A 72,089-nucleotide genomic window follows, 5' to 3' on the forward strand; every position below is an offset into this window, starting at 1 on the left:
GGCTAAAGCATCAGACAGAGTAAAAGGGGAAAATCTTTAGAGAAGATCTTCTTCCAACAGTGAATTGAAAATGGTTGATGATGATGATGCGACATACTGGATGAAGCGGAAGACTTGCTCAACTTCCCTGCGATGCTTTTCTCTGTGAAAGGTTTCACCTACGCGTTTCACTGTTGTCACTATATATCGCATACTGCGAGGTATTTCTTCAGGAAAGCATGTGCATCTTGCTTTTACATCGCAAAGTGTACGAAAACTATTCGGCATTTTCCTGCTTTCGTCGCACATCACGATGTAATAAACGCAAAACGCATTGCACAGGCCTAAATGCAACAGAGAAATCAAAAGCAGCCCGACTGATCATAAAGAAAAAGTCACGATCAAAGATTTAGCCCTTTATATCTAACGTTGTGAAAAGAAAAATAAGAAGAAAATTATAATAAATGAAAACAAAAGTGCAAATGTTATAACAATAAGAAGTATAGAAATGGGCGTAGTATTAATCATGAGAACGCCCACTTTTTAGTGAAAATAGAACACGAGAGCGCGCCCATTTCTCTACTACTACAATAATAAATAGTTATCATGTAAATTATTTGACATCGTTTTAGTTCTAATAAAAGACAAAAAATAAACAAAAACAATGTTTTGGAACAATTAGTTAGTTCAAAACGAATTATCAACCTGGTACTTTAAAGTACCGTCAGGATATGAATTGTTAAAGTATATGAAAAACGTTTTCCATATTGAAGTGATGCTTATATATATATATATAACGGCTGTCAACGCAGCGTCTCCATTTTCGTACATCATGAGGAAAGCTGCAGTGGGATAAAAAAGTATGTGATTAGAATCAATGAAATTTGCACTGTGCATAAAAGACTGCATATTTATTCATTTCGTATTGGCGGATAAACCCGATGGTGGAGGTCGGGCATATTTCTCAGCGACAAACCGCATGTTATTGCATGATATTGTGAAAGTTATGAACCAAAATGCTATTATCACAGTAATAGAATCCAATAGAGCAGTGATTATCAACCTTTAACTCACGGCCCTGTTGGTTTCGTGAAGCCCGGTCACACACGACCAATGTGAAATACTGTAAGTGAGTAAAAATGAAACGGTGAACAGTTCACGGCCCAGTTAGGCTGATGTCAGGGCCCGGCGGTTGAGAAACACCGCAATAGAGGACGGAGTGTATTGAAGTTCCAAAATATCTGAATACCATATAGATTATGAGGCCGGCATTGCTGAGAAAAGCACTTCAAAGCATCAGCAAGAGCCGAAGTTTTGTACTCCGACACCCACGTCCTAGATCCAAATCATCAAACACCAAACATGCCCCTCCCCCGCTCTGCCCCCTTGTGGGATGTAAGCAGGTCACCTTACGGCTGGGACATGTTGGAAAAAAGAAAGCCCCGCCAGCCACCAAGACCACCAGTCAAACGCCGGCTGGCATCGCATCACCGGACCCACGCAAAGGACCAGTAAGAACACCCCGGCAGCCCAAGGTCCCGCCGGACCTACAGCACGACGACACCATCCGTCACTCCCCGTCCATCGGATCAACGGGGAAGAACCGTACGTCCGTTCCTCATCCAGCGGCACGTATTGAACCATTGTCATCACTGTACTCAATCCCTAGTTGCTGGTCAAGTAACCAGTCTAATCCTATTCTGGAATCTCTCCACATCGAGCAGTTGCATCATCCACCTAAAACGATAACATAAAAAGAGCACAGCACAGCATAGAGTAATAAATGTTGGGGAGGTTCAGGAGTGGGAATTAAAAACAATCAGTATAACGGAATTTGTCAAACATCACAGTTTAAAAAAGACAATATATATATATATATAACAAACTGAATATATACATATGAATATATGAATGATGCAAGATATATATAGAATTATAATTTACAGGATAATATATTAAGATATCAATAAAAAATATATGGAGAATTATAAACATACATTGTTGGCAATAAACATAGAAAAAATGGCAATTCAAAAATAATATCATTCTCAAAAACTCCGGTATGCAACTCAGTTCAATATTGGAAATTCCATTCCCATTACTTCACAGACCAAAACTAGACAAAACAAGCTGAATATATGTATGAATATATGAATGATGCAAGATATATATGGAATTATAATTCACAGTGTAATATATCAAGATATCAAAAAATGGTATGGAGAATTGTAAACATACATTGTTGTCAATAGACATAGTAAAAATGACAATTCGAAAATAATATCATTCTCAATACAGTATTATATAAGAAATGATTCATATACGTTTCTGTAAAGTATAATAGACCTAGCTATACATTCCGTGAAAGACAGACTTATAGTTCAGAGTCCGAGTCCGACGGAAAATTCTCTTCGGCAGTAATTTGTAAGTCCACCTCTCTAGGAATATGATAATTTTATCTTGATGTTCTTGGATAAAATTTACCAATCTTTTAATTTTGACGTGAAGATTTGTGTTCTTGAGAACATTGACTTTGCAGGCCTGAGTATTTTCAGACATTTCACGAATATGAAAATCTTTCGTCAGTGGGCATGAATTGGCATAATGAAAGAGAGTGCCCTCTTCTCCGCTTTACATTTACTAGTTCGTCGATGGAACCTTGCCATATATGTTGGAAATGGATCATGTTCGGAGAAGAAGATGATCATTTCTCAGGTCCATTTCCTAAACTTACACTTAACCGTTGGAAGAAGGGCATAGATTTTTCGACCTGTTTTCTTCTCATTTGTCCATCGGTATTGCCATTTATTCATCATTTCCTGACGAAAAATTTTGGCCGCCCATTATTTTGGGAAAAGTACTGAAAAGTCCGGTGTCTCTTTCCTAGCTGCTGCTTTTGCCAATTGATCAGCAAGTACATTACCACGGGTACCTTTATGTGCTTTTATCCATGATAAACTGATCTGGGGGTTAGAACATAAAGTTGATCTAATTTGCCGTGCAAGGAGATGTATAGATAAGGGATCTTCAACAGCGTGAATCGATGAAAGTGAGTCTGAGAATATCGTGCATGTTTCCTGTAATTCCCCCGCTTTCTTAATGGCCATATATATTACAAATAATTCCGCCTGGAATATAGAGTTATTGTCATTTAGTCTACAAGACCATTTATATAATATCATTTCACTTTTGAGAATGATAAACGCAGCTGCTACTCCATCTTCAGTCTTTGATCCCTCTGTATATACTCTAAGCTCAGCTGAAGACTCTCTGAATTCGCTGAAGACTCTATAGTGGATATTTGATAGGCATTTGGGTACTCAGATGGATGGGAAGACCATACCGTCATTTTTCATTGTATTTGTTGATGTCCTACTATAGTCCCATCCTGAAGATAAATATCTCTTCTATTCCTGAAGAGAGCTCCTTTGTTTGCTTCATATTCCATAAATAGGTGGAGAGGTGGAACGCCAGCTAATACCTGAAGAGCATTAGTTGGAGATGTTTAATAGGCCTTCAAAATATAAAGAAGACATCCCCGTTGAATGGAATCCAGCCTTCTTCCTGTGACAAAGCACAAGACATACAACCCTAGTATAAGAATATTTTCTTTTTTCTCCCCACTCTGATTTCTGTTCTTTGTCTAAAAATTTAAACAATAGACTCAAAGAACTCCCCTTTTGGCAAATTTGGCTGGGAAACATTCAAGTGAAAGTGCAAAAAAAAGAAAAAAAAGGCTGCAATCTACGCGAATACTTGATATCGTTATTATTTACTAAAATCCAATCAAGAAAACATGGATTTTGGTGTGTCCAACACCATAGATGTAAACTTGTGTCTAACCCAAAAAGCTCCGTTTGATGTTTAATACCAAAAGCCCGGAACCCTTCCCCCACTATTTGCCACCATATCCATAAGTACCTATAGAAATATTGGGCTTGAGCCCCTCCCTCCCTAATATTTTTCAGCTCTTCCAATTTTTTCAATAATTTTATGCCTATGTTTCACACGGATAAATATGATACCATTCGAACACAAAAATGAACTAATAACATAAAAAAAACTAAAATGAATGAATAGAATCTCATAATATATCCCGTGATTACGAGAAATAGCATTATCACAGGTCACAGAAAACGAACATTTACCACGAAGTGGTTTTTAAATGTTTTTTTCATAATAACATTAGAGTGATTCTCATTAAGTAGGCTACGGACACCTTGAAGAAGAAAGCACGCACGATGTCGTGATGTCAAAAACAACTGAAAAAACTCATTTTAGTATTAGTAAGTTGGTAATTTATATGTAACTTTACGGAACATAAAGTTTTGTTTCTCAACATTTGGCATGATTATTCTAGAAATTGAAAACATAGCAATTACTGCTCATATAATTACCTTAAAATATGTTTTCCCATTGAATGTCTCATTATCATCAACTAATGCATATTGATTGATAAAAATCCCAATATCATACCGATAATAGTTACCGGTGCTCTATTGTTAAGTGATGCAAATACAGGCGAACCCCGTTATAGCGCTCCCTATTTAGCGCCAACCCTGCTTAACACTAGAAATTTTCAGTGGACAATTCTCTTATGTCTAGTAATTACACGTGTTCAACCAAGATTCGAAGTAACGCCAAACTCTTTGTAGCGCCAGAATTCTGCGAGACAAGTAGTGGCGTTGTATCGGAGTTAGAATATTAGTTATTTCAACTCCGTCTCCCTGAACGAGGACAATAACCCTGACATAAGAATCTTTTCCCTTTTCCTCGATCTGATTTCTTTTCCTTTTATCTTTTGTCCCCAACGTCTATACTCTATACCAGCGATTCTCAACCGGTGCTCCGCGGAGCCTTTGAGGCTCCTTGTGCACTCTCCAGTGGCTCCGCGGCCACTCAAGGAAAATGAAAAAAAAAAACCAGTGAAATTTAAAAAAATAATTATAAATATTTTTAAATAGTAGAAATTAATCAGTAACTTTGATGAATAATTAAAAAATTGGCCTACGGGGTTCCGCCATATAATTTTTTTACTTAAAAAGGCTCCGCGAGTCAAAAAAGGTTGAGAACCGCTGGTATAGAGAACACGCGCACGCATGCACGCACCCACACACACACACACACACACACACAGGGAGGGAGGGGGGGGAGAATAAGTAAAAATATATAATTTCCATAGATTCTGAAACAGTAGGAATAGTATGCAAAGATTTGAGAAACGTATGCAGAAATATCGATATGACTATGTGGGGCAACAGTTTTAATGTTCATAATCACTCATAATAATTAAGTATATTAGTATTAATTTGGCGAAATGCGAGATATTCTGGTTCTGATAACGTCCGAGTGCATATTGTTAGATTTGCCTGGCCGAGCTCAAAGTGTCGCAGTCTGAATTTTTGAATTATCTGGTTAAGGACTATTATCTGGTTATCCAATTTATGTAAGAAATAAATATTTTGCGCTGTGGCCAAATTTAAATTCTTGAAGCAAACATTCTTGAATTTGCAGCCACTGAACTAAGAAACCTAGAACATTCACGTTTTTTAGGGATTTAAGACCCTTAAACAGGATGAGAAGAGTCACGAAATTTCAACCTGAGATAAACTGTTTAGGTGTAATGGCATGTCAAAGTAGCTTTGCGGCTAAAATGGCCGCTTCCGTGGTTTTAGTGTTAAGTGGAGAAACCCTTTTTTTCTCTCTCTCTCTATTTTCAAACGAATAAAAAGTTGGAAAACGGTTTCAGAAGTTGATTATAATATTTCAGTTCATTGATTTAGAAATAATTTTGTAATTTTTTTTTTTTAATTGATGTAAAAAAATGTAGAAATAGGAAACGAAAATATATAAAATTTCAATATGACACTAGCCAAGTGCAAAAGAGATCTTGACAAACATTTTGAATCAACTGAAAAATTTCATTTAAAAGCATGAGGATGGGAACGGTGCTCCAAAAAAATGCCATAATTTCCCCCACAGGATTTTTTAACTATAAATTCCATAGGTAAGATTTTAAATAACATACAGTGAGAGTTCGTTATAACTACAGCTCATAATCACAGAGAAAATTTTCGTAAAAATGGACTTTTCTTTATAAATAAATTTTAGCTTTTTTACAATCAGAAACAAATAAATTAAGGAAAAACAAACTAGAAATAATTTACATTTCGTTTTCCTCTTATTTTAAACTAATTTTCATATAGAGTTAACTGCTTATATGTTGCTGTCAAAGCCCGAAATTGGCCCGAGTAATTCGCGAAGTCACTGGTGATCTCTAGTCTGAGTCCTATAACAAAAGACATGATTCGGGATCATCATCAAGTTGGCGTATTTTTTCGTGATAATTATGCCCACATTAGTTATGACAACCCATCAAACCAGTCACGATGCGATAATAGTTTTTTTCTCTCTAAAATTTGGCAGAAAAACAATGTTTATATAATTATTTTTATAATTTAATTCTCTCAAATTTCACTTTTTTTTTCTCTCGCCAGGAGCAATTCAATACAGCTGCTATATATATAGACACGTATCACACGTTGGCGATTAAAAAGAATGGATTTGGCTCCTACCGGGCTGTCTGACATCAGCAGATCGAGCTTTGGCCAGAGATTTCCGGCCACTTCGTGGAATGGCCGGCCAAAGTCAAAATCATTCCTGCAATTCGGACTTTAGCCAAAACTTCTGGCCAATTCGTGAAATAGCCGGCCCCGTTGCGAATTAGCCGCACTTAGGGCTTTGGCAGTAACACATACACAATGTTGATTGCATAACAACATTTTGGAGTTTGTGGAATGCTGCAGTTTCTGCAACTGGAGTATTCGTTGCACTACATAAAATGTCCAATAACATTTAGGGCAGAAAAAATGATTAAGACCTGTTTACCGTGTATCCAGTTTTGAACGACTCCCAAGACGGGGGGAGGGTTTTGCAAGGAGAATAATAAATGTCAAAACCAGGAGTCGTGCCCCACTTTCCCAACCAACACACCCACATATAAAATGATGTGCCCCCTCCTATATAGATAACAAGATTAAATACAGCATGTAGTTAGTCTTATCTATGGGGAGTTACTGACATGACCCGTTTATAAACACCTACGAAAAGGGTGAAGAGATTTTAAAAAATATGTCATTCTTTCCAGTTTACATTTTATGTATAACTAGCTATAATACCCGGCGCTGCCCGGGTTTTCTTCAATGAGGCTTTTTTGGATCACGTGTTATCTCCCTCTCTTTTTCTTGAGGGGCATACAAACCGTGTCCAAGTTAACCAATATGGCGACTTCCTGCGCGACTCATGAAATAAACAAATCTAGATTTAAAGAAACGTAGAAATGAATTTATATTTTTTTTCCTTCTTTAAGGGCGCTAGGTATTTCGATTCCCCCCTCCCCCTGACCTTCAAGTTATCTATTTCTGCCTGTTTCAGCTTCCAAAAATCCTTAGTTAAAGCTGTGGAATTTTTTAAATGTACTCTACGGGCCCATAATTAATTTTAAAATATCCTAACCCGCATGAATTTATGCAGTTGAATATTAAAAGACAATACGGAGGCATTAATTTTCATGCTTGAGAAGATGTAAATAACAAGTTGAAATCAATGTTATTGCCTGGATATCCAACTCGAAAGTAGGTCCGGCTAATCACTTCATGTTTAATCTCTTGGGCTTCGTATATATCTCTAAGCGAACTCAATATTTCAAAAATCGAGTATTTAATAAAATTTTTAAAATTATTGATGTGACAGAAAACCCCCCACCAAATTTTCGTATTTCTACATTAAAATCGACAATATCAACACTGATTTCTATGAGGATCACCCTTTCCCTGACCCTCAAAGCGATGCTGATGATGATAACGACGTCATTCAAAAAACCTCATTACTGGGAGTATTGAAAATGTGGCCAACCATTATAAAGGCATAAATATTATACATATACGGACAGCGTTGAAGAAATGACAAACCATTGTAAAGGCATATACACGTCTGAAACGCATTGCTAGGGAACCACGGTAACCAAAGTAAACGTTCGGAAAGTGATTGTTGGGGCGCAAAAACCATTGTTGCCGGACAGTTTTTTGACCGTTTAGGGCATTTGCCCTGGTCTGGCGAAATTTTAAAGTAGCCTATCGTTCAAGTCGGGTCCCATTTGGTATATATGCAAAATTTGGCGACGATCGATCTAAAATTGTAGATTTGTATAGAGAACATACACACACACACACACACAGAAAATCAATTTTATATATATAGATTCTTAAGGGAAGGAAAACATGCTTTTCGAGAATTTCCGTTGTTTTCATACTGAATGTTTTCCGATTTTCATTCATAAATAACTCGCTATAAGCGGATATTTTCTGGTTCTTAAACATTAGTTCTTTGACAATCACATGAGATTTAACTCGTATAGCGAGGTTCTCGTTATATACCGTGCTCGTTATAACAGACTTTTACTGAGCTGTTTGGAAAAATGAGACTGAACTCTCTTGATTGATTTTTTTTTTTTTTTTTTTTTTTAACTGCATAAGAACACTGACAACTTGATTTGATTATTCACGTGGTAGTCGTCGCATTGAAAGAACTCCCCGCTGCCGGAGATCGCATTTGAAGGATAAGCAGAGAATACGTCAGCATCGTACCCACCGAGACGAATATGAAACTTCTGGTGAATCGGAAAACTTTCCAGCAGCTGTAAGAAATGTCGTGTTTACCGATGGCTTCGGTTAGGAATTGTTCACCCGAGGTCATGCCTTTCAGATCCCGTCTCAGAAAACGGTCGACGACGTCCGATTTGAAACGCTTGCCTTCTTCGTGGAATTCCGCGGCGACGAACGTCACCAAAACGTACGTTGAAATCCGAGTAAATAAATACGAAGCCATCGTGAAACAGCTCATCTTTTCGGAGCAAAGGTTTGTGTTCAATGTCAACGTGTCGAAACTAAAAAACACGATTGCGAATGTCATCGCAACGTAGAGAAACGCGGTCACGTTGAGCGCGCTCTCGATTTCATCGAAAAGTCCAGTCAATGCCCGGAAGTCGGTCGAAATAACGTTTAGGTCTGGTTCGCGGCTGGCAATCTTCATTCGCAACTTCGTTAAGAGTTTCCGAGTTTCGTGGCAAACATAGATGTAATAGACACAGAAAGCGTTAATTAAAAGCAGTCCTCCTAGACTGGCAAACAGCTGTATCGCGATAATCAAGAATGCTGCTGTCGCATAATTTTCGTAGTGACTGAGATCAATTTTATACAGTCTTAAATATTCCACGGGATCATTTCTTAACCTCATGCCAACCTCCACCGCTGAAAAGATAAACGGCAGGCATATGAAACAAAATTCTACGATTGCAATAAAGTAATCATTCACTGCCGTCGAAATTCTCACGTTGTCTCGGTTCAAATCTCTGATCTTCCTGAACAAAATTCTCATCCTATGACTCTTACTGGCCGAACTCCACCATAAGAGTATTTGTATAACGACTTGAATCAAAGAAGCAATTAGGGGTAGGGTTCCAAGTTCACAAACCAATTTTCCCAAGTATATCAAAGCGAAGGAATTGTAAGCCAAAAAACTGCAGACCATCTGTACAGCTTTCCGCGATCGACACTTTTCGGTAGGGTTTCTCTCGGGAGTAGACCCACATCCAAAATCCAGCAGAGAGGTGGCAACAAGAGACATCTTCAGAGATAAGCGTTCAGGTCTCGTGCTGCCATCATTACAGAATTTCCGAAATTTCGTTAACGTGGATGTACTAATTTTTCTGGACCGAGGAAACAAGTGATAAAAAGAACCCATCATCGAACGACCGTTGATATCCAGGTACTGACTGAGATAGAAATGGATTAGAAGTTACCAGCGTCCGTTGAAGTAAACAAGCGCCTTAAGTGTTTCCATGTAACAGAGAAGCCAAGAAGAATACACGCTAAAAAAGATGGGTGGAACCCCCCCCCCCCTCCCTAACATCCATCCAATTCCTTATTGGTGAAAATGGAGCTGACTATCATCGATTTGATTTTGCTTTCATAACGCAGTCTCTACTGTTTAAATACATTTCTTTAAAAAACCTTTTACAACGATTGATAGGCGTTTACTTAGATAATGACAAACACGACATTCATAGAACAAATTATTTTATGGGAAACGTGTCGATATGAACCAATAAAACGATGTAAGAGTTGGGTTACGCTCAGAGAAATGATCACGGTAATGACTTGTCAGCTTGAATGACAATGATTCTTTCATAAAACGATCGCAAACACGTTAAGAAATTGGAAATTTTACTGGAGTTTGGATGTTTTACACGTTATGTGCGATCCCGTTTTCATATCAAATTTATGTCAATTTTATCGAGTCTTTTCAACTGGCCTTTACAGGTTGTCCTGTAAGTGTTAATTCGGCCTTTATCTCATCATTAATCCATCGTAGGGATATGATTCCAATTCCAAAAATGCTTAAAAGTCGTTTGAAAATTACCTTATACCAGTTTTGCGAGTGAAAATGCAGTGTATAACGAAATAAAAAATCTAAGTTTTTATACTGTCCTCCTATTCCCCCCCCCCCTCCCCCGTTAATTTACAGTTAAAAAATTGTTGCCCTGTCTCTCCTGAGGCCAACACAAAATATATAGTGCAATATTTGCAGAGATATTCGAATCCAAGAATCGAAGAAAGGTTATGAAAGAACAGAAAAAACTAACGAACTTACACACAATGTTCCTTTCCCTCAATTATGTTGTCCTTTAATAATTTGGGGTCATTCAAGTATTACGTCAGCATCGGAGGGGTTTCGGATTTGCTGCCAAGGGGAGGACGGAGGAAGGGTGGGTGGGGTTAGGAGGTTGCTTACGTCATCAACCACTTTTTTTTGAAAATATGAAATATTCTGAGCTGCTGACGAAATTTTCTGACAGGGGGTCAGTGTTTTGCTGACAAAAGGGGGAAGGGGGTCAAATATGGCTAAAAGTCTGCTGACGTAATACTTGAATGCCCCTTTTTCTCCGATTTTTGAATTCGGAAATCTTTGCGAATATTGCAGTCAAAAAAACGTAGGATTTTTTTTTTTTGGGTTCAGAAAAAACTGCGCAACAACTTTCTAATTGGAAGTGAGAGAGAAGACCAGTGGAATGTATAAAAATTTAGATTTTTTTTTTTGCGATACACTGTATTTTCGCTCTCAAAATTGGTACTGAGCAATTTTTGAACACATTTTAAGCATTTGGAATCATACTTCTACAACGGACGGTTGATGAGATAAAGGCCGCATTAGCACTTACAAGACACCCTGTATATAGCATGTTCAGAAAGTTCTTAATTCAGGGACTTTTTTCCCTCAACCATTGGTTATAGACAAAAACTTCTAATTGCAAGAATATTTTAAACGAAGTAAATATGTTCATATTATGCATAATTTCAACTTATTAATTTGTTTATGCACATATAGATAAACAAATTAATTTTTTCAAGTACAGTAAAAGTTCGTAATCGTGTGGGCGTACGTAGGACCGACCTATGGAGGGGACACAAAAATTTCCTTTCCGAGAAATTTCGAGTAACCACCCTTTAAAAAAGCATTTAAATTGACAGAAATTGGTTAATACAGCAAGAAAAGGGTATTTTCTTTCGATATTTTCGAATCATGAATGAAATAAACAGAAGGATCAGTATTGGATGGAGCACTTTTGACAAAAACTGTGTAATTCTGAAGAGTCATATGCCACTATGCATTTTAACCAGTTTTTAACCAGTGTGTGCTACCAGCACTGACTTATGGACAAGGGCGTCGGAAGTGTTTCGAATCTGTGGGTGCCCGTCTTGAGATTCATGTAGGAAATTTCGATTTTTGAATCAATTCTGGGGGTGATCGGACCCGTTCAACAAACTTCCGTGGGTGCTCGAGCACCCACAGCACCCCCGGCTCCGACGCCACTGCTTATGGAGCTGAAACATGGACACTCACAAGCAAGACGATACAAAGGCTACAGACAACACAAAGGAGCATGGAAAGATGAATGCTAGGCATCACAAGGAGAGACAGAAAACGAATCACTTGGATAACTAACCACACAAAAGTATATGATATCATGGAAAGAATTAAACGTTTAAAATGGAAATGGGCTGGACATATTGCAAGAAGACGGGACAACAGATGGACCACAAGTATTCTAGATTGGTACCCCCCGTGGTGTTAAACGTCCGAGGCGGCGTCCTCACGCAAGATGGATTGACGAGATCAGGAAAGTTGCAGGAGTCAACTGGATGGCTAAAGCATCAGACAGAGCAAAATGGAAGAATTTAGAGGAAACCTTCATCCAGCAGTGGATTGAAAATGGTTGTTGTTGTTGATGATGATGGGGAGCCCCTGCAATGAACCCCTTGCGTGGAACCTCTGATAACGAGTATGGCTTATTACGAGAAATTCGAAAGTCATTGTGAAAGAGCTAATGTTAAAGGTCCATTAAATATTTGCTTATAGCGAGTTGTTGAATGAAACTATGAATGAAAGTAAGAACACACATTCGCTAAAACGACACGAATGCTTTTCTTTCCCATTCTTTGAGAAGTATACCTAAAATGGACTGGAAAGAGCGGCATTTTTTCTTTTAAATCTCTTCACCCTATTCATAGGTGTTTATAAGCGGGGCATGTTAGTACTTCTTCACAGATAACAAGACCATCTGCTGTGTCTTATCTTCTCGTTATCCATATATGAGGTGGAATACACAATATTTTACTATTGGTTGGACAGACAACTGCGGTTTTGGCATCGTTATTGAAAAAAAAAATCCAAAGACAAATTCAATTTTTGAATTTGTCTTATTTTCAAGTACCTATATTAGCACTGAGCACTCGCCTTCTCCACTTGGGTAGATCCAAGTTCTCCATCGGTGATTATCGTTAATATTATCGGTTACTATACAATCAGCTATTGCAGTGGTTCTCAACCGGGTGGTACTGGGATACTTCAAGGGGGCCATGGAAGAAAATGGAGAAAGGGGCCATGACAGGTGGTTTATAGGGCTGCTGAGAGCTGAGAAGAAAAATTAAGGTGTGAAGAAATAAAGCTTTTATATTAGTGACTATACACTTACAGAATCCAACAGAACCACCCATAAAACCAGGGCCGTCTCATGGCATGGACCCACCCGGGCCTCACCACCTACATTTTGCAGCAGGTTCCCTAGGATGGAGTTTTTCGCAGACCCCCCTCCTCTATATTAAATCCATAGTGTGAAAAACAAAAAATGATCAAAACCATATCAGGCCCCGGGTTGCAGCTCTGTCAGTCCCACTCTTGTCAGAGGTCATGCCCGGGGGTCTCATGTCCATAAGTGACCCCACTTTATATTTTGTATAGTACAATAAATTTTGAAAATAAGTAGGAAATATGTAGGCTGCTTATTTCCAGCTAAGTATGGGACTACCATAGCATCACTTTGCCTGGGGGGGGGGGAACCCATGATGTTGAGATGGCCCTGAATAGAACTCTGACTAACGGGGAGCTCAATAAATTCTAGGCCAGTGGTCTGGAGGCCAATCTTATTTGCAAAATTTTCGTTGTGTATAAATTCACTGAAAAAATCAGTTTAATACATATAAAGGATCTTGCTTCTAGATGAGGGTCGAAACCTCTGGGTAAGGCAGGGGAGCCACGTGAAAAAAAAATACGGTTCAAAGGGGGCCAAGGCCAAAAAAAGGTTAAGAAACCACTGAGCTATTGCAATAGCAATATTTTGCGAATTTCAATAGTGTCGTTTTACCACACATAAACAGCAACTGCAAAAATTTAGAGGCAAACTTCATAATTAAGGTAATATTATTGCATATAATATATCAACTAATATCATATCACATTACTTTTTTTATGCGATACATTAATCGAAATCCAGCTGCTAATTTCAATCGAAGAATTGTAACAGTTTTGTTTGATAGATGGCGGAAGGAGTTCTACTTCATTGATGTCTTTCTCACGTGTAATATAGCAGTACCATATTGTATAATTGTTTTCAATATTTTCTAGAAGGCATATTTTTGCTGATGGAAATTTATTTTTACCCATTTATTGGTTATGGACAAACAAAAGTGCGTAAGAAAGGCACCATTTTTTAATGGTGAATAAGTTTACAAAATATGGACGTTTGGAGTCTGAGAATGCTTTCGTGTACGCAGATTTTTTTAATGATTAGAAGATTAAATTAGAAGAAAAAATTACCCCATGTTTATACGGCAGCACGTTATTTTATCATTCCGCACAGATATCGAAATTCTGTGAGGAAAGAAACAGGTTTGTGCATGGGAAATAAAAAACAATGTGTGTGTGTGCCTCCTATCTTGAAAAAAAATTAAAGGGCAGATTTCACATGTAAGAATAACATTTCTCATTTTTAGTGCGAGAATCTCAGTGCTTATCATTCCCACCATCCCAGATAGATAGATAGAACCGCTCACAACCCCGGATGGACTGATGAAAAGCAACTTACTTCTGTTACCTCAAAAGAGGCAGGATTGTGTCGAAAAAATTAGCAAAGATTAATAGTAGTGGCCCCCTTACCCCGTGCTCACATGTATCAAATCACTCGCGTCGTTCTCCCTAGGGAGACAGCTATCAAGTAGATGTAACATACAATCTCCCCCCCACCCCCAGGACTGAGATCTTCGGTGGTCTTCAATGTTTTCCTCAACTTTTCCTGGGCTTAATATACCCTTATGTTAAAAAAGACACACTGTCATAAAATCAGAAAATTCTGCACAATTCTTAAGTCTCAATTTAGCAACTGCATATAAAAAATTTCAGGTGCCAATATCGATTTACTAGCCATCATTCCGACAGGGCACCTGTGGGATTTCGCTATATTCTCTGATATAGCCTTTTTTTTACTGTATTTTAATTGCAATTCATGGGCAAGTGCAGCTACAATTTTCACATTTGTCCAAGTCAAGCCCTGAATGCATGGTTAAGTCACAATTTTTCAAAACGGGTTCTCGTGTACTACTTGTCCTTGAGAGCTCCCTCATTATGTCGACAGCATATTACAATATATTATCAATATACAATTACAATATAGTTTATTAACAGCAGTGGCTCTTAACCAGGAGTCCACAGATCTCCTTGGAGGTCCTCTGAGTTGTTTCAGTGGGTCAGTTATAGACCAGAGTTGTGCTTGATTTGAAAGAAAGAAAGAGTCAGTGAGCTTGGATGAGAAAACAATTTGAATCAACTTAACAAATTGGTTTTTTTCCATTATATAAATATTATTTGGCAAAGGAGTCCGCCAACAAGGGAAGTTCCTGTAGCCTTGTTTTATAAGTAAAAACTACCCTTTCTCTTTTTTTCAAACTGAGCACAACTCCAGTCTGTCACCATAGGTAATTAACTACAAAATTGCAGTGTTGTGTATGGATTTTAGTGCTGCCATCTATTTTTCAGACTATGAGCGAAGTGTAATGATTGAAATATTTGTACCATTGCAGGCCTGTTACCATGCCCCCCCCCCCCACCCAGTACAATTTTTTTTATTTTTTGGTTGCTTTTTCACACTGCAAGCTCCCAAAAGAAGACACCCTAAAAAATCTAGCCTGGGGGTCCACCAGAGATCCCAGCCTAGGGCTCCTGCTGCAGGATATGGGGGAGGGGCATACCTACTGTCGTCTGTGATCAGACTTTTTAATGGGGAGATCAGACAGCACCTCCTAGAGATAAAAGGCCCCCGCACTGTTTGCCATAAACATCATTCAGACTACCTAGCAAGTGTGCCACATTTTTGAAACACAGCATCCTATTTTGTTTCTTCTTATTTTCGCGTAGAATCTTCCTGATTGGCTCACAAATACCGCATAGTGATTGGATGTGGGGCATAGAAATCGCCAATTCTGAGCCCGATCATTTCTTTTCCTCACAACGATGATATAGGGAATTTGTTTCCCTGAATATTCTGATGGAAAACGGACTACTTACTGACACCACAAGCGGAGGCCTTCTATCTCTAGGAGGTGCTGGATCAAAATTGGGAACCACAGAAAATCAACTTCAGCACACAGAGTCCTTGAAACAAAAAAGGTTGAGAATCTCGGATTTATAGAGTGAAACCTGTATAAGATAAACACTGTATGAGATAGAAACTTGTCTTGAATGGAACAGGAAATTAGTATGGCGGATAATTAATGCTTTTTTCAATCATGGGAAACCTCTTTAAGATTTAAACTGTCTAATGAGAAAATGGAAGTTACATTTAGTCTAATTTTAGAGGAGAAAAAAACTGCTAAAACAGAGAAAGTATTCTTGGCCAAGTACAAGTTTTTGTCCTTTGGATGGAAGTCATGCTGATCTCCCTTTTGTTAGGAAAATGATAAATACTTATTATCTATTTGAACTGGTTCTGGAAGTAAGGGCTTGGGCAGAAGCCTATTTACCATTCAAAATTTGTAAAAGCCTGTTAAGTATATCATCAATGATGGAAATGATATCTTTTGTTAGTAAACACTCCGGTTTTTTGGAAAAATGTTGATAACTTCCATTTAAACTATTTCGGGAGAGGAATAGCCAAGGGAGACTGAATTATTGTTAATAATTTAGCTGTAGAGTGTTTTGGCATTTCATTCAGTGTGGAGATGGTGACCAGCAGCAAGGAATGCACACTGTATTGGATTTAAACACAAAAATGGAGGTCGTAGAGGCAAGAGAAAAGCAAAATTGTATTGAGATTTAACAACAGTGAAACCTCTCTTTTGCGGGAACACCTACCGGAGATAAATTTGTCCGTTTTTGATAAATTTTGTTAATCAGGGGTTCGAAATACATACTTTTATTATAAATGAGGAAATTATTATTTGGCCGTAAAAGATGGGTCACTGCATCAGAGGGGTGTCTGTTAAGAGGGGTTTTGCTGTATTAGCGCATTAAATATGAAATTTCAAATTTACAGCAATTTGTAACAGCAAACATAAAAAAATTCAAAATAATATGCTTGCATGCCTTTATTTAATACTCGTTGGTTTATAGCAGTTGGGATGATGTTCTCAAAATATAAGTTTCGCAAGAATGACAGAAATGAATCACTGTATATACTTTGTGTGAACACCTTCATAAAATAAAACTGTCTGGAACGGGAAAATAATTTCAGTCTCTTGCAGTTCTGTTTTATTCAGGTTTTACTGTAGTTATTATGAGCCAAGCAACTCGCACCCCACAAACAGGCAGTTCATGGGGATCTGATACTTTAAAGACCTTTCTAAAATGAAATCTTTTGAATCTCATGTAGGGAAGGCTGCGGCAATGCAATGGCTACCAGTTTATGCATGGGAGGAAAAGAAAAAGCCAACAGGCATATTTATAACTACCCAAAGAATCTGGGCATTGGATGGTGTGTGTGAACTCACTTTTATGATTTTTAAAATTATTGTGGAAATAAATATTTAGTTTTGACGACAAATAAAAACACAGTAAGCGAAACACTTTTGATTTTAACACAACAAAATGAATTGTCGTATTTACTGATTACATTGTTAACATGTGACTGAAAGCATAATCTTTTGCGATGACGACAGTACATTAATTTGATTTTCTGTGAGATTTTTATTCATTTCACTTATCTTTATAATGCATAAAAAAATTTCATGAAGTTGATTTTAAATATTGATTTACAGTTTGTAAGTTCATTTCTCGCTAAAAGAAAGTATAATGATTTGAGCTAATCAATCTTCACCATCATCATTACTTGTGTATATGGATTGATTTCTTCTCTTGAAAGGTTTCATCAAAGTATCCTCACTTTTTTCAACACTAGGTTCATTGTCGCTTTGTTCTTTGAATTCGGGAAAACTCTCGAAATCCATTTTGGATGCACTACGATCGCTATAAGATGATTTTTTTTCTTCCACAATGTCGTCATTATCATCAAGACATGGAACATTTTTGGATGCAACGGGTGATGAGGATGCGAAATTTACCTGACATGGACGCGTATCAATGTAAAAAAATCCACTGGAACCGGTACTATCAAAATCGAAGGATGATGGCTCTGGGACACTCAAATCTCCATCGACGGAAGAGTCATCATCATCTTCTTCATCTTCTATAACCGAACTGTCCGGATCCAAAGACACCTGGGAAGTGTTCGTCACGTTCAAATCTTCCACATACGAGTAATTTTTCACTTCCTTCTTTCTAGGGGAATTCTTTCTCAAAATTTCCACAGGATCATCGATGCCTAATAACTTACAGAATCTAGTTGTTTGCGGGTTAATGTTCAAAGTTGGGCTATCACACGAGGACTTCTCTGATGCAGCACTATGAGGCGCTGCTGTCTGAACAAAGTCCTTTGGAATAACGAGCCCATCAGGAAAAAGCTCAGCAGCTTCTTCCATTTCCTCGTAACTAGCACTGAAATCCCACCGCTCCGAACATCCAGGACCGGGCATATACGTTGATGTGCTACACACATTCAGGAGAAAATTTGTACTACGCAAAATCGCCAACCATTCCTTATCATACTGTAAGTTTATCGTGGAAGGTTCAGTCTCATCACCAATTTCCAATATCTGCAGAAATCTCCTTCTCGGCAGGCATTTATCCAATGCGAGGAATTTAGTGACTGACTTATCCTCATGTGACACAACAGCAGCGAACCTACAATGCATATGTGCCGCGAACCAATACGAAGGCTTCAGTTTGTGAAGTAGCTCTTCAGCAGGCCGGCTACCCAACTTGTCGTTTTCGATATCATCCCTGAAGAACGGTTTAAACTTCAGCAAGCCATCTTTATCGCCATAGTTATAGACACCTCTAGGCCAATCATGGGATATACAAACATCCACAGGCTGCTTGATCTGTTTCAGCCTAAAGACGTCCAAGTTCCTGACGTGGTAGACGCTCCTTTTCGTTGATTCCGTATACGGTAGGGCTTCAAAATGTCCCTTTAGGTAATCTAGGCCCTTGTAGATCCCCGAAAGCCCTGCGATTCTCAGACCGCCAACATTGATCACACTGGCGTAACCCATATAGTATATATTGGGACACACCCATCCCCCATAGGGCAATTCCGATAGGTAATTGGATGCTTCATGGTTACCGCCAACGAATAGGGTGAGTATTGGCGCCAACTTCTCGCCGGAATAGTATTTATAGAAAGTGTTGAGCTTTTGATATTTACGTGGTACGGCCATGCATTGTAGATCCGATTTATTTCGGACAGCTTGGAAATCGCCACAGATTATCAACAAATCAACTTTGACGCCATTCTCTTTCTCCAAGTGCTCTATAACATCATAAATCTTGTCGAGTTCGCCATGGGCGCACCCTTCTACAGCTATCCTCATTGCCAACTCACACTTACTTGCACACAAAGTACAATCAGTTTATATACTATTAAAAATTAATATTTCGAAATATAAACAATTAACCACTTCCTCTTACCGACTGTAAACATCATGGATGTAAACAAACGCCATTTTAGTTTATATGCAGTTGCGGAGCCAAATTCACCATGTGGAGAAAACAGTCCCAGAATCCTCTGCGTGATGTCGGTGATGGTCTACCGTAATGAATGGCTTATCGCTAGAAGGCATTAAAGTTTATTGCCAAATCGGGTATCCAAAGCCGTGTCTTTATGCGCCGCGCACAACGTGAATCGCACAGCGTGACGTGCTGTTCAATCAGTGGCATTAAAGCCGGGTTTTCCTAGGAGCAGGTTTCCTGTGCCGCGCGCAACGTGATTCACCCAGCGCGACACGCCGTCCACTCACCAATAAGAAAAGCAGCATGACTGTTTTCCTACAGAGCGCAATACTGCTCACGACGGCGCTTTACGTCGGGCGTGATTGGCCGACTGCTTCTGCCAATCAAGGCTCCTTAAGCCGGGTTTTCCTAGGAGCAGGTTTCTTCAGCGCGCGCAGCGTAAAAATGCTGATTGGTCAAAAAAACCTGAATTTCAGGTTTTTAATCAATCAGCGTTTTCACGCTGCACACAGCGCAAAAGTTTCACTCCTAGGAAAACCCGGCTTTAGGAGGAGTCAAATGCGTCGTGCGCCGCGGTTTTGCCGATATTCTCTTCACTCTTTTGTGTTTTCTTTCCCTTCCCTTCAAACCGGAGCATGCAGACGACAGAGTAGCTGATGCAAGGCCATATACTATAATATAGCCGCCCAGATGCGCCACGCTAGGAAAACACAAATGCGTAGCGTAATTATGTAACACGTTTCTACCGGCGCGAAATGGTCTAATTCGGTTCACGCTGCGCAACAATCCTATTCCTAGGAAAACCCGACTCAACTGTTCTGTCGTCTGCTATGCTCCGTTCCGAAAGAGGAAAGGGAAAGAAAATACAACAAACATGAAGAGAAGATCGACGAAACGAGTGGTGCCCGACGCATTTGGCTCCTCCCTTGATCAGTGAACTTCGCATTTTTGACGATGGGGGAGGGGAGGGGGTAGCCCTCCCGTATCTCCGCGCCCATGGGCCAGGGCCGTCTTAAGAGCATTATTGGGCACCCGGCCAAGTAATGTTTTTGAGGCCTTTTACTTGGAAAATTCTTGAAATTCTTGGCCACTTCTCATTTTTGTGAGGTCCCGCCTGCATAAGTGGAGGATAGACTTGACAGTCTGGGGGGGGGGGGCAAGATGATTATTTCAATTCATATATACATAGATCAGTTGACTCCACCTTTGACGCTGGGGGGGCAATGCCCCCCCCCATGGGCCGTGCTCGGGTGGCGTTTGCGGGGGCCCAGAAGAATTATCATTATTCTTTGTTTTTCATGCTATAAATTTACTGTAGAAGGGGGGGGGGCCCGTCAAAGATCCCAGCCTAATAGAGGTCATGCCTGGATGTGGGGGGGGGGGCCGGGCATTCGTGGCACATCAGCAGCTTTTCTGTCCTCTGCAAGGGAAAAAAACCAACAAAAATGAAGAGATCGGCGAAACACGCGGCGCATGACGCATTTGACTCCTCTCCCAGGAGCAATCACGTCCGACGTAAAACGCTGGCGTTGGGCGTATTGGGCTCTGTAGAAAAAACAGTCATCACCTGCTTTTCTTATTGGTGAGCGGACGGCGTGTCGCGCTGGGTGATTCACGTTGTACGCGGCGTTAAAAATCTGCTCCTAAGAAAACTCGGTTTCCGAGACGGCTTTGATCGAGTCGTATGGCTGAAAAAAAAAATGTGAAATTCAGATTGTTAACCAATCAACAACGTCATCTATTTCGCAGGATCGAAAACCAGATGCAGATCTCAGGGCAATAGATAGTCTCCTGTCGCCATTTATTCATCATAAATTCCACGCCAAAACACCAAGTCTAGCTAGCTTTTTCGCCAATTTAAGACGCCAATCTTGAAGCAACCTTGCATTGAGAACTTTATCCTCTATCCACTCTAATAATAATGGCCGACGCGCATGACAACTAGTTTTCTTTTCCCTCCACAACAAAATTCTAATAAGTAATAACGGTGTTACCGGTATGATGTTATGAGTATGTATGATATTTTTCTCTATAATGTCAATATATTTGAAAAAATTTCCAATAATCAATTCAACAACAATTCATTGTTATTACATAAATAAACAATTCCTCTTCCAATATAAATTGAAATATTTCGATAATTGTTTATTATTTATGCTTTTAAAATAATCCTAATAATTAGTAGAGTGCGATTAAACAACATGAAGGGTATACAAAAATAAAATAATAGTAATAATGATTTTAATTATTACTGTTTCGAAAGGCAATTGAATTGTTGTGTTTTATACAAGTAATTGTTGGGCAGTTTGAAATTCGCGCTGTTGTGGAAATATATAGTTCCGATATCATTGTTAAAATGCATTGTTGTATAATTTGCATTTTTTAGAAAAAAAAATATTGTTGTTGCCAAGGGCATTTAAATCGTAGTTATGATTTAGGCTTAGACATTTCGTGAAGTATGAATTGTGAAATATTTTAGTTCTTGTTTTGAAATTTCGATTTTTTTTTTTAAATTTTGAGATTGAATTTTAAAATTTAATGATAATAAAAATTTATTTTATAATATTGAAATTTGAATTTTTCAATTTTTTTTTAGCCGTTTTGAAATTATTGATTTTTCTTTGTAGACAGCTGGTTGAAAATTTAAATTTTGATACTAATAATTTATTTTTTAGCTATAATCATGATATTTATAATTATATCTGATGCTAGAGATGAATTTTTTTTTTAAATTAGATACTTTTATATGAATGTAAATAGTTTAAATTATACTTGATTGATTTTAATCAGTTTTATAGTGCGTTATTGACAGCTATTAAAGGGATAGTCATTCTTTTATAAAAATTATTTCTCTCTATTCATCAATTGATATTGAATTTCTGTAATGAAATGATTCAATTTCATGAGAAATGCTTCACTCTATCACGATGAGTCAATTTTTTAAAAAATATTTTATATATTGGCATATGTGCACAGTCGAGACTCATTTTTATGAACCAATAAAGATGTAAGAATTGTTCGTGATACAGTGAAACCTTGTTACAACGATACTTGATGTATCGATAAATCCCTCTATAATGATATTTTTTCAAATGTTGCTTGGAATTGCTTATAGTCCAATATTAAACTCTTTTCGATACCATGATATCCTTTACTGTGATAAATCCCTCTTTAATGATATTTTTAGAAGATTTTTGAAAAACAGCTACAAAAAACGATATTTTTTTTAATATTTTGCTCAAACTTGTTTTGAATTTTATTTTAACTTTGTCACTTATTTTTGTTCTTCTGAAGACGTTTTACAACATTGCTAATTAGCTCCACAGAATCACTGAAAGTGCTAATAAAGTTATTGCTATCACTACTTTCTGTGCAAGACACAAAAGTGCAATGCAATAAACAACTTAACAGGGTCGATGCATCTAACTGAATTGTATTAATAAACCAGTTAATTGCAATTTTTCGTTTCAAATCAGTTCACAAAAGCACATTTTCTGGTGGTATTAACAACGGCACAAATGCAAGCTGATCTCCCCGTTGAAAAGTCTTGCCACAGAGAGCAACAGGCCTATAAACAGTACAAATATTCCATCATTACACTTCACTTTCAAAATATAGATGGCAGCACTGAAAAATCAAACAAAACACTAGATACACACTCAGACTGTTAGGTACACACACTTACATTTCCAGCACAACACTCTAGGTACTAAATTGCCCATGGCGATAGACCTGGGTTGTGCATAGTTTGAAAGAAAGAAAAGGTATTAACAATGCTGATTTTAAAAAATATAGCATTAGCAGCATAAATTTGATGGTACGTGATGATAATGTAATGATAATCCCCTCTGCAGTGATATTTTTCCTTGGTCTGCAGAGCATCCTTGTATCGAGGTTTCACTGTAGTGTATTGTTTGAGAGCAGAAGATTAGTTTGTAAAAATGTACAGTTTGTAAAATTGATCATCGACTGCCAGGCCCGTCATTTTGGGGGGGGATGAGCTGTTGCCCCCCTGGCTTTTGAAAATACACTAAAAATGGTAGAAATATATATACATGCATTGAGTATGTTCTTTGCCCCCCTGGAAAAAGTTGAAATGACGGCCCTGGCGACTGCATATCCTCACTCTATATACTGTCTGTATTTATACTTTTTGTCTCATCGCCCCCTTCTTCAGAAATTATTTTCTCCCATCGCTCTCCAATGCAATCTAACCCATGGGATCCTATGTTAAACCCGTAGCTTCTACCGGCCCCCTGGAACATTCCATCATCCCCCAGGGGGTGTTAACGCGCATGTTGGGAATCACTGATTTAGATAGTCTCATAGAAAATAAGGTAATGTTGTGTTGACAGCTTCCTAACTGCAGGACTGCTACTAGGAAATTTGGGGGGAGTCTGAGCCTCGTGCTCTGAGCACCAGACCTGAGTGGGTGCAAATTTCTACTTTTAATCTGTCCTTCAACAACATAATGGAGAGAGCCAAAATGAGTGCTTGTCCCTGGCCAACCAAGCTTCTAGTTGTGTCCCTACTGATATGTTTTCACTAAATTCATGCTTTATCCAGATTTTTTGTAGACAAAATTATTTTCTCCCTTAATAAATCCTTGAACAATTCCGTTTGACAAAAATACAGGGTATTTGTTAACTGTTTAGAAAAAAATTGGAGGGATGACGGTCCCCATTGAGACAAATGAATATTTACAACAGGGCTTGACAAATTCCAGTAACAGGTCGTCATGGCAGCTGGAAAATCTGTATTGGCATCTAAAATTTTCCACAAAAAATGAATCTAAGAGGATGACAGTGTTTTCTGATTTCATAATATCTCTCCCATCATCAAAAGAGGTCATTAAGGATCAGAAAATTAAAAAAATACACTATAAGACTGTTTTCTATGAGAGAAACATGCTTATGGCTTCAAAGAAATTTGAAGCCTTGTTTAGGCTGGCACCTAAATTTTTTTTTATTTGTCAAGCCCTGATTTAAAATGGTCACACGCAGTTCACATGTCCCCTCCCCACAAATTTGATGCGTACTTGTATCAGAAGTCTTCGAGAGGTTACGGCAGTCTTTGAGGGTACGGCAGTCTTTTTTCATCATTTTGAGCATCTTCTGTGAGTCTTTTTGGGTAAGATTCTGTAAGCGGGGTTGTGCCAAATTTGGCAATAATTTTTTTTGTCAACTGATTTCCTTGGTGCTTTGGCTCTTTCAAGATTTTTCATTAGTGACAATAATGCTTTTCAAGCCAACATGCTATTCTTGTCTATTTTAACACCATTAACCTTATTGTCACCAGCAACGTTATTACCACCAGCGTCCTAGGTCTCATTATCATGTTCTCTATCATTGAAATTTATGGAGCAATTTAGGCCTTGGCCCTGTTCTTCATCATGTGTTCTTTACTTGTGAATTTTTCATTTTTTTTCTATGGATGAGCAAAAATCTTCAGTCAGACGAAAACCACTTTGATTTTTGACCGAATTTGACATGATACCTACAAAATAAATTTGTTTCTTGCCTGAAATGTGCCGCTATCATCGTATCGAGCAGCGATCACACCAAGAAATTTGATTGGCTGTGGGTTGCTGGAAAAGAAGCACTAAATCCAAATGTAATGGATCTGTGAATCCCACGGCCGATACTTTCTTCATTGGTTCCAGAATTCCCCCTTGCTATGTTCTAGCTTGCTAAAAAAAAGAATTGCCAAATTTCTTTTTTGTTGGCCATCCTGATTTTCAGGTTGGAGATATTTTGCGAGCAAAAAATTATAGATCACCAAGAAGCAAAACCATGCTGGAAAATCACCAAATTTGGTGCAACCATGCTTATAGAATTTTAAACATCTTTTGCTGTATAATATAAAAAAAAGTTGGACAGCCAAAATTAAGGAAATATCCTGTAAAATAGGGGGTCATATGGTCATTTTTTATAAACAAGTTTCCAGCCCACGAGAGACAGAAATACCGCATGTCTGGCCCACAGAATCAAAAGGTTGTGCATCCCCTGCTCTAAAGGAAGATGCGATATGGAAGATCTTTTTATTTTATATTAAATGCTATTCAGGCGGGTTCGTGAGCCATATTAAAAAAACAAAGTGTGTGAGATGGTGTGTGAGCTCCTGCATCCACATCAGCTAAAAAAATTTGTTAGCTTAAGCAGAAAAATGTTTATAAACATCTTTGTTAGCCACAAAAATCGTAAGCAGAGGTGTTTGTTGGCTGAGGTATCACTGTATTCTTGTTGTCTTTTTCTTATAAGCTGTATAGCAGGGGTGCACAACTTTTCCTGTCCATGGGTCAGATATGGGATATTGCTACCACTGGGACAGGCTAGAAACTGGTGACCACGTGACCCATATTTTACGGGACATTCACCTGATTTTTTAAGGTGAAAATGTCCCATTTTTCCTAGGAATTTTACTTTCTAGGAAATTATAGGAATTTTACTTAAAATTTTATTGATTACTGAAATCAAGGATTGAGATTATTTTCATAACCTACAATTTTTTTATTACAGTTATGATTATAATTATCATAATTATTAGTCATGTACAGCTCAACCCAGATATAAAGAACTTAAATTTATCAAACTTTTTAGAAGTTTCTATACGTATATTTCCATTCTTCGATTTAACAAATAAAAACGTAAATTTTTGCAGATCCTTTAAATCAGGGTTTGACTGTATTCACAGCAATGGTCATACCAATAGTTATATACTCATAATAATATAAAGATTATTATGAGTTATTATATTCATTGCCATCAATATTCATTTCGCATATTTTTCCAATTAAAACATTTTTTCATCTTAAATTACATTTTAATCCACTGCGTTTTTCTGTAGCGCTTCACCTCCCTTCCCCCCCCCCCAACTCGAAATTCAAAATAGTGGATGTGCCCACTGTCCTTGGTTTTTGGCCTACCTGATGTCGGCTGATTGTTGTTTTTAGTGTTTTAAAGATATTTTTTGGTTTTTGATTGTCTTGGGGTGAGGAGCGATGCAGAATCCCTCCCCGGTCAATCTGTGTGTGTGTGTGTGTGTGTGTGTGTGTGTGCATGCGCGCGTGCGCCTCTGGTTCTACTCTTTGTTAGACAAGAGTGGAATATATTTTATGTCATTTCTTAAATGGCATTGCAATTTTTTTATGATTATCTGAGATGTGAATGTTTTAAATTTCTTATTCAATAATATTCTATATTGCCAAAAGTCCGTGCTTTTTGGAGTTATTTAGATATTTTCTTGAATTTTTTTAGAAAAGTAATAGGCAAATCTGAAATTCCAGTCATGCAAACCATATGCTTGTACTCACAATTTCCAGGAAAATTTAGTCAGGAGTACATTTTAAGGGACTGACAAAAAATTAAGAATAATTATTATTTTTTTATCAGTTTTGTGTAATAAAAAACTGCAAATTATTTGTAACTTTCATAAAATATTCTGCTGCATTTGTGCAGTACTTGTGTGCATTTTTGTGTGCACATATGTTCACGAAGACATAAATGCTTTCTATAAAAAATATAATTGTCATAGCATGTTTTTTGCTTATAATATGCGGCGTTTCCAACTAATCTTTACTAAATTCACAGAAAACATGATACTATATGTGAGATATACTGTGCAGAAATTTAAAATGTGGCAAATCGCTATTCAATTAGATATGAGTATTTTTAGTAAATCGTTATTAATTGTGCACACGGGAGAAGTATAGATTTTATTTTTTTATAATTTGATTGCTAAATATATAGTGCAACTCATTTGAAAATTCCAGCTGACTGTCATAAAAATTCATAAAAAAGATATACGTGATATTGTGCTTTGTAATTTTGAAACTTGTTGAACGTAACTGAATAATAAGGGATTTTCCGCAAATTAATATATGATTATTTGCTGTTATTTTATTTTAGACTTAAGTTTGTTTATTCCGACATCATACACACATGTTATGCTAAAACACTTCTCTTACATTGTAGGACGTGCATCTTCGCTCATTTGCATAATGCTGTGCACTTATTCTCAAAATAATCATCTGATTTGTAGAAAGCCCCTTATTATTCAGTTACTTTAAGCAAGTTTAAAAATTACAGCTCACAATATTGCATACATCTTTCTGAATTTTTACGACATTCTGCTGGAATATTTATATTAGTTGCACTAATATATCTGGCAATGCAATCATGAAAAATAAAACTTACATTTCTTGCGTATGAATAACTGTTTACCAAAAATATTCGTGTCTCTTAAATAATGATTTCTTGCATTTTAAATTTCTACACAGTATGTTTTCTGTGAATTTTGTAAAAATTGGTTGAAAACCTTACAGGTTATAAACAAAAACCATGCGGTGAAAACTATAATTTTTATGGAAAACATTATATTTTTGTAAATATTCATGCTATTCTAACAAAAATTTACAGAATTATTGCTCAAAATTAGTGCAACATTTTTGTAAAGTTACAAGTCATTTGCAGCTTTTTTATTATACAGTGTTGATCAAAACTATTTTTTACCACTTAACTTTTTGTCTGTCCCCTAAATGCACTCGTGACTGAATTTTCTCTGGAAGTTGTGAGTATTAATAAAGGGCATATATGACAGAAATTTCAAAAAATTCTCCCAATACCTTTCTAGAAATTTGAGAAAATATCTAAACTCCAAAAAAGAATGCAGACATTTTGGCAATATAGTGTATACACATTTATTCATATCTAACTTTTCCCAATATAGGATAACTGGGGAGGAATTCCTCCAATGATGGAGATAGCCATTGAACAAGATTTGTCCGGGGTGACATTAGACTTATCTGCACATCCTGCTACAGAGAAATCCAGTGAAGAAACTGATGTCGAAGGTGACCAGTCCATCAAAGCAGATTCTCAAGATAATGCCTGCAACGGTAGCTTTACCAATGACATCACAAAAACTTTGTCGGTTCCAGTGTCTCAAGAGAAAAATCCTGGTGAATTCAAGTTGAATGGAATCAGCACGCATGAAGATATATCTTCTCCTCAAGTCCTCAGCCCATTCAAGCTTAGTGATGAGCCTACCGAATTCCCAGAGGATCTATCAAACAAAAATTTGAGAGAAGATGATTCTGTCGATGATGACTGTCCTGATAGTAATATAGAGGAGAAATCTAGTGAGGCAAAGCAAGCAACTGGTTCACGCCGTAGGAAGAGAAGGGGCCAAAAGATCATTTATGACAAAAATGAAGATCCAGAGACGTTGAAACAGAAAAGGCAGAAACGCTCCGTGGAGTTGAAGCTTAAAAATTTAGAATGTAATTTTTTCTACATAATTTTTACTTTTTTAAATCTATCGAAATTTTGTTAATGTGGATATCAGGAGAAAAAGCAACATGGGTAATAAATTATTGCAAAAAGGGTGTATACAACCCCTGAGGCTGTAGTCTCTATCTGGCATGTAAAAGTTGTCCCCAACCCCGAAGCAGAATGTTTTGCATTGTTCTACAAGAAGTCCTTGGCTGACTGAAAATGTTTCGCTATAAATATTGCTGCAATGTTTAATGTACACAGAAAAATTCTGTTCTTGAAATTTTTCCCAAGATTGTTCTGATACAAATGTTACAGTTTTTGGCATATTCTACTTTAGGGACTCCCAAATATAATGGATTTTCCCACGTATAATCTGCAGATGAAAATTTCACCACCTTTTGAGAAGAAATATCATAGTATAGTCTACAGCAGCATATAATCTGCATGTGAAAATTTCATCCATCAATAATGAAATCGTTAAGACTGGAAAATATTGCTTGAGAGCGGGAAAGATGATGACAGCATGTAGCAGAATCATGAGATTATACTTATTATAATATTAGAGTAGCATTCAATAAACGATGTTTCCTTGATTTAACAACTTTTGCCGGCTCTTTGAGACTTTTTAAGTGAGGTTTCTATGTATCTAATTTTAATTTGGCATATATTATACAGAAATATTATGTGTATGTTTTACTTATTTACTTAATTTGAGATATCGGAATCTTTTATACAGGGACTTTAAACCAAGAATCTGAAGTCACTGGCAAAAGGCAAAAAAAAGCTCCAGAGCGATTCGAATTGGCTTTATTAAGTAGAAGGAGGACATCTATGGATGATGTAGAAGGCGATGGAGATCCCTTGGGCTCAATTCCATGGAGTATGATTTTCATTGCAATTGTGTCGAAATAATTTTTTTTAATTTTTTGTATTATCAAGATCAATTTCACATGATTGCTTTGTTCATGAAGTGATTTTATATATATATTTTTTTTTTCAGTTGCTCAGCATGTGAGAGATGCCGATATTTACACTCTAAGGATGCTGCACAGGATAATATTTCGTAAACAGGGAATGTTTTCTGTAAGTTTAGCTATTTTATTAATTGAATACACATGAGGAGAAAAAATTCATAGTTTTTAAGTGTTTTTCAATTTTTTTGTTTTGTTGAATCTCAATTATGTGAATGATATGGAGTAAAATGTAATGAATTTCTGAACCAACTTAAACCAGAAAAAATATATAATTTTTATTGTTCAGCTGAATTTCAAAAAACTCTATATTTAAAAAACTTTATACATTGAATGGGATTTTTCATTAACGTATCTTGCAGGAAAAGCATATTCGTAGGAGCGTCCTGAATTTTAGAGGCTTTCCAGCTGATCTTTCACCTTCTGAAATACAGAAAAGAAGGACTCCATTAGAAAAGTAACTTTTCTATTTTCATTTTTATTGTATAAACAAACTAATATACAGTGCACACTACTCTGCTTAATATGATCACATCAAGGCTCTGGGTTTCTGATGAAAATAAGCCATTGATATGTAAACTACATATATTAACTAATATCCAAAGATAATGTCACTCTCCGCTATCCATACAAAAGGTTTTTAACAGCTGGCTGATGCAAAGATATATTTTGGAAAGAGAAAATTCAACTGCCCCTGCAGGGAATCAAACCCACGTCCTTTCATTTTCTGGGTGAACGCCCTAGACCACTAGACTGGAGATGGTAACAAATATCTCAATCTTTCCTTGGAGCTCTTGTGCACTCCTTGGATAAGTCGCCATCTGGTGGCATTGTCAGCAGTTATGAGCTTTGGCCTGAGTTAGGTCAGACCGTCCATGTATGGTCCCATTCATTGCATACGAGTTCGAAGGAAAGATTGAGATATTTGTTCCCTCTGTAGTCTAGTGGTCTAGGGCGTTCACCCGGAAAGTGAAAGGACATGGGTTCGATTCCCTGCAAGGGCAGTTGAATTTTCTCTCTTTTCCAAAATATATCGTCGCATCAGCCAGCTGTTAAAAAACCTTCATATACTAACTATATAAAATTCTAGTATTAAGTATGATGACCATATGGCCTGTTAGGCCAAACAGGACCTATGAAAATGGGACAATCCTGTTTTTCTTTCCCAAATAACTGGTTTCCAAGTGTTGAATTCTGGGTCCCCCCCCCCCTTTTTTCTTAATATTGTTTTGAAACAGGATTTTTTTTTTTTCTTTTAAGCTAAAATCTTTTCTTTTTTTTTAATGTTCAGAAACTGAGGAGTTAGTATGGAATGTGTATCATGGATTAAAATACTTTTTATTATGTATAGTAGATTTCATAGATCCTTATGAAAGTCTTCCCACTGAGGAACTGTGAACGTGGTCAGTTGAAAAAAAAATGCATTGAAAACGCTGGAGAAGGGGACTTTTTACCTTACACACAGCTTCACTACAGGAAAGCCATTTCAAAAGCAGTGCTACATGTATATGGATCATAATGCTATTTTGGTCTGATTAGGATGTTTGGAACAGAGTACAAAAATTTTTGTGGACAAGTGATGGGGGCGGGGGCACACCTTCTGATCTCCTGCAAAAAGTTGTAGGTTGATAATATTAATTTATAGGGAAGGAAATTAGTCTGGTTCAACTTAGCTTCAAAATGTGTGTAAAGAAAAAATTTGTGACCAAAAAAAGATTGATAACATAAACTGAAGTCCTGATAACTATAAACAGTTTTTCCCCGTGTTATGATATTGGTCTGTTTCGTACTTTGTGAAAATCAATACTTGACTGATAACATTATACTTGATTTTAATAATCGGCATCTACCGTATATATGCATTAACTTTGAGGAGAAAAAAAATCATTCTAAGGTTCATCACCTATCTTTATGTGGGTGTCAATTTCCTGTTCATTTGCCAAGTCGGCCTTAAAACAGATTTTATTCAGCTCATGAAAGCAGAGTCATTTTGACAGCATCGTGGGCCCTTGTCCCAAAAGGTTTTCCCCTCTCTTCAGTCTGCGTATACACTTGTTTTAAATTGTTTACTGTTTTCATGGTCTTCAAGGTGGAGAAGGGGTATTGGATTGTACGGTACATATTTATCTCCATATCTATGAAAACCCAAGTTTAATATCTTAATAAAAAGAAATCAACATAAAAAAATCAATTTCTTTATTTCTTATGTTTTTTATTTGTATTGAATGTGTGTGATTAAATTGCAAATAATTATCCATGATAATTTTTTTTATGACGAAGCTACCAAACTTCAATCAACTTACCTCCCACTTTCAGTTTTCCTCTGATGTCTGTTATGGTAAATTGAAATCTGGAAATAACATTGATTCAGTATTGCTTATAGCGTTATTTGTTGGTGCTTTTAATGATAATTTTGAGAAAGAAAATCACATTTTTAATTTCAGGAATGGCTCCAGCTCTATTGTTCTAATCTGTGATATGCTTGGTTTGAGGTGTGGAGAAAAGCATGAGATGATAAATAATATACTGAAATTTCTTTGCCGTCCTTCAAAAAAACAAGTTGAAGATTTTTTAAGAGGTAATTTCAGTCGATATGTTTTAAAATCGTTGTTTTAGTTATTGTGCAAGTTAGATTGAAACAATTTTGATAAATTTTATAATAGTTTTGTGATGAAATTGTATAACTTTTGTATGCATCAAAACATTTTTATGTATAGCCTATTTATTGTATTTGCCTCTCTTCCCCCCACAACTGCTTTGTTCTTAGTAGTACTTCAAATACATGATTTTTGTATCTGTTTATGCGTGAAAAATTGTCATTTTAATTATGATCATTTTGGCCCGATGAAATAAAATAAAAAAACCACAATAGGCAAATTGTCTGATGAGTTGGCTGAAAAAATTATGTCCATTTTAATTGAAATACAGCAATCCAATATAAAAGCATCTATCACCAAAAAATATATATATAATAATAAAAAATCTATGTATATATACCCTGCCCATAAAAAAGATTATGGTTGTCTCATCTAAGTAGGGATAGCTTCTCAATTTATATATATATATATATATATATATATATATCTTATTATGTCTGTCATACTTTTTCTAAACATATCAATAATTTTTATAGAAGTTAAAACCTTCAGAGGTAAGCTATTTCATTCGTTGATAATCCTATTAGAGAAAAACTCCCTGCAAAATCTAGAATTGTTCTCTTACTAAACGATACAGATGTCCTCTTGTCGAAGCAGTTGATTGACAGTGTATTAATAACTGATTAATAACTTGGGAACCTCTGCCCTAGCATATTTATGTTTATACATGTTTCGCCTTCTAATGGTGCTGAAGACAAAATCTGTATTCCATATTCTTAAGTCAAAATCACAGATATCTGAATTTTGTGTTATTTAAGTATAATGTTGTCTATAATAATGTCTTCCTGTCTCATTGAAGAGACTTTTTTAAAAATTAACTACGCACACCAAAGTAATTCCTCCCAAAGAGCCTGTATGTTTATGGTCTTCCATAATGCTCCTTACATATGATTGTACCATGAAAAATGAATTTCCCTTTTTTTTTTGATAATATATTTCCTTTTGCTGTTCAATTTTCGATTCTTGTAAAAACAGAAATTTATCACTCTTTATCATTTGGATGGGCTATTAATTTTTTATATGTAATTCCAGTTTTTGCCTTGTGTATTAAATGTTTGTGATTTAGTCTTTCATGTTTTTTTCCCTTTCTTTCCAGATAGGGGCCCAAAAGAAGGTAATTTTTTCTTGTTTTTTTCTTCCTTGTTAAATAATTGTAATTGGGAATTTAAATACATTAATTATAATTTTGAAATTTTAAATATCTACCTAAAGTTTATGCTTAATACCAGAGATTATTAGTATTTACATTGAGCTGTAGTATTTAATGGTATAGCAATAATGAGAAAGATATAGAGCAAATTTTAGGGGGGGGGGGAATTGCTGAGCAAGAAAATCATCTTTTATTTCTACACGTGACGTTATTAGTGACCTTTTCCCTCACATATGATGTATCTCTTTACTATATACATTAAGAGCGAAGGAGAACAGGATGGGCGAGGGTGAAAAGAGAAATCTATTTTGTATACTACTCTTTCTTATATCTACTTTTTCCCTTTCGTTTGTTTTTTTTTTTTTTTTTTTTGCCTTTCTTTTCTTCTACTTTTTTCCCTTCATCTTTTTCCCTTTAACTAACGTGCAGTTATGTTAGGACAAGATTAGCATATTTATTGCCCATTCGTCAAAGTGAGATCCTCAGAATTTCTCACAGATTCCTTGTAAGCGAAGGGTTAACATAATCTTCACAGATAAAGTTCATAACTCTAGACCGAAGTTTGAGTGAAATGTCTGGTAAATTAGTCATTCATTGACAGTTTATCATATTTATCCATACGAGTTGGGGATTATACATAGTCATCAGTAAATATGAAAAAATTAGCAAAATTGATCAAACTCACCAAAATGTCTGTGATTATGCATAAGCTTCAGATTTATCACATTTACCATAACATATATGTACAAAATCAATGATCATAAGCCTACAGCATTTATGTTGATGTTGGGAGAATCTTCAAAAATAATATTATGAAAGAATATTTTTCTGGATGTAATTGAACGAAGTTTTTTTCATAGATTCAGTGCTAAATTTTAAATTAAACTTTTGTAGATAAATAGCAACATAACTCTTACCTAGGACTATGTATCTTACCAATTCTGTACCTACCCATATTTTTTTATTTCATTCGCAGTGGGTACCCTGATTCCTGGCATCACGCCACAGAACATAACACAAACTGGAAATGTTCTCCCATATTATGTTCCTGTTCAAACAGGTCCAACGCCACTTCTTCCTTTTCCTGTTCCTGTATCTGCTGCTATGACAGTTCATCCTACTATTAATCATGTATGTGATATTCTAGCTTTGATAGTTGCAGTTATGTAAAATTATAAGTCAAATATTTACGCACATCATGAAACAGTAAGATCTTGGTATAGCATCAATCACTGTTAATGTCACCACACCTGTAACATCAGTTTTAAAGATCCCAGCCACACAGCATGATCAGCGAATTTGGCTTACATGTTATTAAGTCATCCTGCTTATGAAATCATTTTTATTTGGTCCACAGGGATGATGTTATACTGAGCTCTGACTGTATATAACAAAACTATATAAACAGATGTGTCTTATCTTTGTACAATAAAAATTTATTTGAATTAAATTTATTCAATTTTAATTTTTCAAAATTTTATTTCAGGTTAACTATGAACGTTTTACTGAACAACCATCAACTGATGATTGCGAGCTTTATTCAGCTGACGGTTTGTGCATTTGATTTATACCTCTAGTCATCACAATTATATTGATTACAATTTTTTTGTACCATGACGGTTCAATTTATGTCTAACAAAATATCCGAATGAAGCCGAAAAATTCGAAAACAGCATTTCTTGACCTCTTTAAAACCAAGGAAGAGTAAAATATCTGAAAAACATTTAATAGACGACTGACATATGTGCAGGCTATCATTTATAATTTATAGGCTGATAATTGATAAAAAATATTAATTCCATTAGAATTAAATTTCTGCCTGTTGATTATCTGTTTAAAAGCTAATCTAAAATGGTAACAATGTTTGGAACATTTCATGCTCTTTTCCGAGTTGATAGAATCAGGGCTCCCACTTGTCCTACTTTTCCTACTTTTTGGTAAAATGTCCTGCTTTCTAGGTTTTGTCTTATTGTTTTACCAAATCTTGTCAACAAAATTCATTCAACTTTTTTAAATGAAAAGGGAATCATTGGAATGTTGTCAAATAGTACAAATGTAGTTACAATTGATGATTTTGCCAAAGCAGAAGTTGTATCTTTTTTGGTCATTTTGAGAGGGGTTGGTGTTATGTGGGCCATGTGGTTTATTAATTTTTCTTTTCCTTAAAGTTTGAGGGTTCAAAACCTCATTATGTGTCAGTGTTTTGAGTAATCATTAAAACTTCTATCTGGGTAGAAAAAATAATTTTGCATTTACTACTACATAGTCTTACACCATTATATACTAACTGACATTCATTGTTCGAAATTATGGTAAACATTTTATGTGTAAGTGAAACACACACAACAGTTTTTTGCATAACAAAGCAGTTGGATACATAGGCCTATTCTAGGCTTTGTAACTCTGTTGCTATCAGGGCATGCAGAGGCATAAACAATATTTGCAATGCTCAGCAAAGAGCAAGAAATGAAAGTGCTTCATTCATCAAAAACGATTACACTGGCATTGAACAGTAAAATGTGAACAAATCCCTTAAAAAAAAAGATGGACCGCTCAGTTAAACCATCTGGTTCATCTTGATTTATTTACATTTGACCTTTTAATTTACAAATTTTGCACTGTACTTTTGAAAGTCGTTTCAAAGAAGTGTCATTCTTAAAAAATGCACATGTCTTCACAATTTGCTGTGCATCAAGGAAGAGAATTGTCAGTCTGGACGTTGGAAGACTGTAAAAAAGAAGAAAAAGAAAAGAATGCAATATATATTGTGAGGAGACAAAAAAAAAAAGAATTATCTGTGGTTGCCAGTGCACTGTTTTGGCCCGAAATTGTTTTTTGCTACCAAGTCATTTCTGTTATTTTACTTTGGCTTGAGTCAATCTTATAACATACTGAAAAAGTGCAGTGAAAAAAAAGGAAGTAAATTTGAGTTTTTTTTTCATATAAGGCTACGATTATTATGATTATGTTGTCTTAGTGGGGGGAGGAGTAATCCCCCCCCCTTATCCTACTTTTTCTAATTTTTTTGAGTGGGAACCATGTGGAATTTTTTTTGTGGTTTATTTTTTACAATAATTCATTAGTTTCTAAAAACTAATGACTAACATCACAATGTTAAACAAGCATGTGTATGATACTATATAGCCTAATGGGATGTGTCTTGTTTTATACAAATACAACGCCACAACAGGCGAAATGCCCAATGAGGTGGCTTAGAAAAAGATGCTGTAACAAGTATGGATGTATATATATATTACTAAATTACATATATTACTAAAATACAGCAACCCAATTAAAAATGCAATAAAAACTGTCGTTAATGAGTGCAATTTTTTCACTAAAATTTCAGATGCTGCTGTTGTGAATTCACCATGGAAGAAACCAGCTTTCTTTGTTGAAGGAACTGGTATAAAGCTGAAATTCTTCAAACCTAGTAAGCATTTCTTTGAATATTGTATATATCTATGCATTTCATAATCATCTCTCATGTTGTCATTTAATGTTTTTTCATTCCCATAATCTGGTTTCCATCAATTATTTTAACTCCAGTAATTTATATACGAGAATGAATTTTCACAATATTTATGTATTGCTTCTTGTTTTTGCCAGCTCTGAATTCAATTCCTAATTAAATTTTTTAGTTGTTGCAAACATACAAGTTGCCTCGAAGTCTTTCATTGAACTCCTCCATCGTCTATTGTTCTTAAATTTAGATGAGGTAGATGAATGTTTTTTATGACTCTTTTGAAATTGCATGAAAATTTGATATTCATTATTTTTTTGTGTAATTTAGTTATTGCATTAATGTTTCTAAAGTGGAGATATAAAGGGTGTCTCTGAACTCTACTGCCGAAATGAGAGGTGTGCACTTTACGTCAAACAATTTTTGCAATGGAACATGAGTTGCAAATAGTCTTTTTTTTGGAAGCCCATTGTTAAAATGAAATTGAAGCTGCTGCTGCCAAAAAGTGTAAGAAAAGTTTCTTAAGTAACCCTGGGAATGAAAGGGAAAAATATTTACCCCAAGAACACATAATGTTGTTATGAAAGAATAAGGAACTACTTCCCTCTGTGATTGCATGTGACTAGAGGGAAGAAAAAATTTATCCTATCATATCACACTTTGTATGAAACTTTCCTGTTGCTCTTCATGATGTGAGCAAGGTTGTTCTATTTTGATGATGGTGGGAGGGCATTAACACACATATCCCTTGAATAAGTGGGTTGGGACCATAGGTTACATTGCAAAGCTGTTTATCTTAAGATTTGGTATCATCTCTCTCTCATTTTGGCAGTAGATTTCTAGGACACTTTGTATACAGTTAAACTTAATTAATATTAGATGAGAAATAGCACTAGCAATTATTCTTAAAAATCTTTAAAACAACAACAATCCAATTGACATCTCTCAACACACTGTTTCAAAGTTCAAATGAATATGAGCAGGGCTTTGCTGATGCATTTTGTAGAAGTTCCTGGATTTGGGGGAGCAATGTCTGTATATGTTTATTAATAAGGCTTCATGTGACATATTTGTATATGACATATCTATAAATTGATAGAATTTTAAGCTATGGTTTTCTTAAGCTGTTAAAATCACAATGGAAATACATATATAATTAATGTACTCAAAAAAATCACCAACGAAAAAGGCAAATACAAAGAAAATACAAAACTGCTAATACATTTCGACACGCTATGTGTGTCGTCTTCAGAGAATAAAAAATATCACGCTGAGATAGAATTCCACTTGGATTGGTTACTAAATCTTAACTCTCAGTTGCTCAACAGAAAGAAAAAATATATGTCTGTCCAACTCAAGCGTTGTGACCAGAATGAAGCTGAGCACCTGCATGTAAGTCTTTTATAAAGTCCCTGATTGTTTGCTTGTGAAATGGAGCTGTCTGATTAATGATGATAAATCAACACCACCGATCACAGTGCCATGATTTAAGTTCATTACAAGCAGGAATTTTAAGAAAATTCAAATAGACCAATCGGATAGCTCCATCTTGCAAGCCTCCAATCAGGGCATTATGTAAGACACACAGGCACACAGCTTCATTCTGGTCACCATATTTGACTTGGACAAATGTATATTTTTTTCTTTCTGCTGAGCAACAGAGAATTAAGATTTAGTTGCCAATCCTAGTGGGATCCTTGGTCAGCGTGATATTTGTTATCCTCTGAAGATGTCATCATAGTGTGTCGAAATGCATTAGGAGTTTTGTATTTTCCTTGAATTTGCCTTTTTCATTGTGATTTTCTGAGTATTATTAGGCAAAGTTTGCCTACTCTTCCATAATTAATGTAATCCACCAATATTTGTGAACCCGCTGCAGCTGCACACTGTCTGTGTAATCTTGAACTACTTATATTAAGCAAATTCAACTCTGTAATTTTTTTGCTTTTAGAAGTCAAGGATGCGAAGAAACATTTTGGAGTTCAGTGGCTTCAAATGTGGTGCTTCTTCTGATGAATACTATTGCCGAGCTAAATTACTATCAGTGTAAGTGCAGTTTATTTTTTCATCATTCTTTCCTTACACGGGTAATTTTTTTTTTCACAGTTTAGAAATGTTATAAATATATACAATAAACACCTGGCTATCGAATTCATGGGCTTGGGGATTTTTGAAATGGTCTGATAACCGAGAGGACATATTATCAGTAGCACTTTTTTTGGTGTACGAATTGCAGAGAGTCTATCATTTGAATCCATTTTTTTGCAATAATTATTTTTAGTTTTATTAAAATCTGTAGTCACTTTTCTTTTTCCTCCCAATGGTTAATGTATGCTTTATTTAATGGTTTTCCTGTTCACAAATTAAAATTAATACAGTCAGTATTTTACTTGATTTCAGCCTACCCTTTGACCAAATCAAATATATGTGTCGTACCTTATGTCTGTCAACTTTGAGTCGTTCAAGGCAGATATTGATTGAAAATGCTTTGAAGTTTCTCAGTTTCCCCTGCCTTTCTGCTCTTAAGAATAGAGGTAATTATACATGTATAATTTTTACATTAAAACTTATGCAGTTTCACACACAGTTTTCAAAATTTTTCAACTGATGTGTTTAACATTATAAATTACACACGAAATTTATCTACCATGAATTTATTGCTATTTTTGCAGGCACAACTCTTCCGTCAGATATGAAAACACCCAACAATGCCATTGACATCTGTAAAAAATTACAAACCTCTGAGCTTGTTAGTAATTTTGTGTTCTGAAATCAGTAAATGCTTGCAATTTCATGATTTTTCAATAATGCCATCAGTGATGTTCTCTACTCTATTAAAAGCCTTATTTTATTTTGCATTGCATGCTTTGTGCAGAAGTATTAATGTTGCATGCACAGTTTAATATATATAAAAAATTTAATATAAATATTTTGAAGGGTGATGTGATGTTATTGAACAGCAATTTACAAACTTTATTCAAGATTGCTCTACGAAATTTCTGAAGCATTCTGAAGAAATTTCATTTACATAGTTCTTGGAAAAACTGAAAATTGCTGTCATTAGAAGCATGTTGTTTCATTCTTGCTTATTACACTTTGTAAAAAAAAAATCAGTGCAATGCAATCATAGAATTGTAAACATTACTATTGGCATGTTTTTTCTTCTTTTTATTAATGATCAAGATCAATCACATGTTCCAAAATAAGTTCATTATTACACTCAGAAATTTCTATTTCTACATATTGCATGGAATATATCTGAAATATGAGTTGTATTTTTTTAGGAGGTGAAACCATTAGGTCCGGATTCTGAGGAAATAGAAATTGTTCCTGATATTCATATTCCTGAAATGGATGAAGATGGTTAATATATAAATTATTATATTGAATACAACTACAGTTTTTGTTTGGTATAAATCAGGGGTACACACAACATTTTCAGTTTATGGGGCCAGACATGTGAGAGGGCTACTTGTTTGTGGACCACAAACTGGTATACTTATTGTCATGGGTGAAGATTAGGGGGACATAGAAAATTTGTACCAGTGACTAATATATAACATAAATATATATTGGCATAACCATATTATCGTTCCTCCCCAGATCTTTAAGTCTATCTCCTCATATGCATATTGTGTTGCATAGATCGATATTATTTTTATGAACACCTAATCATGTGCCAGATGTTGTGCACTCTTGCGACAAGTAATTTGAATGTGTTTACAATATTTTAATTGATTTTAGCTCTAAAATGATCAAGTTCTTATAATTTTAACACCTTTCCTGATGAATATTTGGCAATGAATTGGGACAACATACTTGTATAATCAAAATCCCTATAAAGTCTTTAGCCAATTAAATCTTTGTTTGAATTCATAAAACAAACATGGAATGAATGAATTACTCATGTTAGTTGGGATATCACTTTATAATTGATTTAAAAAATATATATAAATATTTGTCTTTAAAATAATGAAATGATGCTTATGCAGGCTTAATTTTTTCATCGCAGTTGGTGTAGCTGGTGATAAAAGTACTCCTCAAGCTACGTGCAGTGCAGAAGTAAAGCTGAAAAATTTTCCAAACAGTGAGTAAAACTAATTAAATTTATGTTTTTTCCATTCGTCTTTGTTTTTCTCTATAATTCTCAAAATAGCATGAAAAATCCAATATTTCTCCAAGCAGAGTACCATATACACACACACAAGGGAAATTTTTATAACATTTAAAGCATGGTATATGCAAGGTACATTTATGTATACAATCTGATGGCTGTTTGTTTCTATTTATTGCAGTTCATTATCAAATCATAAGTACTGCGGCTGCGAAGCTGAATGATTTGCACATGATTTTGTATTTCAGACCCTGTCCTGTAAGTTGTTTCTCTTGTATTATTTTATAAATTGCACATATTCTACTTTATGAACAATTCATTTAGTTTAAAATACTTCATTATTAAATTTGTTTCAATTATTTGACTATCCAAAATATGTGAGATTAATACAACCATATTTTTCGGAATTAAATGCCAGCATTAAAATATTTTTTGAGCTTAATGAATGTTGCATCATGTAATGAATGTAATTACCATGTCTTTTCTGAATAAAATTGGACTTTCAAGCGATTATATACGGTTTTCTTTTATTTTACAAATGAATATTATTAATTTAAATGATTTATTATTTAAAAAAATGTGTTGCTAGCAAGTCAGATTTGAAAAATATTAATGCAATAATTTCATTTCCAGGTTTGTTAATGTTTTATTTCTTGGTTAAACTCAGCAAACATTTTATGTTTCAGTTTTTGGTTGGTGCAGCTTGTACCCAGCCCTGTTTATTTTTCATAAATTCTAATAAGCAATTTCATTTCTACTTAAGTCACATTTCATGGGGATTCAGACTTTAAAAATCTATCTTTTGTCATGCTTTTAGAAAGAGAACATTTTATGTGGTTTGTAATCATTTTAAGCAGGTCTTCTTTTTTTCTTTTTGCTAGCTGAATGTAATTCGAAAGAATATATTAGAGTTCTCACATTTTCCATTCAGTGAAAATTCTCCAGAATATCAGTGTAGGCGTACTTTGCTGGAAAGGTGAGATTTTGTTGTGTAACATTTAATACAGTCAAACCTTGTTGAGGGGGGTCACCTTTAAGGCCACCTTTTGGCACTCTAAACCAGTGATGGGCAAAGGGCAAACTATGGCCTGCTTATCTATCCCACTGCAGATTTTGAAACAATAGTATAAAATTTTTTGATTTCAGTATTTTGAAAATTTTTTGAAAGGGGGGTGTTTCATTTTTTGCATGTGCAAAGTATAGTTGTGAAAATTTAAATCAAAATTGATTTAGAAACTTTTCTGAATTAAAGATATTTTTATAGTCCTTGTTGAGTTTTATAATAAACTATAATTAGTTTATTATAATATACCTAATAAAGATTACCCATCACTGCTTTAAACCAGTTTCCCAAATTTTTTGTCTCATCGTCCAATTTTTCAATAAGTTTTTTTTCCTTATTGTCCTCAACTTAAGTTAACCCAAAGGATCTTATACTAAACCCAAAACTTTTCTAACACCCCTAAACCCTTTCATCATCCCCAGAGGGACAGTATTCCCCACTTAAGAAACACAGCTCTAAAGGGAGTTAACCATGGCCTAGCTTCTATTTCTTCCTATCTCATTTGATGCATTCATGTGTATAAAACGAACTCAGTTTTGAGAATTTATTTATTCAAGTTAATTATATAAATTCATATCTGAATTTTCCTTTCTACCCTAAGGTTGGGAAATTTTATAAAAGTTGAAGGTAGGGTTTATTTTGACTTCAGGAGATTTTTTTTAGTTTTCAAGCAAAAAAAACCAAAAAACTATCCAGTAATACCAACAATAAAGTAAAATAACAGTTTGAAACCATTAAAATTTATTAGAAGGATTAAAAAAATATATAAAATATTAATAATTAATGAAAAATCTAATTAAAACAATTAAATTTAAGTTGAACTGAAAACAAAAAGAATCTGTGAAAACTAATTTGCATTTATTTTTCAAAGATGCTGAATTAATATACTTTTGCATTCATTTCTAAATGACAAAAGTATCATAGACCATACAATAGCTTCCGAAACATTGTCAATGAAAGATAAAAATGGCACAATACAGTTTTCACGACTTTCAGGTGATTGCCTAATATGCTACTTTTTAAAATTCAGAAGAAAAAAAAAGGTAAAATTTTCACAAAATAAATAGAAAAGAATACCCAGGAACCTGCTATGAAATTTTTGAATGAAAAGAAACGTGAAAATACTTGCCACTCTCCTTTAGCAGTGTGGGAGATGAGAGATGCATTTTTATCAAGTTTTTAATAATAATGTAAGAAAACCATAGAAGACAATTGGGATTGTAAAAAAAAGAACTGGTAATCAGAGTGATATGTTATCTCTGTCACCCAAAAACAAGGTTTGACTACACACATACAGAATGCCCCATAAATAGAGGTACAAACTTTAAGGGAAGATAGAGAACATCAAAAGAATTAAGAATTGCATAGGAACCCGTGACTGGAAACATCATCATATGTTGCTAAAAGATGCTATTCTTGATAGTGCTAGAGGGGGAAATATGTGATTCTTCCTCGCACACACATTTTTTTTCTGCCAGCTCACTGTTCCTATATCATTTCATGCTCCTCCTACGGCGACTACTACTAGAATGAGAAAAAAAATCATGTATTCTCACTCTAGAGCTGTCATGACTAGCACCACCTAGCAATGTACGATGATGTTTCTAGTCATGGGTTCATATGTGATTCTCAATCTCCTTTTGATGTTCTCTACTTCCTTTTAAAGTTTGTACCTCTATTTATAGAACACCCTGTATGTGTTTGCTAAACATTTATTTCTTGTATGATCTCACTGTCCGCAGACTATGGAATAATAACTTAGCTATTTTATAAATTTTATTTTATTTTTCTGTAGAATTTCTTTTCGAGTTAATATTCCGCTTCTTGTTTTTTGAATTTTTTTTTTTATTTTTTAGAATGAGCTTGGAGAGTTTGAAAACAGTCATCACTGTTCTTTGTTTGAAACAATACGTGGTAGACTTGTCCAAGTGTAATATCGTTGAGGCTGTATTGAGGTTCCTTCTTAGACCATCTGCACTTCTGAATAGTAAGTAATTGAGGCATTTAAGATATTTCTCATCATCCTGTAGAATAAGTTTGTTAACATTTTTATACACTATTAAGTATTTTATAAAATGACAATCAAAAGTAATCAGCTTTTTCTTACATAATAAAAATGCTCATGGCTGCAAAATGATTTTGTTTAACATGCTTCCTTCCATTTATAATGTTGTGCAGCTCTTTATTTTTTTGACGTGAATACATCTTTTAAATCATCTGATTATACTGGGAGCATTCGCAAGAGAGAGAAGTTGCGTGACAAAATCTCAGGAAGTATAGAACAAAATGCAAAGGCAATGGTATCATCAGATGCACATAGCAAAGGTGCATTCAATGATATCACTCCGATTTCAATATCTTTTCCATCTGGGCACCAGACTCACTGCTCTGATTCACAACAAATTGTTTTTCATTATATCTCGAGCAATTACAACGAAAATAGGTGACATTGGTATCATTTGTTAGGTATTCTAAAAAACAAAGCCTATGATAATTACATAATTTCATTATATCATCACACCTACCACATGATTTGAGGCACAAAAAAAAACATATTCACATCAAAACTTTGTGTCTATGACGCAGCCTACCTCAATATTTTTCTTTTATTCTTTTTCATACTGAGGGGCCATTCAAGTATTATATCAGTGAATTTTTAGCCGTTTTCAAACACACCCCCCCCCCCCCACAAGCTTTTGAGCAGAACTTTGCTATGAATGCACAGGAATTATTTTTCATATGATTAGAAACTGAACACACTATATTATTAGCTTGTGTTTTAAATGTATTAATTAATGGTTTGAGAATTCATTAATGGAGTGGTGTGCATTGCTGTTGCTTTACTAGTTGGTGCGAACTACTAAGCATTGAGCTTTCGTCTTCCTCATCATGGTTTTACTGAATTCCAGATCAATCAGTGGCAAACTGGTTTGCTTAAAAACAATCATGTGAATAATTTGGAATATAGTAATTCCTTTTTACTTAGCTATTGATGTGATTGATGGAATTATTGCGGTGTGTCTGGTCTCTTGACTAGCCAATGATTGCTAATCTTTCTCCAAGTGCAAGAGTACCTTCAAAATTGACCTTCTTGTTCTATGAGGGTAGGGGGTCTGCAGAGCATTGACCTTCACTATAAGGGGTCTGCTACGCCAAAAAGGTTTGGAAACACTACTGTAGAAGGATATTCTGAAACTTTTGAAATCTGTTAGAAATTTTCCAATGTAGCTCTTTACAGATTTTTGTACTGGATATTTTTTCTTCCTATTTTCAAGGCTGCTCATCTTTATCGCAAGTCACAACTCATACAAAAGAGACAAATACAACAGAACTACCATACTCTGGAAAATATTTATCTCTTGTGAGTATTTTTTTTATAAATTAATATGTAAAAAGACGAATTTCCTATTTGACTCTCAAATTTATAAAATAACTAGCTGATACCCGGCGACGTTGCCCGCCCCGTAAAAAATTTATATGTATATTATTCAAACGCCTTACGCATTTTTTAAATTGAAACTATACCTATACGATGGGCGGTTGATGAGATAAAGGCCACATTATCACTTACAGGACACCCTGTATATAGGCTAGCAGAAATACCCGGCGCTTCCCTGGTTTTCTTCAATTACTGATAGGATTGGAAATGTGACAAACCGTTATAAATGAATAAACTGTTATAATGACAGAATTAAAGGTGTGACAAACCATTGTAAAGGCATATATTCAAGTCTGAAACGCATTGTTGGAAACCACGGTAACCAAAGTAAACGTTCCGAAAGTAATTGTTGAGGCCCCAATACCATTGTTGCCCGACAGTTTTTCGCCCATTTCGGGCATTTGCCCAGCTCTGACGAAATTTTAAAGTAGCCTACGGTTCAATCCCGGACCTGTTTGGTATATATGCAAAATCTGGTGACGATCGGTCTAAAACTGTGGATTTGTATAAAGAGCATACATACATACATACATACTTTCACATTTATATATAAGATTACCGATTCATGATACTTTTACTAATTAATTACATTTTAGGTCACAATGCAAGCAAACCATTTTAGTTTGATTGAATAATCTTGGTTAGTGAATTATAAGTTTACGTTTTAATATTTTACAGTCAAACCTGATAAATGAATACAGGACACAGGATGATAAGCTGAATTTGGAATTTCCTTGCAGTACTGGAGAAATCACTATAAAGCCAATAAATCCTGTTACTCCAGGTAAATGAAGAAAAACGTTTTCACAGTGAGTTAGTATCAGGGCCGCAACTAGATGCCTGGTCAGCCGGGGCAAACAGGCATTTTTGTGTCCCCTTGTAATGTTGAAGGAGGTGCTGAAAGGTGAAAATGACACCCCTTCTGGTACAGCGCCTGGGGTACCAGATCTGCCTGCTCCCTCCTAGTTGTGGCCCTGACTAGTATTATCAGTATAACTGGTATAATCAGTCCACAGAAGTTTCATAATAAAAATTTTTATAATGAAATATGATAATGTAATGAAAATAATGGATAATTAATGAAATTTAAAAAATTTGAATGTAAATGATAATTTTTTTGAATTTTTTCCGTACTTTGCAATGAATTTTTTGATCATTATAAGTAAATAATATTTAATTTTTAATACTTGTTTAGTTCCTGTGGTGAAAGAAGAAAAGAAAATTGAAATGTTTCATAATCCCGCTGTCAGCACAGCCAGCCATACTTGTCCTCATACTGTTGCTGCACAACCTAATCATATGAATAACACAAATAATTCACAATCACCTCCGAAAGTCACCCAAAAGATTTCAAACCTTTCTCCCTCCACAAACGGAGAAGAGAGCAAAAGCACTGACCATAAAACCAATGGGACAGTGAACAGTAATAAGCCAGTTGCTACACCCGTCAAAGATGGAGCAAATAGAAGGAAATCACAGGTTTGTCCGGACAGTATAATTTTTTTTAGCATAATAATTTTCTATAACTTACAGAGATATGTGCAATCCTGTCTTGGTTTAAAAACATAATTTGTTTTTTGAATGTTCTCATAATGCAAAGCTCTTGTATATCAGAATGAACCTCCCGCACATCAACCACAATTCGTGGCAAAAAATAAAGTGCAGATGAAAAACACATACAAAAAAGCTACCTTTGCCACAAGATGAATAAAACCCCAGAGAGCACAATGTTGTCCAGGTAAATTTGAAAATAAAATCCAAATGGTAGAGTGCAAACTACTTACAATTCTATTCTTATGATACTTTCGAAATACAGAGGATTAAAAATGGTTAAACTAAAATGGTTCTTAGATTTAAAAAGGACCAAAAATGGGTTGGCTACTAACAAAAGATTGAAAGACGCAACCAGAGCGCTCAGTCAGTGTTGGTAGTGTTTTCTTCATTTATGAAATTTCCTGAGTGGTTCATAAATTAGTGACGTGATACAATGTATTGAGATACAAGAAATTGATTCCAAGAATAAGGAATCTATTATAAACCAATTTAAAAACCAATCAGAAAATTTCACACATGAAGGAAATGCCACCACTAACTGACGTGCGTTGCGTCTTTCAATCTGTAGTTGATGTCCATCGTGACAGTCAGGGTTTTCGGTCTTTTCCATCTAAGACCATTTTAGTTTGAAAATTTTTAATCCTTCAAGAATGGAGCCTATAATGTTTCAAAACAATCGTAAGGATAGAGTTTTTAGTAGTTTTTCAACTCTATCATCTGAATTTTATTTTCACATTTCCCGAGAAAATGTTTTTCCTGCTTTTATAAAGTGCAGGTTGATTTGTTTCACATTGTGTTGTGTTTTCACTCATTGTATATTGAAAGCTCATTTTTATCAGAAGGTCTTTTGCACATTAGACAGGTGTCTTAATGACCTGAGCTATCAGCCCCGCCCATTGGTAAAGATATTCACAACAAAACATGCTAGTATCGTCATTTGGTCTTCATAAAACACGCTGAATTTTGTTCTTTCTTTCTTTTTTTTTAAATTTCCTTTGTACATGTTCAGCAACCTGTGAAAATTCAGACAAAGAGTCAGTATGTATCGATGTGCGAGATGGACGAAAAGAAACCTTCCTGTAGGGAGCTTGAAGAATCATTAGCGAAAGTGAGACGAACAGGTCCTGAAAATTTGCTCATTTACTTTTTGTCTATTTACAGTTATTTTACAATTATATCAACTGAACAAAAATATAAATTATCAAATATTCTGATTTTGCTGCATTCTAATCCATATTTTTTTCCCCTCTTATAGCTCATATATTTCATGCAAGTGATATACATACAGATAATGACGGTTATGATGATGAGCCGCTATCAAAGTTTGTGGGGCATCCAAGTGTGAGTATGTTTGCTTGACATAAACCTACACTCTCAGAGATACCACTCCATTCTAACTTTTTAATGTTAACCTACTTATAATATCAGTTTTCAAAGGATACTGTAGCGTAATTATCAAATGGACATTATGCAGAGGTCTGACTGTACTTGAATTTTTCATGGCACTGGATTCAAATTTTAATTGCATTATTATCATCAGAGATGTAAAATAACGTGATTCAAATTTTCTTCAAGACAACATTCACTTTTAATGTTATGGTCATAAAAGACCTTAACATTGGAACTTACTTTGCCTTACTTAATGATTAATTTAATGAATATAATAAGAAAATTTTTACATGTTTTGTTGAATAAACTATGAATCTCTGGCTTTTGTTTAAGCTAATACAAATTATTATGTGATAATCTGTGGCAGCATACATAAAACCAATCTTTATGTCATTTCTGTGGGTACAGCTTGCAAAAGATTCCACAGTTATCATCGATGAAGTTGTATTGTCAGGTGTCTCATATGGTACACATTATGCACAATGATTCACCTCATTTGTATAGATTTCTCTGTATATTTTCAGGATGATCAACTGTATATTTTGACAAACAAAATAATAAAGGAGTCAAAGTTGGAAGATATCACAATGAAGCAAGTTATAAAGATGGTATGTCAGCGGCAGTTTAATATTTATCTTCCCTACATATTATCGATAATATTTTATTTCAGCTTGATGAAATGATGATTCAAGTCATACAAAAATCAGTGCCAACAATTCACAATGAAGAAAATTCACAGAAAAACAATTCATTAGCAAATTGGCAGTGTGAGCAAGTGAGTGAGGCAGTTACTCCTACAGTCACTCAATTGCTTATTTATTTGGTCACTCACTCGCACATTTACTGACTTGAAAATCACTCTGTCTCTCACTCACTGGTGATGAATTGTTGTCGTGAATTCTTTGTTACCCCAAATAATAATATTTTCGTTTCTCTCTCAGATTCTCATTTTAGATAGCATAACCAATTTCTTGAATTTATTGTGTAATAGGAAATTCAGTTATGTGAAATACAGTCAAATCTCGATAAATCAAATGTGCAGCAGCTGACAAAAAGCTTTGAGCTATGGTCAGTTCAACTTGTTGGAAATTCCAACTAAGATAAAAGTGTTATTTATGAATATTGTATTAGTGAAAAATATCATACTACTGAGCATGAAGAAATTAGTAATTACAAATTAGTCCAACACCTAAATATTGAATGAGAAAAATGAAAAAAAAAAAAACCTTTAACTATGGGGGTGTACGTAATATGAATATAGGCACAATATTTGTATAAACTAAACTTATAAGGAGAAAAGATTGTTTTCTAAAAAAAAATTTGGTAATTTTTGATTTCCTGTCGTTTCATTTACGTTTGAAGAGAGTCTTGTGCAAATTGCTTGTCCTTGTTTTTTGAAATCATTGATACAGTATTTTAGAGAGAGATGCCTTACTTTTCCAACAACAAACTTTTCTTGATGTTTAAATTTATCCAAATTTCATTGATAATTTGCTCATTTTGTTTGAAATCGGAAAATTTTAACTTTTACTTCAACATTTTCGCGAGAAAGGTCTACACACAATTAAGATTTGTTCTGATGTTTGAACACTGCATTCAATTGCAGTTGAGCTGGAAGGCGATATTGAAGTGACCAGCTGTGCAATAAAAGATTCGCTAGATCACTCACATGACAAAGTCAATTGCCATTAGCCAGTTCATTCACAAATCTGGAGAAGGAAAGGGGGAAAGAAAAAATATTCATTGTATTATGTACACTGTAATTCCTCATTGGGAGGCTAGAGATGTAACTTTTAAAAAATTCATATCACATCTCCCCAAAAACTTTGGCTTAAAGGAAGAAAAGTTTGACTCAAAGAAATATTTTAACAGGAAAATATTATTGTAGACTCTGGAGCAGAGATAAAACTTTGACACCCCCCCCCCCCCCCCAGTAGACTTATTGGGAATTGACTTTAATCATATCTCTCTCATTTTGGTTCCCTATCAATGACAGCTTTACTGTTACGGTTTTTCTTTTCACACTTATTATTGAAATTCTTCAACTTTATTTTCAAGTTTGATTTTTACTTGAATTAAATTTGATTGCAATTTTAGCAAAAAAATAAAACATCTAAGATACAAAGTATTATTTTACATTTATTTTCAGGTATTCAGCGCATATCCGAATTTCAATTTATCATACAGAAAAGAATTCATAAAGTCTGTTGTCAGACAGGTGAGCATCAAGTTCAAATCATGAAAGTTTTATGTCTAATTATTTTTAATCAATATCTGCTGTGTTCCAATGTTTTATTACATACATTTTGAAGTATGCAGTTGCATGCCCCCCCCCCCCCCCCCCCCCCGTATTCTGGGGTTATATTCCGGGGTTAACCGCGAATGACAACAGAAACTATAGCTTTTTTTTTGCATAGCTCATTTATTGAATAGCATAAGAAGAGCAGGGTAACGCAGACGTATAAGGGAATGTAAAAGAGGCTGCAGCAATTGTTGGCTGTGTTTTCTGAAAGAACATTGTGATTTCTGTTTATTGTTTCTTCTTCATATCATCAAGTGTGTTGGAATATGATGACAAGGCTTCCTCTACCAGTTTTTCTACATGTGAAGAGTGCACCATAGAGGGATCTATGTCATGAAAACAATCTATTGCCGATTTGAACATGAAAAGCCTGCGATGTTACTCATGGTGAACTTGTCTTCTACTTGTTTATCTTGATATTCTTCATCTGATACCGCTTCAGTTTCAGGAGCAGTCAACTGCATTAATTCCTCCTCTGTCAATACCTCTGAATTGATATTAACTAGCTATTAGACTTCTATATCCATATCATTGAACCCTTCTCAACCCACCTGTTTTGCTAACATGACAATGTCTTTTATAGTCTCTTCAGTTGGCTCTGTAGAAATGGTTGTCCTTTAGCGCATATTGTCGCCAAAATTTAATCCAACCCAAGGTGATTGTTTTTCTCTTGGGATCTGCTACTGCTGTAGTGATGACAGTAATGTAGACACTAGCGAGTCATCCTAAACATGCATGACTCAAATTTTGTGAACAAAGAATGAATGACGATTTCTGGTTGTTAAAAAATAATAATAATAATTCCAATAAAGGGGAAAAAACCATTAATACCGGGAGGGGGGGGGCGATTGTATAGTCAAAACCCGATTTAATGCCACCATCTGTTTTGAAAAATTTTGATGCTATAACAAGTGTCTGGTATTGTATTAAATCATGGTTGAATTCATTGTAGTCTCTAGATACAGGCAATCTCAAAAGTATTGGGATACACATTAAGAGGAGGTAGATATTATCTAAAGAAATGAGAATTGTGTATAGGAACCTATATATAATCAAAAATGTTGCTGGAAAGTGATAGTCCACACACAAGAAGTCAGAATGATATAACACAGTGATTAGTAAGAAAACAATTATTGGACATAATTATTACATGTAGAGTACTCTTATAGGTATATATAAATATATTATATAATACAAATATATAATCATTTCCTATAATACAAATATAATACAATGTCCTATAATACAAATATAATACAATGTCCTATAATACAAATATAATACAATGTCCTATAATACAAATATAATACAATGTCCTATAATACAAATTTTGATGCACAGATGCAAACAAACTGTGTTGGTACATATCTGTATGGAGTGCATTTTTTATGAATTTGCTGAGAGGTCATTTCATACATTAGGTGTGCATGTTTACCAGTTCAATGTTTATATATTGATGCATGCTCTTCATACGGTGATTATGGCTCAAATGAGGAAACCAGAAATTTTCCCCTTTATTGCCTACCAGCTGACAGTGATGTTTCTCCATGACGAGTTCCTATGGAAATGTCATTGCTGTAGGTATATACATCTCCTAAATAAGGCCTGTGAGCTACATTTGGACCTCTGAGCTTTTTGTTGTGGCCCGCTGATCAGTTTCAGAAAATGGTTGAAAACATTGAAAAACTATTAATTCTAGAATTAAGGAAAGAAATAATTCCAGAATTGGTGAAAATTCAGAATTATTGATAGAAATAATTTTAGAATATTTCAAACACAAATAATTTCAGAATTAGTGAAAAAAATTACATAAATCAGTGAGAAATAATTTCATAACTTCTGATAGAAGTTATTTTAAAATCAATAAAGGAATAATTTCAGAATTAGTGAAAAAAATTACTTAAGAACTAATCGAAATTGTTAATTAATAAAAGAAATAATTTCAAAATAAAAAAGTCTTCAATTATTTTTGTCCCTGTTTAACTCTGTGGCCCCCTTCTGTTAAGATGTCACTAAATTACATGAATTGGTGGCCCATGAGCTTCTTGAAAAGTTTCAATTTGGCCTGCCGTGTTTGAAAGCTTGAAGACCTCTGCCCTAAATGTTTGACCCAATATTTGTGAGACATCATGTATATGAATGTTCCCTAAAAATTTCTGGCTTCAAGTGGGCTTTCACTAAATCTTGATCATCTGTGCTCATAAGCGACTGTTCAAATAAATTTTAATTCTGATTTTTTTTTGTTCAATTTATTTGAAAAGGTACATTTTACTAAAGATAAATAAAATATATTTCAGTCTGTTTGGCCCATTTTCATAAATATCAAATCGCAGCACGAGTGGGTGTTAACAAATGTTTTTCGAAAATGATAAATGAGTTGATGTGTTTATTTTTTTTTTTCTTTCGTAGATTCTATCACAGATGGATGAACAGCGCTGTTCTGTGTCTACGACAGTGTACACATTCTGAAAGCTTCAAGATATAATCTGCACTAATGTATCTGTATATTATGTCCCATCCTCATGATATTCATTGTTTCGCATAAGCATTCATTATGTATATTGCGTGTCAGCTTGATCGTAATCATCAAGTGTGTTTTGTCTGTGGTCGACATTTAGTGATTGGTTTAAAGTAAAGGGCATATAATGTTGGTCGCACAATGTTTCTGTTTTGTATAATGATATCTTGAAAAATCTCATTGTTGGGTTATTTGTGGTTTATCAGAATTGTTCTGTACAGTGAAAAAAAAAATGCTGAATTGTGATTGTGAAAGTTTTCTGTTAAATTTGTACATTAATGTGTTTCATTGTATTTGTTGTGTAAGTGTGCCATTGCCTTGTTAATTTTGATTCCTAGTAGTGTTGAGTAGCCAGAAATTTAGCTTACTATATTATGTGTTTTGAATTCTTTAATGATTGTTAAATATTGAAATGTCTGTGTTGTTGAGAGAAGATAGCTTTTACTCCCTGTGTTGCTTCTGTTTATCGCATCGTGTCAGAAAATTTTAACTTTTCTTTCTGCAAGTTTTGTCCAGTCCCCCCACATGATTGATGCATATGCTTACCTGTCAATTTAAACTGTTTGGTTATGCAGGTGTCCTTCACTTTATGCGATTATTTGATCTCTCAAAATAATCATGTAAGATGAAATTGTTTGAAGAGAGTTGAATTTGAAATGGGTAATAGGAGGGGGAGGGGGGTTTCTTCAGAAGGATTGCAAGAAATGAAACAATTCTCAGCAGTAAAAATTTTCTCATTCATTTCAAAAAGTAATTTTGCTATACAGATGAATTTAATTAACGCTTTCTTTATTTCTGATTGACTTCAATCGGACGGTGAATGAACTGGTTTTGGTGAGTGAAAATTATTGCTCTTCTTGAGAGCCCGGGGATAATCTACTGATAACTTTTTTAAGGAAACAGTCAAGATTCAGTTGACACAATTTATTATTTGTACCTCTATAAAAGTTGTTATCGCAAGTCAGAGAATTGTAAATACCCTTGCATATGTGTAAATTCTAGTCTCATTAGGGTAATTTTTCTTTGATTAAAATTCTGATGCCATTATCAAATTTGTTGCCAAAAAAAAAATTCTTTTGTGTGTTCTGTTGGATATGAGTGTTTCATACACATTTGTCTCATCTGTATCTTCAAATTCAACAGATTTTGTCATTTTAACAGCCAATGTTCCCACCCCATCCTCTGTGGTGGTCGAGTGGTTATAGTGACGGACTCGCGGTGCGAGGATCCGGGTTCGAACCCCACAGTGGTGGTCGGCTGAAGTTGGTTTTCTGTGGTTCCCAACTTCAAGGCGCGAATGCGAGCCGATCTCCCCGTTAAAAAGTCTCGCCACAGAGAGCAACAGGCCTACAATGTTACAAATATTCAATCATTACACTTCACTCACAATTTGAAGTATAGATGGCAGCACTGAAATATCATACACAACACTAGCTACACACTCAGACTGTTAGGTGTACGCACTCACTTTGTTCCAGACTCTGCCACGAAGCTAAGCTGGAAGAGATCTCGGCAACGGGATAAGTCCTGTGGCAGAGACCCTGACGTTCATTCAGCAAATGTTCCCAATCAGGAACATAGGCTTTATTAATCAGGAAAAAATATTTTTTGCCCATAAAAGCACTGGATTTTTTTTCTCCTGAAAGTGTGAGATTCCAAACTTAATTTATAAAACAAAAATTTCAATCATTTAAACACATGTGCTATTAATTTAATTTTTTTAAATCACCTTATTTTTATGGAAAAATAAAATTAATTTTTTTTGTTTTTAATTTTAATGCTGTTTCTATGAACATGGGAAGTCCAGAGAACATATATATGGGAAAAATGAATGAATTTTTTGATTGATATGTCTAAACTGAATGATCAGAAGGGGAAATAAAAGGAAAGATTATAAAAATCAATCTAAATCTGAATTCAGCCGGTAAAAGACTATGTCATGTCTGATTTACAAACTGATTTTCAGAATTAGAATTTAAAAAGTTTAAAAAAAAATTCACTTGCACAAATTTTCACATTTAAGGTGAACTTTTCAAAATTGTGTTTTAGCGGAAATGCGTAAAGCAAAGGATGCCTGTACAGTGTTCAATGGCAGTGTGCATCAATGTTTATTTTGTTGATATAGTACTGTTATTTACTTTCATCACCAAAATGTGTCTGTTCCATTAAATTTCCAGCAAATAGATAATGTTGAACACACCTGCTATTTTTTTTTTTTCGTTTTTGTGCAAATGGCATGGTTCAAAAAGCGTCAAAGGTGATTTAACCCAATAGCGTCACATGTTGTGCAACAGACCCTCATTACTTATGAATTTTGCCTGTCCTCTCAACATGGGGGTCGGTTTTTCATAAGTGCAAACGACATGTGTCCACCAGGACCCAAAAATTGGCTGCCTTTTGTATCATAGTTATGAGCCCCCTGCCTCAAGAGAACGCAAAAAATTTGTCCACGGCCAAAACAAATGAGAAACAGGCCCTCTTTCAGTAGCTGAGTTTAAGGTTATTATTTTCATAGTGCTATTGAAAAATGTGTCGCTTATTAATAATTTTTAATTATACTAGTCTTTCAAAGAAAGTTTTCATGTGGTTATCAAAATACATCTTTAAATATCAGCTTGGAACCCATTACTGAGATTCCCCTTAAGATGACATGCGGTGGCCAAAGACCATTGTTCTTGCCAAAAATGGCCAGGTGAAGGAATTATTGAAGTCAACAAGGGATGAAGTTTTTCTCAGCGACCAATTATACTGATTCACACAATTTAGACAGTGACAGAGCAGGTGAAGAGAATGAAGAAAGCGATTCAAACAAAGGTTCAAGTAGGTGCTTATTGAATTTAAAAAATCATTTTCCTCTATTTAAATAATATCACTAAAATAAACATAAGGTTCTGATAGAATCGTGTGTCTCTGAGTCCAGATTTTAACATGCACACTGCTGGGTTAAGTATGATATATACCACCTCATGTAATAGCTGAAAACGTTCGATGAATGTTATTGTTAACTGTTTAGCACCACGGATAAGTACCCAAACTCTCTGTGTACAATTTTATTTTGTTTGAAGTTGAATTATTTTCTTCTGTTTTTACAAAGAGTGCGAATACGTGTGCCACAAAGAAATAATGATAAGAACTTATTCAGAAGTTGAATGATGATGTCACGCACAGGAATGGATTTTATGTCAAACCGAATTAAAATAGTCTTAAATATAGTTTGAATATTGGTGAGATTCAAATGTATCTTGTGAAAATCTGGCCGAGTTTCAATGTAGATTTCCTAGTTTTTTCTTTTGTCCATCATAGAATTTTGGTATAATCTTCATGTGTCCCGCTCTTTGTTCCTAGTTTTCAGTGTTTAAATATTGTTCAATAAGTGTATAGGTTTATCCAGGAAAAATTTAACATGTTATAATGAGTTTATATAATATAAATTTTTTTTTTTAATATATTGTTTCACAAAATTTATTTGAAGTTTCGTGTTATTCTTTTATTTTTACGACACAAGCACATAACAAGTTAGGAATCTCAATTTTGTTAAACTTAAGCATTTTGAATTTTATCATAAGAGGCCGCCATTTTTCCAAATGAGAAAATTGGCCTGAAAGGCAGGATTTGCCCGAGTACTAAAGGTCTGATCGTGTCTTAAAAATGTGTAACAGAAAAATACTTGATTACAAAGAATGGTATTCACACAGATTGTACCATAACGATAGTGAAAAGTTAAATTTTACATAGCTGATAAATTTCACATATACAGTGAAAATCCCATGTAACGATACCTTTTATAATGATTATCGCCTATGTAATGACATTACTTTCTGGTCCTTATACACTTTTCATAGCACTAATATATTTAATCTGTAGCAGTACGTTTCTCCCTGAGTATCCTTATATACATATAGAAACGTCCTCTCCACTTGTCAATACAAGATTCATCGAAAGACTGGTTATTTGTGGAGATGAAGATTACAAGGAAGAAAATTCATCACTGCCCCCACGGGGACTCGAACCCTGGTCTCTCGTAAGCTATCCTTATATAGGCATTTCACTGTATTATAAATGGAAAAGTGAAACAAAGTTGATATATATATATATACCAGTGTTTAATGTTTTTCCATTGTTTATAAAGGTTTTTGAATGTGTATTTTCTCATTTAAATGAAATTATAATGTAAAATGCTTGCGCATTGACTGTTCTGAAACGTTGAAAACAACAACACTGCACAGATTTTCAGACTGTCTATAATGATATTAGCCTGTTACGTGCTTAAGCGAATTAAGTCGATATTTAGTTGTTTGTTGTGCAACTGAAATTATTCATTGATTGTGCCGCCCCCCCCCCTCCCTGCACAGTTGTCCCCCTCAACTTTATTTCTGCTTATGTTTTGTCCGTTGTAAAAATGGGATTTCATTGTGTACTACAATGATAGACAGTGTTTCCGTGCAACTTTGATGAATGAAAAAGGATCCAGAATTCTCGAACAGAATAACCACTGTTGATGAGTGAACACCAGTTCGATGATTATGATCCTTAATTAATGCAGTAATGCAGTATATACAGCAATAACCGACTTGTGCGATTTCAGAGTTACACGATTTCCTGTGAAGAATGTACATTTCTGAAATTCCATCATATTTACAGGATTATTGCTGAGATAGAAGAGAAATTATAAAGTTAGTAGAGAGAGTATAAAGAGATTATATCAAATAAATAATTGTTTTCTTCGATCAGAATACCATATGTAATTATTACACTGATTTTTGAGACACTAAAGTGTATGAGGATCAAAACTGTGCTGTGATTTAGAAATGGAAACCCATACTTATATGGTATTTGCTGTTTTTGTGGAGAATGTCACAATTTCATCCTTGAGATCCAATATTATTGTCAGTCTAAAAAAAATAATTCAATATGATGCTCATTGATGACAATGTACTTGGTTGGTAACTCTAAATTAATTTCGATCCATGGGTGAAACCTGTCTTTTTGCCTCCAAATACAAGCAACTGATTTTGTACGATGGACTAAGGAGTTATCAAAATCTCCAAAGTGTCTCCAACACATGAGTTTCACCAACACAGATTTTAGAGTATAAAACTTTTTTTTGGAGGAACTAAATTGTAGTCACAAGGCAAGTTAAATTTTATGAAGTCAGATGAAAGTACCATGGTGGTACATACCATGGCATGAAAGAAAAAAAGCATGGTTTTTCCAAAATTTTTGTCCGAATCGACCAATATTTTTGAGTATTTTTATGCAAAATCATATTCGACTTCCACAAATTTGATTTACACTTTTACCATCAGTCCCATTTGTCGCATATCTTCAGGGTGTTACTGTATATATACATAGCAATATCTGGCCAGAACTCTAGGGCTTCTTAGTGCACAAGGGACGTCTGAAGATTTTGCATAGACATTAATATCAATTGTGTCAGATTTGTAGGAGGTCTAAGTGGATTGATTGGTCTGGAGGCTCCATAACCCTTTTCAGGTGGCCTTATGTCTTACACCCACTTTCAGAAAATGATCTGCAACATGTTTTTGAGACGCTAGTGCAGGGATTCCCAAATTCTGAGTTAGCACAGCATCCTTGGGAATCTCATTAGAATCATCCTTGGGTATAATTGTGGCATACTGACTGAACTTGAAGCACTTCAATGCCACTCGGAATCACTCTGATGCACTAGTTGGAAATCATGGCCATATCAACTTTTCACGTGTATATACAGTAAAACCTCGTTAAGTTGTCACCCTAATAAGTCATCATTCCAATTAAATTGTTGTTTTTCTTCTGTTCCGTCCAGCTCTCATAAATAACAATGTTCATATACCCTTATTTACTCGGTGCTAATTTCAATTAACTCATCACTATTGAAAAGTGAGAGAGAGGAACATATTACTTCTATGGCTCTCTCCCTTTAGAGAAAGAGCTTGATAACAGCATTGCCATACGTTCACAAGTTACCATAAAAGCTTTGTATACCAAATGTCCAGTAAAAAAATGTTATGGGGAAGTTAATTTGCAGACAGAAAAAAACAAAGTTTCTTGATGTGCTAGGGACTATTCGAGCAGGACCTGATTTCTGTATGGGGCCAAAGTAATTTAGGGCTTCTAGTTCAAAGAAAATATCTTTACCCAGGTTGAGCCTTCTAACATCTACTTTTCCCTGCCCAGGGCCCTATATTCAAGATCACCTTAAAGTAGTATTATGAACTACTGATGAAGAATTCAAAGTACTGAAATTAAATGTCATGTATATGTAAAATTAACGCGCAATAGTTCTGTTGTAGAGAAAAGCCAACTATATTCTAACAGTTGCTCTGATTAGTCTGAAATTAAAAATTACTTGTATAAATCATAAGTGTACCAGTGTATTTTAACTGTAATATGTTAAATACTAAAAGTTCAAAAAGTTAAAAATAGTTGTTTTTTTTTTCATCTATAAATTTTGTCAATATTGTGATTTTAATTTATATTTTAGTAAATGTTATATTACTTTGAATTTATATGATTTTCACTATATTTCACATTGAAACTGATGGCGCTTTACTTAAACAAGTCATCACCCTACTTAAGCCATCACAATTTTGCAATAACGCGACTTATAAAGGCTTTACTGTACCGTAATCTATTGTACGATATACTGATGTTAATTTTCAAAACAGCTATATTTATTAAATTAAATACAGGGTATAAAGTTGTATCCTTATACAACCTTTGTTTTGAACCTTTGGTGCATATTTCGATTGGAAACAGTATACAAATAATGTGCCCATTTTAGATGTGTAATTTTTTCTACTAGGGGGAAAAATTCTACTAAGGGCCTATATACTTGGATACAAAATTTAAATTTTTATGTGGTTCCCTATCCCCTAACTTCAATCTACCATTAAGCAGAGGACTGACGTTTTCTCTCCTTCAAGCGTATATAATAGTAATTTAATGGCAAAGCACTCGCCTGGACCGCGAGAGGTTTGATTCCTCGCAGAGGCATTGTGAATTTTCTTTCTGTACTTCATCTCCACTTGTTAACCAGTCTTTCGTACTTGTAAAAGCAGAGGGACGTCGTTCCTCCCTGGTAGAGATTGTATAAGGATTTGACTTTTTTAAACCTTGTATAATGCTCATTCTAATTTTAAATTTTGCATAAAAACATTAAAATTAGTTTTAAATGGTCTAATAATTTCAATTAGTCTGTGTTAACAGGGCTGTCTTAAGAGGATCATGGGGGCCCACCCGGGCCAAGTGATTTTTCTGAGAACCTGCCAGGCAAATTTACATGCTTGCTCTCGAAAATTGCAACCAGATCTTATTTTTGTGAGGAATAGAATTGAGGAATCTTCTGTTGAGGCTCCCGGGCCATGCTCGGGTAGGCCCATGCATAAAGACGACATGTATGTTGAGTACTTTTAGAGATTTTATTCTGATGGACAACTCTTGTAAATGTTTGATTTTTATTTCTTTATTTGTACAAGAGGGTGCAGTTTCAGTTATTAAAGGCCTCCCAATGTTTTCTTTGTGACAGTACTCCCTGGTCACATTGTAATTTTTTTTTAAATGTTTATAATTTGGTCAGTTCATATTTTCAGCATTTGTATCAGTTGTTTTGTTCGAAAAATATCCAAGTGTTGTGTGCGCGCATGCTAATGTCTCCTTTAGTGTAAAACTCAGAAATTTATTAATATGATGAACATATTTGTGTGAAAACATTGAGCAAAAGATGATTTGCTTTCAAGAAAACTTGCATCTGTGCCATAAAAGCTTTCAGTATTGATCAATTTTTTTCGGGAAAAAAAAAAGTTGTTATTTTTGCATATACACAATTAATTGATACTTTCAAGTATTTTTACCCATGTTATTTGTATCGAATCATATTTTCTGTTATTTTTGTTTGTTGAATTGACTAGTCTGTAATATTCACTCGGTTTCACGTCATAAGCATAAACTCGGTGTACTTCATAACTGTGTAATCGGTATTTTGAATGTTCTGTAAATTAGATTCTGAAATTAAAGAATTGATTGGAATCTGTCTCGTATTCTTGTATTTGGAGAGAACGTAAAATGGGAGTTCACAAATGAATTTAACGTCGGGAGTTTTGTTCGATTTTGAAACAAAGGAAACATTGGCAAGAACGGCTGAAAGGAAAAAAAAACGGAAATCCAGCAGGAATATATTTCGGAACACAGAAGCAGTTGTGTACGATTGGTTTGTTTCAGCGACAAACGAGAATTCGCCTGTTTTCGATCCGATTCTGCAAGAAAAAGCTCGAGAAGCTGCAGAAGAACCCGAGTTCATCAGCTTTAAACAGTTGGTTGAATCGTTCTCATTTGAGTCGCGAAATTGTATTCAGGAAACAATGTGGAGGAATCTGCTGATGCAATATAATAAAGTGCGCGAAGAAGTATCTTAGAATATTATTATTAGAAAAGGTATCCAAATAGCGTGTAGTACTCAGAAATGTCATTCATGTTGCAAGGGGTTGAATACTTATTAAAATTAAGTAAAGACCACTTTTTTATGCAGTGCCCGTGTGCCCAAAAACCCAATTAGAAAGTCGTTTCCTCTGATTCTACTGATGCCAACTAAAAAAAAATTCCACGTTTCCAAGTGTAATATTCGCTGAGATTACTCAAATTCGAAAAACGGAGGAAGGATGGGAAAAACAGCTTCCCACCTTTAATGCTGGTTCCCCCCCCCCCCCCAACTTCCTTCGTTTTTCGAATACGCTGAAGCTGATGAAAAAAAACAACCGATTGCCTGTTGGACGATACTGTCAGCCGACCCCCAGCACATACCACGTAATTCCGCGCGACTACGTAGGGGTCATTCAAGTAATACGGCAGCATGGATGGAAGGGGTTTCCGATTTACTGACTTTTGATTGCAAGGGGAGCCGTCCCAGCATGTCAGACGAAAATGTGGAGCGTATCCGACAGAGTTTCGCACACGTAGTACTGTATATAGAAATCAACTCGCAGTGGATGCAAACAAGTTTGGGACGAATTTGACTACCGTATGTACATATGCCGTGCATCCCAAGGTGGACATATTGAGCACCTTGGTAACATAAAATAAAACTGACAGTTTAATGTTAAACATAAGAACTCTACTCATAAGCAAACAGTGCATTAGCAATAAACAGTCAAAATTAACATTTTATTTGTACCATGGTAAAGAATGTGTAACTGATTTGTACATTTATCATTTTACAATCTACGTTATCTTACGAGGTTTTTCTGCCGCCTGAGCTTGGATTTGCAGAATAAGCAGAGAGTACGTCAACATTGTACCCACCGAGACGAGTATGGAGCTTCTGGTGAATCGGAAAACTTTCCAGCAGCTGTAAGAGATGTCGTATTTATTGATGGCCTCGGCTAGAAATTGTTCACCCGTGGTCATGTTTTTCAAATCCTGTTTCAAAAATCTGCAGGTGACGTCCGACTTGAAAAGTTTGCCTTCTTCATGGAATTCCGCAGCGAAGAACGACATCAATAAGTACGATGAAACCCGATTAACTAAATAAAAACTCGCCGTGAAACACATCATTACTTCGGAACAAATGCTTTCGTCCAAATTCAACAAGTGAAAACCAAAAAACACGATTATGAATGTATTTGCTACGTAGAAAAATGAGTTAGAGTTCGTCGCATTCTCTACTTCATATAAAAGTCCCACAAGTGAGCGAAACTTGGTCGAAATAACGTTTATGTCTCGTTCATTGTTGGCAATATTCACCCGGAACTTCGCTAAAAGTTTCCGAGTTTCACGGCAAACGTGGATGTAAATAACACAGAAAGCGTTACTCAGCAGCAATCCTTCTAGAGAAGCAAGCAACTCTATTGCAGTAAGCAAAAACGCTGCGGTACCGTAGGTTTCGTAATGACCAAGAGCGATTTTATTCCTTCTTAAAAATTCGACGGGATCATTTCCCAATTTTATGGCAACTGCTGCTGAAAAGAAAACAAACGGTAGGCAAATGAGAAGAAACTCCGCGATTACAGTAAAGTAGTCTGTCATTGTTATCGGCACCATTACTTCGTGGCTACTGAAGTTTTGAATGTCCTGGAACAAACATCGCATATGTTGGCTTTTCCTCACTGAACCCCACCATAAGAGCACCTGCCAAACGACTTGAAAAACAAATGCGATAAGAAGTAGAGTATCGAAATCTAGAGCTTTTCTTTCCAAGATTATCAACGCGTAGGAATTATAAGCTAGAAAACTGCATATAAGAATTACGGATTGCCACATTCGCATATTCTTATTCGACTTGTGATAACAACCAAAATCTACCAGAGAAGTAGCAACAAGAGCCATCTTCAAAGACAGGCTTTCGATGATTTTGTTTCCGTGATTACACATTTTCTCAGATTTCATCACAAGCTGTGAATGTATTTTGCTTGAACGGCGGAACCAACGGTATTGTACCAACGAACCCATTTCTCAAAAAGACCGTTGGATAAGTAGTTGAGAAAGAAAAGATTTTCAACCCGAACAGTAAGTGACGGAGTGGATGCGAACTCAAATATTTTGGTTGCAAAGAAAGGGAACTACAATTCACAAGCAATAAGCTTGAACGTCATTCATCTATCATCTGTTGTACAGAAAATACTGTAAGCACGATTGGTTTTTCAAAGTAAAAATCGAATATCACTTTGAAATGATTGCATTTCCCACGCATTCATCTTGTTTTTACCATGAAACGGTCGATAGACTTTTGATAACAGCGAAACGTCCACCACCGAAAAACAAACAGCGATTTTTCTTTTCTCTTAGAAATCTTTGAGACATGGACGCACTTCACATTGCTAGGAAAGGTACTACCTGGATATTATGCCGTGGGGAATCTGGAAAAGAAAAGTTTGTTGCCTTGAACCCCGATTCTCTTTCATTCCGAGCAAACGCGTTGCCAATACACAAGGTTTTCTTTGTCAGATTCACTTCGTCATAATATGCAGGAAAAAAAGTATCTTTCCTAAATATATTGTAGGCTGAGGAAAGGCTTCTCTCGTTTCAATGTCTCCACCTGGGGAGGCAATCGCTGAAGTTAAAAAAGGCTGCAATGCCCCTCTCTACTCGGCACATCATGCTGTTGTGTGTGTTTCAAAGGGAGAAGAGTTGTCTCCGCGGTATATTGGTAGCACCCGCATCCCGGATTGTAAGAGGACCGGGGTTCAATTCAAGGTGGTGGCATTGAACCAGCGCACACACCCCGCTTCCCATCTCAAGGAAATATCGAAGCGTTCCCGAAAGATGGGTGCATCCGGAATTTTATTAAAGGAGTATATATGTGTGTGTGTACATATACATTTGTATAACAAGTCCGACTATAGGAGTATAAGAAATAATTATGATAAATCGCGTAGTCTGAGAATCAATGTCTAAATTGATATTGTAGCGTCCTTGGCACGTCTACTTCACCAAACATCAACTCTGGCCACATCGCTATATTGAAATTTACTGCCATTAATGAGATGGGTTGGAAATGACGGCGCTGTCTAGTGGTGGACGCCTCAAGTTCGTTAGGGGAAATTTCTTATCGATATATCCTTTCTCGGGTTTGAACCTAGGACCGCGACAGCAACCTTCACGGTGGTAGACGAGCATCTTACCACCACGCCACTCAGGCTATAAAAATCGATGCCAACAGTACACGCGGTGTTCCCAGGTCGTCACCCTCCCAAGTACTAACCACACCAAGTACTCCTTGGCACGTGTGGACTCGACAGCCAAAGTTCCGTTGGTGGCGGTACGTCCGCGTGTGTTGGATGTCACAAGTTGTAGTCGTGTAGGCAACGACAAATCGATGTCATGTTTGCGTCACATAAAGTCCAAGTCAGCCAATGTTGGGACACCCCAGGTGTTTTAGCTCGTTCTAGGCACACAATGTGTGGTGGCAACTTAACCCTCTCCATCGCCCCCACATTTTGAAGCCGGGCCCCCCGATCAGATTTTCACGGGCCCCCTTTATGATGAATTTACAGCGTGAAAAAACAAAAAAGGTTAAAATCGTCCCGGGCCCCAGGGCTGGAGCCTTGTCAGCCCACCCCTTGTGGGGGCCATGACCCTCTCTTTCCCATTCACTTCGGCATAATTTTCAACAAGTCTCTATTCTAGATGTGTTTGAGACAGAAAAGAAAATCACTCTTTACACTGCGCATTGTTCTGAAAAATAACTTATACAGTTCATGGATATGTTCAAAAATAAAAGAAATGGTACAATAAATGAAATATTCTCACGTTATTCTCTTTATTATGAAGTCAATTTCCATGACAGTAAATATTGTGATGCCCAATAATAAGGGCCCTATTAACCATTAAGCAAAATCAGCACGTGCTTAGGGCATCAGTACAAAAGGGGCACCACAAAAAGATCTCAAATGGTATTTTTTTTTAATGTACAACTGTTTTTTTCACCATCCATCATCCGATAGAAGATCCTAAAATTTCAAGAACATTTGATTGTAGATCATTATCACAATTATGGCACAAAAGATGAGAAACTAATAACATTGCAAACTAGACTTCACACACATTATTGCTGAGTTTTTCGATTAGCTTTCCACAATTTTCATAAAGTACGCCTAGGGCTGTCTTAACATTATCGTACGCCCACATACAAAGCGATTTTTCTGAGAGAGGCACTACTACCTAGCTAAAAATCCCTACCTACCTACCTATTTGCATATTTACTCTTGAAAATCGGAACCAGATCTAATTGTCACTTGACACCAAAGAGAAGTGCCCAGATGGGCAAATGCAGTAAACCAAGTTCTACAGAATAAGGACATGATTTTTGTGGGTCATTTTAGTGGATCAACTGTGTAGTCTGATCTATAGAAGTAAAACAAATGCTACTAGGTGTAAATTACAAACTTGAGAATGTATCTGATACAAAAAATACCCAATATAACGGTGATTCGTCAGATACTTACTAGCAGGGCCGCAACTGAATACTTGGTTAGCCTGGGCAACCACTCATTTAAGCACCCCCCTCGTAATGCTGAAGGATAGGTTGGTTTTCGGCTGAATGGTGAAATTTGCGGCCCCTTTTGTGATGCGGGGCACCAGACTGCCTGCTTCCCCCCCCCCCAACTACTTGCGGCCCTGCCTATTGGCAATATTATGGCCATTCTAACATTCAATGGTTTCGCCTTGGAATGTTGTTACAGCCTTTATCTCATCAACCGTTCGTTGTAGTGGTATGGTTCTAATTTTGAAAATTCTCAAAATGTGACCAGAAATCACCCTGTACGAGTTTTGAAGATGAAATTACAATGTACACAAAATAAAAATTGTAAATTTTTATACGATCCACTCCCGGTCCTCTAACTCCAATAAGACACAGTTGTTGCTATTTCTCTTCTAAGCCCAACAAACAAATTACATGTTTTCAACTGCATTATTCCCTGAGATATTTAAATTCAAAAATCGGATACCGGCCCGAGCTCAGGAGAATTTCGCCGCCCAATGCAAAAAAAAAATTGCGCCCCCCCCCCTAAAAAAAATTTATGTAGTTGCTCCCCGACCAACAAACTTTTCGAGTTACGAACGTAAATCTTGGAGGGGAAATTTTTTTTTTCACAAAGAACGAATTCTATTACACTAATTTTTTTCATCACTTCAGGAACGCGTTGATAGTCTGGATCGTAATCAAACACGATCTATTGAGAGAGAATGACATTTAAATTAATTTTACAAAATTCATAAATTATTAATAATAATTAGCGCGTGGTCCGCCTGCTGACACTTCATCGAGGCTCGAATCATATTGAACAGACATAAATTTTTGTCATACTTTTAAAGCGCTTCATCATCTCTTTATCAAATATACGTTGCAATTCGATAACTGATCATTTTTCGAATTTTTCATTGCTGTTTTTGTTTAATTAATGTAAATTAATAGAAGTTACGGAATCAAGTACTGGAATTCCATGACCCCCCCCCCCCCCACAAGGGTGGGGCTGGCAGGCAGGATCGTCGTAATAGCATCATGGGCCCCGGAGCCAAGGGATTTTTTGGAGGCCCTACCTGAAAAATTCAACTACACCTCGTTTTTCTCAGGCACCTCTTTTCTTGCGGCCCTTCGGGTACGGCCCGGGGGGGGGGGGTGTAGGCATGCGTTAAGACGGCACTGTCTAAGTTCGCACCAGGCGTCCTCCTTTTTCAGTTTTGAATCTGGTAACCCTATCTGAAGACCACATAATCGGTATTTTCACTTATTTGTTCGATCATTCATATTGTCCGAATCTTTTTGTGGAAAGAAATAATTATTTTCTATTTATTTATTTATTTATTTTTATAAAACAAAGCTACAGGTTTAAACCCAATTACAGCTTGCAGTAAAAATAAAAATTTGCACAGAATAGAAAAAACGACATGATAAAGTACACAAAAGACAAATAAAAAGTAACAAAAAATTACGCAAAATACAAAAATTCTATACAAAGATATATACAACGCAATCACAGCAAAAATCTTCTAAAGTCGGGTACAGACGAATGAAAAATATCCAGATGTTGAGGAAGCGCATTATAAAATTCGGGAAAAATCTGTTTACAGCACAGTAATTACCAATATTAGTATTATATGAATTGATGGCAAATAAACAATTAGATCTTGTATTGTGACACTTAATATTGAAACAGATTTCGTTAAGAATGGCTATGCAATCAATTTGGTTAGTCAACAGTTTCTTGAAAAAAATAACGAGCAAGTACTCTCTGCGTTTTTGTAAGCTATTGACATTGAAACTGTTTCGTAGATGAGTGGCAGATAGAATATTGTTATAAGGACCATATTTTTTGAAATATAAATACCTTAGAAAATTGTTTTGAATAATTTCAAGACTCATAATATGGCAAGCGTGAAATGGGTTCCAGATAATTGAAGCATATTCAAGTTTAGATCTTATAAGCGTATTAAAAAGGGATATTATCTCTCTCTCTCTCTGTTTTTCATCATCGCATGAGTTGCCTGAAATTTCGAGATTAGATGGCAGCACCAACAGTATATAAATCAAACCTCCATGCAGCTTATATTACTGGAGAGAGTATGACGTCAGCGGTCTCCGCCTTGGCAGTGCTAAGACGACTTCATATAAATTTAAAACCGTGCATTAAGGAGTTCTAGGCAGTGCTAAGGCGACTGGATAGGAATTTAAAACAATAAATGAAGGAAATAATTTCAGCATCGATGAGGTAATTCTAAAATTAATGAAAGAGATAATTTCAGCATTAATGAAAGAGATAATAATAAAATTAATGAAAGAGATAATAATAAAATTAATGAAAGAGATAATAATAAAATTAATGAAAGAGATAATAATAAAATTACTGAAAGAGATAATAATAAAATTAATGAAAGATAATTCCAGAATGAAGGAAAGAGATAATTCCAAAATTAATGAATAAGATAATTCCAAAATTAATGAATAAGATATAATTTCAGAATTAATGAGATATAATTTCAGAATTAATGAGATATAATTTCAGAATTAATGAGATATAATTTCAGAATTAATGAGATATAATTTCAGAATTAATGAGATATAATTTCAGAATTAATGAAAGAAATAATTTCAGAATTAATGAAAGAAATAATTTCAGCATTAATGAAAGAAACAAATCCAGTATTGATGACAGCAATTATTCCAGAAGTAATGAAAGAAATAATAATTAATAAAGGAAATAATTTCAGAATTAATGAAAGAAAATTCAAGAAATAATGAAGGAAAATTCCAGAACTAATGGAGGAAAGTCCAGTATTAATGAAATAAATAATTTAATCTTTTTTCACCTTTAGATGAGAGTTCTCCATCCTTTTTTTAATCTTTAAAACCCAATATTTAGAGACCGAACATTTCTATGGGCAAATTGCCAGGCGGGAACTTTGTTTTCACCGAGTCACGTGATTTCCTTGCATTTGCTGTCGTTGCCGTCGCGGCAGCTGGATTCTCCCTCCAATAATATAAGCTCGATGCAAGCCTCAGAATCTCTGTCGTCTGCTTTTCTCCATGTTACTTGGTTTGGACGTCTTGTATCCTGAAAAAATTACTGAACTGGCAGTTCTCGAACTTCCAGTTCTGTTTGTGAACTTCGCTTGTAGGGAACAGAACAAACCGACTTCTTGTCTGTCGTCTGCTCATTTAGAGGTTCTTTGTTTTAGACATCTCCTTATGCTCAAATAAAATAACCGAACTTTCAGTTTGAATTTCCAGTTCAGTTTATGAGCTTTGTTTATAAGGAACTGAGCGGAATAAAAAATATACGTAGTTTTTTACTTTAAACTTCATCCTCACCACATGAGTCACTTTTAAATTTGAGATTAGATGGCAGCACATTACTATAAAGTGGAGCGTGGAAAAATTCACTTCTTACGATCTTACCTGTCGTCTGCTTGTTTGGAGGTTATTTGTTTCGGATGTCTCCTTGGGTCTTGAAGTTTGATCTTTCAGGTCAGTTTATAAGCTTTGTTTATAAGGAGCAACGCTGAATAAAGAATTTAGTTTTTTTATACCTGAACTCAGGGCCGTCTTAAGAGCATCGGGGGCCCCCGGGCCAACTGATTTTTCTGAGGCCCTATCTGGCAAACTCTCGAGAATTTCAACCAGTTATAATTTTTGTGAGGCCCTTCTTCCCTTGAGGCCCCGGGCCGCGCCCGGGTAGGCCCATGCGTTAAGACGGCACTGCCTGAGCTTCGTCATCACCATGTAAGGCGCTTCTGATTTTGAAAATAGATAGCATCGCCAACAATATTTTTAAAAATGGATGTCTTATATGTAAAGTGTATTCTAGAGTATTAAATTAATTTTAATTTCCTTAAAATTGTTAGTGCCATTGTGAATTTGCGGCAGATGCTACAAGGCAAAAAAAAACAACTGCTATTGGTGGACGGTGTAACGTTTTGAGTCACCCGGTATATACGGGACTCATTACTTCCTAGATACAATATCTAGTATACATAGGCGGAGATGAGATAGACTTGGAAGTCTGGGGGGGGGGCACGGACATTATTGCTGGGGTGGGGCAAGATGATGATGATGTCGATTCATCTATACATATATGCATTAGATCTGTCGACTTCACCTTTGATGCTGGGGGGGGGGGGGGGCCCACGCATCTCCGCCCATGTATCTATAGAACGTACAGGCTTAGTCGGGAAGACTGGATGTATTTATCGCACCCACATCCTGCAGCAGGGGCATAGGCGAAGATAGACTTGAAAGTCTGGGGGGGGGGGACACGAGCAGGGGTCGCTAGGCTGGGATCTTTGTTGGGGCCTTAGAGGCCAGATTTTTCACTGGTCCCTCGTTAAAGAACTTATGGCATGAACAAAACAAAAAATAAAAGAAACTAGGCTGAATCCTTTCAGCCCCCACAGAGGCCGTGCGACCTGTGCAGCCACATGGGGCATCTCTCCAGGAAAGGGGGCCAAATCCGACTTGGAAGGTAAAAAAAAAAATTTGTTGAGCTGAGAAACGTCATCGGGGGCAATAAAAATAGATCTCGCACGGGGCAGAGATTCCTTTCTCTTTTCTGCCCCCTCTCCATTTGTACATCAAGATCACCTTAAGACCATCGTAGACCCGGGGCCACAACTAGAGGTTTTGTCAGCTGTGTCAAGCAAGCATTTTGGCACCCTCTTGTAACGTTGAAGCAGGGTTGGAAACAATTCAGAAATAGAAACCATAATCGGTGTTCTAACTAGGGACGGCCGTGCAACCTGCGCGGCTGTTTGGGGAACCCCCAGGATCGGATCGAGGTCGATGAGGGAATTGCCGGCGATTGATTAAAGCGTGTAAAAATTTGTTGGCAGAAAAACACGCGTACACACAAACACCCTCATGTCAATGAAGAGATACATGTTCCAGAGTAAGGTTACTAGCAGTGCCGTCTTAACGCATGGGCTCACCATGCCTCAAAAAATGAGATCCGGTCGAAATTTTCTAGGATTTACCAGGTAGGGCCTCCGAAAAACTACTCGGCCCGGGGGCCCAGGATACTCTTAAGACAACCCTGGTTACTAGATTCGAAAACACTGAGAAAGGAGGACGTCTGCGTGCGCACACTTAACAACATCCTTTTCCCGATTTCTACAACAGATGACGCTGCTATACTGTCCAATAAAAAACCGTCCGCGTAATAATTTTCCCCAACTAAAACAAAACCTCTAAAAAGAAGCAAAAACAGAAAAATTCGACGGCTGTTGGTCAATGCGCGTAGGGAAAAAAACAAACAAAAACACTCATATATCAATGAAGAGATAAATGTTTCAGAGTGGGGAAAAATAGAATTTTTCCTCGGAAAAAGGGAAAATAATTCCGAATACCGGAAAAGTAGGACAAAAAGGTGAATTTTCCGAAACGAAGGAAGACACTTGAAACGCCATCAAAAAGGAAGGACGTCTGGTAAGTGGAGGCAGATTTAACAGTTCGCTCTGCGGGTGCACGCCTTGGGCCAAGACTTCTGAAGGGCTCCGAAAAACCACAACTTTACACTTTTTTTTCCAATTTAAAGGAAAGAAATTTTTTTTCCCTCAGCGCAGGAGGATGGTTTTTCATCCACTACTGTTGGTAACCCTATTTCAAAGTGGGGGAAAAAAAAAATTCAAAATTGGGGAAAAAATAATGCCGGCAACCTGATAAGGAGGGCAAAATGGTGAATTTTCTAAAATGTAGGAGGACGCTTGAAATGGCACAAAAAAAAGAGGACGTCTGGTAACGCCCGACGACTGCGTATTTAGTGTTATGTGGGAG

The 72,089-nt window shown here is 35.7% G+C and overlaps 2 protein-coding genes across 2 annotated transcripts; one reads left to right on the plus strand and one right to left on the minus strand.

The window, feature by feature from the left end:
• Positions 1-17,433: 17,433 nt before the first annotated feature.
• ldbr (lariat debranching enzyme) lies at positions 17,434-19,714 on the minus strand. The gene has a single exon (XM_089238582.1). The coding sequence runs from the start codon at positions 19,293-19,295 to the stop codon at positions 17,673-17,675; it is 1,623 nt and encodes a 540-aa protein (XP_089094708.1). The 5' UTR covers positions 19,296-19,714; the 3' UTR covers positions 17,434-17,672.
• Positions 19,715-21,417: 1,703 nt separating this feature from the next.
• Positions 21,418-54,390, plus strand: LOC149089451 (uncharacterized). The gene is made up of 27 exons (XM_089238588.1): positions 21,418-21,444; positions 28,162-28,714; positions 29,446-29,589; positions 29,710-29,792; positions 30,043-30,137; positions 32,125-32,258; positions 33,434-33,451; positions 34,464-34,618; positions 34,974-35,037; positions 36,837-36,920; positions 37,129-37,205; positions 38,902-38,996; positions 39,351-39,484; positions 39,623-39,699; positions 40,235-40,313; positions 40,963-41,037; positions 41,246-41,322; positions 41,946-42,040; positions 43,984-44,114; positions 45,403-45,488; positions 46,245-46,350; positions 46,762-47,045; positions 48,130-48,241; positions 48,376-48,461; positions 49,034-49,117; positions 50,659-50,727; positions 53,221-54,390. Exons 2-27 carry the CDS (start codon positions 28,186-28,188, stop codon positions 53,278-53,280), a joined length of 3,033 nt encoding a protein of 1,010 aa, XP_089094714.1. The 5' UTR covers positions 21,418-21,444; positions 28,162-28,185; the 3' UTR covers positions 53,281-54,390.
• The last annotated feature ends 17,699 nt before the right edge of the window (positions 54,391-72,089 follow it).

The sequence above is a fragment of the Pholcus phalangioides genome, unplaced genomic scaffold (genome assembly GCF_987345545.1).
Source record: "Pholcus phalangioides strain wild (caught in Gottingen) unplaced genomic scaffold, Ppha-v1.0 ptg000002l_1, whole genome shotgun sequence".
NCBI lineage: Eukaryota > Metazoa > Arthropoda > Arachnida > Araneae > Pholcidae > Pholcus > Pholcus phalangioides.

Bases quoted from the DNA above. Each gene is read 5' to 3' on its own strand.
- LOC149089451 (XM_089238588.1), top strand. From the start codon at position 28,186: ATGATGGAGATAGCCATTGAACAAGATTTGTCCGGGGTGACATTAGAC. The intron at 38,997-39,350 runs GTAAGTGCAGTT...ACTTGATTTCAG, and splicing joins CGAGCTAAATTACTATCAGT to CCTACCCTTTGACCAAATCA. The intron at 46,351-46,761 runs GTAAATGAAGAA...ATACTTGTTTAG, and splicing joins AATAAATCCTGTTACTCCAG to TTCCTGTGGTGAAAGAAGAA.
- ldbr (XM_089238582.1), bottom strand. From the start codon at position 19,295: ATGAGGATAGCTGTAGAAGGGTGCGCCCATGGCGAACTCGACAAGATT.